The sequence below is a fragment of the Hibiscus syriacus genome, unplaced genomic scaffold (genome assembly GCF_006381635.1).
Source record: "Hibiscus syriacus cultivar Baekdansim isolate YM2019G1 unplaced genomic scaffold, ASM638163v2 tig00110788_pilon, whole genome shotgun sequence".
NCBI classification, from domain to species: Eukaryota; Viridiplantae; Streptophyta; class Magnoliopsida; order Malvales; family Malvaceae; genus Hibiscus; species Hibiscus syriacus.
The window spans coordinates 1736673-1802626 of record NW_024062863.1 but is presented as its reverse complement, the minus strand read 5'-3'; the positions used below and the strand labels follow the sequence as shown (position 1 = coordinate 1802626).

Sequence of the window (65954 nt, the reverse complement as noted above, 5' to 3'; positions counted from 1 at the left end):
AAAATTCACAATGACAAATAATAATTGAATCAAAAATAATAGAGTTCACATAAGACAAAAGATAGAGAATTCACGTGAATTCTATAATCCCATAGTCAACTAAAAAAACTAACCCCACCATTTGGGGTATGACAATTCTCCCCTCCTTAAAAGAATTTCGTCCTCGAAATTAATTCATGTCAGAGAATTGCAGAAACGAAAATTTCATCAGTTCTTTTTCATATCTTCCAGTAGCTTTTACAGAAATATGTGTCATCTACAATACTTTACCAGTTGATTTTTTACATTCTAATCAAAACTCTCTATCTCATTCCAATAAAATAATCAGAACAAATTTATCCTTGTGAAATCAATTCAGCCTTTGTTACGAGAATAGGGTCATAGAGCGGTAGCATATCCCAATTTCATTTTCGGAGTCGAGTCAGAATTCGCAGATAAATAACTCTCACATGGCTTGTGAGGTACTTTACAACGTTTAGACAGATATTAATGGTATTCCTTTTTGTACAAGTATAGCCTTAACGGATAAAAACTTCGATTTACTCGTTACAGATAGACCCTAGAGTTTCGGCTAAGAGAGGTACGATTGTAGTCTAGAGGCATGTATTGATCAGACATCTTTTGAAATTCGACTGGCCAGTCTATCTTGAATTATTTTTTGACTCAAACCAAAGCTCTGATACCACTAAATGTAACCCCCTCAGACCGATGCGGATAGCCCGATCCGATCTGGAGTGTCATATTAGGGCCACCGGAGCAACCCACCTAAAAAAACAATGAAAAATTTAAATTTTTTCTTAAAACATGTAAACTCATAAAATCATTTATGAGTACAAAATAAAATTTATCAGTATATGAAATATAACAGATTTTCATACTCATATATAAAGCAAAATACAATTACATGCCCCCTAATCACATGTACCATACTCTGTAAGCAACGCCGGAAGAACTCCCTTACTGATGTTGATAGTTGTACTGATACAATCTTTTAACCTGCAATGGTGAGTAATAGAGTGAGCTTTGAAAAGCTCGGTAATACAGAACTACCAGATGATGCTATAAGACATGTAGATAAATGAGAAACCATAATTTCCTTATTGAATCAACCATATATCAATTGCGGAATAATCTGGGTTTCCATTAGTAGTTCATCGAGTAGAAGCCATGAATCTCAGTTCATAAGAAACCTTTCATACAGTCACGTTTTCATGAGGTCGAATAGGATGTCTAGTGTGTTCCATCAGTACGATAAAATTATAATAGGTATACCAATTAAATGATAGTTCAGTAAATCCCATAGACTATACTGTAGTAGAGCTTTTTAAACTCGTATTTTTAAAACCATCGTACAAACAGTTAACCTAAGGCAACATCTTAGGGCCTGAGAGCCTACCCAAGAAAGTTCGGGGCCACGTGGCCTACCTAAGAACACATCTTAGGCCCGCAGGGCCTACCCGAGAATGATCTCAGGGCCGCAGAGCCTACCTAAGAGTCACATTAGGTCCATAAAAATTTTCCATCTTGATCAGAGTTGTACTTTACAAATATGTATCTCCAAGATACAGTTTATACAATGATACAAATCCATAAGACATCACCGTTAAGTCGGTGCATCCATAAAAAGTAACCATAGATTTCAGTGTACCACATGTTAAAACAATAAAATAATTTTTTCAAAATATAAGGAACACACTAGAGAATCCAAATATTTTTCAGATGCATTTTATAGTTATCAGTATGGATAACATGAACTTGTGCAATTTGATTGGATTCCAGGAATAAGATCTTATTGAAGAGAATCGATTTCTAACCGATCTAATCAGACACTTCAAATTGATACTATAGAATTCCACTAAGTTTCCATGTGCATCAGGAAAACGTTCAGGAACCTTTATACATAATAATTCTAAATTCATATTACTGCGAGTGATTCCATTACCCAAACAATCAGGGGTATTCAAGAATATACTTTGAATTCATAGGATTTCAGCCCAATTGAACCAAATGAGGTATTCAGAATCTTTTCCTTCTGCGTTACTTGCGTTTTCAAACATGACCAAAGTGATTTTAGATGAAAATATAGAATCGAAGATTCAAGTCATTTACAATCTATGACTATCGATCGTATTATCAAACAACTTGAGTTACACATCTCCCAAACTGATACATGTTAACAAATCAATTCATTATCCTTCCAGTGTATTCACTTTTTAATACCATAATACAGATCCATAGATCATCCCCATAATCATCGTTGAATAGATCTTCCAACGGTCTTTATTTCATTTCCACGTTTCAACGATATCAAGAAATACGGACGTACTTAATTCATGGTTCAACCTATAAGGACAATTCATCATGTAAGTCCAAAAGTGTTTCCAAACTCATCCAATCACCTATTTAATCCTCAGCCATTGAGGTTACTTAGTTCGTTTAGTAAGCAAGTCTATCACAGTTACTTTAGAGTTTTCTAGAATAATTCAGACATTTCTGAATTTCAAATACATGTTGTACTTCCTTTTAGTTCAATTTATTCATATAATAAAGTCATTCTGGTATTCGTTGTTGATTTGACTCATGAATACCCACTTATTAGTACTATATGCGCTCTAGAGTTGAGCTGAGCCAAGTACTTCCAGAATTATCATCGATCCAAATTTGAGACGATGAACAAACATTCAAGTGGTACTTATATCATTCAAGTAATGATATAGAACTAGTGTTGGTTGATCACTTAAGCTGCGTTCCATAACTTTTACTAGTAGCACAACATCCATGTTTATTTGGATTTCTTAATTAATCCAAGACATTTTCTTATTCTAGGTTATAAGGGCATTTTGGTCATTTTGGTGCTCAACGTTTTTCTATTCATTTCAAAGCTTGAGTATATACATTCATTCCTGAGCTTGGTGACATTCTTGAGTCATTTCCAATCCAGGGGTATTTTGGTCATTTTATAGATCCAATGTATTTCCATCATTTCCTTACGTCCGATCTTATTATTTAATTTAATCTTATCACTTACTTCAGTCCTTTCAAACAATTCTGACTAAAGAGCACATTCGATAACTCATTCTTCAGAATTCGGTAATTTCCAAGTTAAATGTCTTTTCAAATGTTTTTAACTAATTTTCAGAATTTTCCATACAAAGATAGGATCCCAACAATCAAATCAGTAATTTATCGATTTAAAAACAAATTCTCAGGTTACTCTCTCATTCAGAGTCAACTTGGACTATTTTAAACTCTCAAGGGCATTTTTGTAATTTTGCACCCATATACTTTTGGTATTAACTCTTAACGAAAATAAATATAGTTCAGAGATTTTATGCTTAATTTCTTACCCGAACATTCTCAGATCTTGAAATGATTGATTAATAGACTTCTAGTATCTTGCATAAACTCTATTGGGTTAAAAACCGATTATCCAAATTTTCTAAGCAAACTAGCATTTCTTATGCACATATATAGTTTTATCAGATCAATATATCCTTTCAGAGTTATTAAACAACTTCCAGGGATAATTCTTGTCATCTTACAACATAGGGGTATTTCCGTAATTTTACCCTACTAGAATATCCTCATAATTTTCCATCCAAGTACCTTTATCACTATACACAGAACTTGTAATTTTAATTCTAATAATCCATCAGTTTCTTATAAAAGTCATCTGAACCATAATCAGTTACCGAATTTTTATCGTATTCGGATCGAGTGTAGAAATTAATTAACTACACATATGAGACCAATATTATCTTATTCATACATTTACCAATATTCACATGTTCCATAAAGCATAAAGAGGTAGTAAAGTATTACCTCGATTTCTGTGTCATACTGATCGACCATTTAAATTCCATTCTAACACCCTCAATCTTTAATTCAACTACCAATAATTCCTCAAATACATAACAACATAAATTTCATTAAAACAGAGCTTAATTACGAAAAATGAATCGAATCGGGTGATAAATCAGTAAAAACAGCTTACCGAGTTCAAATTTGGCGAAATGGACTTCGGAATCGGACTCGGGACGTCAACAAAACCCAAAATATTACTCTTGAATTCCAGCTCACCAACTTGATTTCTAGCTTCCAATCTTTTTCTAACGAGCACGGATAATCTATCGTACAAATACGACTTCAAATAATTTTCCTCGCCATCAACATAACTCATTAAAATCTAATGAATAATTTGGGGATGCAATTGTTAAAACTAAAAACTTTAGGAGCCAATATAATTTTTAATTACTAAAATTAGGGACTAAATCGATCTTAATAAAACCATTATGCCATAATCATAACAATATAAAAGCTAAGAGACAAGGTTGAGCTTTTAACTACTTGGATGACTTACCTTGTAGTTACCCCTTTTTGCATGTTATCTACAATTCCCCAACAACCCACGTGATAATGTTCATGTCTTATTAAAGGGATTGTCTCAGGAAAGGCGGGTTAATATACGGCTAATATACGGCAGTACCAGATACATTAAAATGTATTTAATAAATTCGGTTTAGCGGTACCTATTATGTTGACAACTAATAATATTTTAGGTAGAAAATATGAAAAACTATTAAAAAATTTGGTAACCGGTAAACTTTGGTTATCGGTAAGTATCTATCCTTTTTATAAAAGTGTCCATACTTTTAACATATCAAGTAAATTTGACCGGTTTTGTCATAATGAATCTGGTTTTGTCATATTTTTACCTGTTATACTGTAAAGTATCTATCCTTTTTATAAAAGTGTCCATACTTATTTCACTGTGAAAATATATTTATTATTATCTTTGGTTAATATTGTTAAATTTAAATTCTAAATAATATTTTATAAAATATCAAATAATCAAATAATTTTGTGTGTAAATGAAATTATTAAATTAATATTGTAGGTGGAAAACATGAAACACTATTAAAAAAATTGAAACATAAATTACATAACTTTAAAAAAAGTATATATCATTTTTATAAAAGTGTCCATACTTATTTCAATGTGGAAAACATATTTATTATTATCTTTGGTTAATATTGTTAAATTTAAATTCTAAATAATATTTTATAAAATATCAAATAATCAAATAATTTTTTGTGTAAATGAAATTATTAAATTAATATTGTAGGTGGAAAACATGAAACACTATTAAAAAAATTGAAACATAAATTACATAACTTTAAAAAAAGTATATATCATTTTATAAAAGTGTCCATACTTATTTCACTGTGGAAAACATATTTATTATTATCTTTGGTTAATATTGTTAAATTTAAATTCTAAATAATATTTTATAAAATATCAAATAATCAAATAATTTTTTTTGTAAATGAAATTATTAAATTAATATTGTAGGTGGAAAACATGAAACACTATTAAAAAAATTGAAACATAAATTACATAACTTTAAAAAAAGTATATATCATTTTTATAAAAGTGTCCATACTTATTTCACTGTGGAAAACATATTTATTATTATCTTTGGTTAATATTGTTAAATTTAAATTTTAAATAATATTTTATAAAATATCAAATAATCAAATAATTTTTTGTGTAAATGAAATTATTAAATTAATATTGTAGGTGGAAAACATGAAACACTATTAAAAATTGAAACATAAATTACATAACTTTAAAAAAAGTATATATCATTTTTATAAAAGTGTCCATACGTATAAAAGTAGGTCTAAGTCATGAAGAAATATTAAAACGATATACCAGGTAAAAATATGATAAAACCGATAACAAAATGATAAAACCGGTAAAACGTTACCGGATATATTGAAAGTGTCGATACTTTATATAAGGATCGACACTTTGTGAATTTAAAAGAGAAGCAGTTTTAGCGCTTATAATGTGTCGATACTTTAAAAAAATATATCGATCCACAACGATATAACAGGTAAAAATATGATAAAACCGATATCAAAATGATAAAACCGGTAAAATGATACCGGATATATTGAAAGTGTCGATACTTTCGTAAGTACGTGCAATAAATTATCGACACTTTCAAAGAAATAGGTAATTATCCTTTCGAAAGTATCGACACCTGAAATAAAAGTATCGACACTTTTGTATTTGTATCGATTAAATATAAATAACATATCCGATCAAAATATAAGCTAAACTCCTCTGAAAATAGATAGAACGGACGAGTTTTTGAAAGCGAAGCGTAATTGTTGCTGCATTTCAGAAGGCGTTTCTAAAGCGAAGTTTGTTTGTTTGTTGCTGCAGTCTAATCGAAAAGTATGTTGTCGAAACCCTAATTTTTTATTATTACAGTAATCGCGATAGGGTTTTTATGTGTTGTTTGGGGTTTTGGAGTAAAGAAGCATTTGGGAACGATTGCAGGTAGAAAGTGATATTCAAGGAAAAATATAAATGTCGATACTTTTATTAAATATTATAGGTAGAAAATGATATTATAGGTTGTATAAATGTGCCGACACATTTTGGTGTGGCCATTCAAATTCTTTGAAGAAACCGTTTTACCACAAGAGTAGTTATCTATATTTGTATATTGAATAAAGTGTATGTAACAAAATAATTTGATTTGCGTAAACTGATATATGAAGGAAAAATGAAGTCAATGGGTTGGAAAATTGTTGGTGGAGCAGATGACTTTGAAATTGAGGCCGAGACTCGAAAGCAACCCAAGGGTGGATATATGTACTTCTAGTAAGTATTGATGTCTTTTTGTTATTATTGTTGAAATGGTAATTGGATTAAAGTATCGATAAACTTTAAATTGATTACAAATTTTAAATGTTGACAGTATGGCCGAATGCAAAAGGATGAAGGAAGATGGCACACAGAGCGGTTCGGTATGTAAAATGAAATTGACATTGAGTAGTATTTAGTGTTAATGTATTGATTAAGAAACGTTTATGTTTTATATTAGGTGACAAAAGATGTGAGGTCCAAATGGAATTCAATGAGTGATGCTGAAAAGGAACCTTACATCACACAGTCAAGGAATGATAGTAAAGAATACAAAGAACGGAGGAAAGCACATGAAAATAAGGTATTCATTAAACTTGTAAATACGTTGATACAAAATATATAAGAACTATAACATTATATATTGTTAAAAAATGTAGGAAGTGTCAAAAAGATGCAGCATTAAATGGGTGAATTTATTAATTAAACACCTTAAGGAGAAGGGTCAGTTGAATGTGCTGCGAGAAATAGGTTTTGGATCGTTGGTAGGAGTAAGGGATCGACCTATTCGGAGGGAATTGTGTCGATCCTTGATGGCACAATTTGATTTCAGGCAATGTGTTGCTAAATATGGTGATTTTTCATTTCCTCTCAGGATCCCATGTGCTGCAGCCGTATTGGGGGTAGAAAATGAAGGCAAAAGTGTTGTAGAAGTCTGTCAGAGTAAGGACTGGAAAGCACTTGCCTCCAAATATGGTTTGAAGCATAAGGTGACATATGCTGAAATTGAAGAGGAAATAAAAAGTGGATCTTACGTTGGGGATGAGCTGAAGGCCAGAGTTCTATTATACCTTGTCGGTATATTTCTTTGTCCAACGAGTAATACGTCAACGAACAAAGAACATATGAAGCTCATTTGTGATGAAGGCTTGAAGGGTGAATTCAACTGGGCTGAATATATCCATTCGAGATTGATTGAATCAATAATCAACTTTAAAAAGGGCAGCCAGAGATACCTCAAAGGGTGCATAGCAATCTTAGAGGTAAATGAGTTGAAGAACTTTTTTGTGTTTTATATAAATATAAATTTTATTATAAATGCAGGTTGCACTGTTCGATTTTTGGTCGGGCTGTGAGGCAGTGCCGGCTTATGAAAGAACCGGAGTGGCACGCATCCGTGCATGGGGGAAGGAAGAGGTGGTTAGAGTGATGGTGAAGTTGAAGTTGGATAGAGCGAAGAAGCAAGAAAGGGTAATAAATGTAATTAAATAATATTAAGAATATAATCAATGTCTTAATATTGTAATTTAATTTTGAAGGTTATTGGCAAGGATGTAGAGGAGGCAGTGGAGGCAGAGGAGAAGAAAGGAGGGATGGTTGTATTGGGGGATGACGGTGAGTGGGACGACGGTGAGGGAAAACGTAGTAACTTCGACATTTTGATGTCTGAATTGGCTGATATCAAAAAAATCCAATTTGAAATCATGCAAAGACAATCAAGAGTCGAAGAGAAACTTGAGAGAGTCGAAGATACACTTGAGAGGCATAAGGGGGTAGTGGAAGAAAAAATAGATGGAGTGGTGAAAGAAGTAGAGGTGTTGAGGGGTGAAGTGGTGAAAGAAGTTGGGGTGTTAAGGGGTGATATTAAGATGGCGACGGGTGAAAAATTTGAGGGAGTGGTTAAGGAGGTTGTGGAATTGAGGAGTGAACTTACGGGGGTGAAGGGGGTGGTTGATAAATACTTGGATGAAGGAGATCAATTGAAGGGTGAAATAAACGAGATGAAGAGCTATGTAGAAAAAAATACGATGAACTGAAAAAATATGAAGAAGAAAAGAGGGAGGAGGAAGAAGAAGAGATGGAAGAAGTAAGGAGGAAGGAAGTCAATGTTATTTATACACCGGAGAGTGTTATAGCAGCAGATTTGGATTCGGAATGTCCTGCACCCCAGAAGAAGAAACAGAAGGTAAGTTGAATAAAAGAAAACTTAATTTGATTTTATTATGTTGTTGTGACAAAAATTTGTATGCAAAATTGTAGGTTGAAAAAGCGGATATTCCAAGCGGAATTGATGACATCGAAGCTGCAATTTGTTATTATTTATGGAATAGCGAGTTAGAATCGGAGTAAGTGAAATATATTGTTTTGTGAGTGATATTTAAATATTTCATGACAACATATTAATCCTAATGATTCATACAGATATTCTGTAATCTCAATGGGAAATCAATTCGCTACTGTATACGACGTTGCAACGTTGAAGCCTACGTAATGGGTTGGCGGTGTGGTAAGTAGAAAGTAGAAAATGTTAAAACTTATTGAATATGTTCTGATTGTGTAATTAATTTTGTTAGGTTATCGATTTGCTCGCCTGGACCATATGCTACGATTCTCAAAAGTCACTCCGGAGGATTGGCTACCTTCCATACCTCTTAGCGGTGAGTTAAATTAATAAATATTGAAAAGTAGTGTTATAGACGGTAAATTAATAATGTTTGTTGCGTAATTACAGTAACAGGCGTTGGATGCCAACAACAAAGAAAGTGTTGAGAGTATTTCTACCTTCTGGGGTGTCATATTGGATAACTATGTGAAATTCACCGACTGTGAGATGGTAAGACACCATACCAATTGCAAATGATGTTTTCGGATATAGAATGTTGAATTTTGTCAAATTGGGTGTGAAATTTGTTGCAGATCATGATCACAATAAACTACCATAATTCACATTGGTATCTGTTGGTGTTGGATATGGTAGATCGTGTTATAACAATATATGATAGTATGTTTACAACTGAAGCAGCTAAACAGAGAGTGAAGGATGCTAAGAGATTGGTATGTATGTATGTATGAAAGGACATTATGTAAATTATAATGCATAATTTTTTTGGTGCATAACTTCTTCTATTTTAATGCAGATTAAAATATTAGATTCTTATAATAAGAAACGCATTTGGGTTGAATCCTGTGGATCTCTAGGAAAGTATCCCTTGAAAAATTTCAAATTTGTGGAGCATAAGAAGAATAAGCAATTGAATGGGTATGAGATGTTATCACAAATAGAAAGCTTAATTTATGCAGTATTCATCATAATTGACATGTGTGGTTTTCAAATTTTGTAACAGACATGATTGCGGCATGTATGTGATGATGTGGATGGAATCGATCGGTTCTACAGGGGCAACTGGTGATTTTGTAAGTGGATAGAAAAATTCGTTTGTGGTAAAATTGTTAAAAGTCGTAGATTGAATGTTGTAGTTGACAATACTTAACGTTCTGACAATTTGAATATAGGTTGTTGGAGACTGGGATCGATCGCGAATATTAAACGATCTTGTAAGCCACAATCAAAATGAACGAAGACAGGAGATAACAAAAGCTGCAATATTACATAGAATAACAAAAGGATGCAATGATGTAAATGTAGGGTTAATTTTGTATAAGATTTATAATTTTGTATACGATTTATATTTTTGTATGTGAATATAATTATGAATGAGAGAAAAGTTAGCAGTATGTGTTGTACATGTTTCTTATACACATTAAGGGTCATGTTGATACTTTGAAGTAAAAGGCAAATTTACAATATGGCCAACAGGATGCAACCATAAAGTGTCGATCCATATATAAAAAGTGTCAATCCCAAAAACATCGAAAACCAAAAGTATAATGTAATATGTAATTTTTCAATCTAACCGGTACAAGTTTACCGGTTTTATGAGAGAATATGTCAAAAAATGTGTCGACACTAATTTAGTTTGTGTCGATATTTTGTTCCAGAATGAATGGAAAACAGGGCGCAACCATAAAGTGTCGATCCATATATAAAAAGTGTCGATCCCAAAATCATCGAACCCAAAAGTATAATGTAATATGTAATTTTTCAATCTAACCGGTACAAGTTTACCGGTTTTATGAGAGAATATGTCTAAATAATGTGTCGACACTAATTTAGTTTGTGTCGATATTTTGTTCCAGAATGAATGTAAAACAGGGTGCACCCATAAAGTGTCGATCCATATATAAAAAGTGTCGATCCCAAAAACATCGAAAACCAAAAGTATAATGTAATATGTAATTTTTCAATCTAACCGGTACAAGTTTACCGGTTTTATGAGAGAATATGTCTAAATAATGTGTCGACACTAATTTAGTTTGTGTCGATATTTTTGTTCCAGAATGAATGGAAAACAGGGTGCACCCATAAAGTGTCGATCCCAAAAACATCGAAAACCAAAAGTATAATGTAATATGTAATTTTTCAATCTAACCGGTACAAGTTTACCGGTTTTATGAGAGAATATGTCTAAATAATGTGTCGACACTAATTTAGTTTGTGTCGATATTTTTGTTCCAGAATGAATGGAAAACAGGGTGCACCCATAAAGTGTCGATCCATATATAAAAAGTGTCGATCCCAAAAACATCGAAAATCAAAAGTATAATGTAATATGTAATTTTTCAATCTAACCGGTACAAGTTTACCGGTTTTATGAGAGAATATGTCTAAATAATGTGTCGACACTAATTTAGTTTGTGTAGATATTTTTGTTCCAGAATGAATGGAAAACAGGGTGCACCCATAAAGTGTCGATCCATATATAAAAAGTGTCGATCCCAAAAACATCGAAAACCAAAAGTATAATGTAATATGTAATTTTTCAATCTAACCGACAAGTTTACCGGTTTTATGAGAGAATATGTCTAAATAATGTGTCGACACTAATTTAGTTTGTGTCGATATTTTTGTTCCAGAATAAATGGAAAACAGGGTGCACCCATAAAGTGTCGATCCATATATAAAAAGTGTTGATCCCAAAAACATCGAAAACCAAAAGTATAATGTAATATGTAATTTTTCAATCTAACCGGCAAGTTTACCGGTTTTATGAGAGAATATGTCTAAATAATGTGTCGACACTAATTTAGTTTGTGTCAATATTTTTGTTCCAGAATGAATGGAAAACAGGGTGCACCCATAAAGTGTCGATTCATATAAAAAGTGTCGATCCCAAAATCATCGAACCAAAAGTATAATGTAATATGTAATTTTTCAATCTAACCGGTACAAGTTTACCGGTTTTATGAGAGAATATGTCTAAATAATGTGTCGACACTAATTTAGTTTGTGTCGATATTTTTGTTCCAGAATGAATGGAAAACAGGGTGCACCCATAAAGTGTCGATCCATATATAAAAAGTGTCGATCCCAAAACATCGAAAACCAAAAGTATAATGTAATATGTAATTTTTCAATCTAACCGGTACAAGTTTACCGGTTTTATGAGAGAATATGTCTAAATAATGTGTCGACACTAATTTAGTTTGTGTCGATATTTTTGTTCCAGAATGAATGGAAAACAGGGTGCACCCATAAAGTGTCGATCCCAAAAACATCGAAAACCAAAAGTATAATGTAATATGTAATTTTTCAATCTAACCGGTACAAGTTTACCGATTTTATGAGAGAATATGTCTAAATAATGTGTCGACACTAATTTAGTTTGTGTCGATATTTTTGTTCCAGAATGAATGGAAAACAGGGTGCACCCATAAAGTGTCGATCCATATATAAAAAGTGTTGATCCCAAAAACATCGAAAACCAAAAGTATAATGTAATATGTAATTTTTCAATCTAACCGGCAAGTTTACCGGTTTTATGAGAGAATATGTCTAAATAATGTGTCGACACTAATTTAGTTTGTGTCAATATTTTTGTTCCAGAATGAATGGAAAACAGGGTGCACCCATAAAGTGTCGATTCATATATAAAAAGTGTCGATCCCAAAATCATCGAACCCAAAAGTATAATGTAATATGTAATTTTTCAATCTAACCGGTACAAGTTTACCGGTTTTATGAGAGAATATGTCTAAATAATGTGTCGACACTAATTTAGTTTGTGTCGATATTTTTGTTCCAGAATGAATGGAAAACAGGGTGCACCCATAAAGTGTCGATCCATATATAAAAAGTGTCGATCCCAAAAACATCGAAAACCAAAAGTATAATGTAATATGTAATTTTTCAATCTAACCGGTACAAGTTTACGGTTTTATGAGAGAATATGTCTAAATAATGTGTCGACACTAATTTAGTTTGTGTCGATATTTTTGTTCCAGAATGAATGGAAAACAGGGTGCACCCATAAAGTGTCGATCCCAAAAACATCGAAAACCAAAAGTATAATGTAATATGTAATTTTTCAATCTAACCGGTACAAGTTTACCGATTTTATGAGAGAATATGTCTAAATAATGTGTCGACACTAATTTAGTTTGTGTCGATATTTTTGTTCCAGAATGAATGGAAAACAGGGTGCACCCATAAAGTGTCGATCCATATATAAAAAGTGTCGATCCCAAAAACATCGAAAACCAAAAGTATAATGTAATATGTAATTTTTCAATCTAACCGGTACAAGTTTACCGGTTTTATGAGAGAATATGTCTAAATAATGTGTCGAAACTAATTTAGTTTGTGTCGATATTTTTGTTCCAGAATGAATGGAAAACAGGGTGCACCCATAAAGTGTCGATCCATATATAAAAAGTTTCGATCCCAAAAACATCGAAAACCAAAAGTATAATGTAATATGTAATTTTTCAATCTAACCGGCAAGTTTACCGGTTTTATGAGAGAATATGTCTAAATAATGTGTCGACACTAATTTAGTTTGTGTCGATATTTTGTTCCAGAATGAATGGAAACAGGGTGCACCCATAAAGTGTCGATCCCAAAAACATCGAAAACCAAAAGTATATTGTAATATGTAATTTTTCAATCTAACCGGTACAAGTTTACTGGTTTTATGAGAGAATATGTCTAAATAATGTGTCGACACTAATTTAGTTTGTGTCGATATTTTTGTTCCAGAATGAATGGAAAACAGGGTGCAACCATAAAGTGTCGATCCATATATAAAAAGTATCGATCCCAAAATCATCGAATGTAATTTTTCAATCTAACCAGTACAAGTTTACCAGTTTTATGAGAGAATATGTCTAAATAATGTGTCGACACTAATTTAGTTTGTGTCAATATTTTTGTTCCAGAATGAATGGAAAACAGGGTGCAACCATAAAGTGTCGATCCATATATAAAAAGTGTCGATCCCAAAATCATCGAACCCAAAAGTATAATGTAATATGTAATTTTTCAATCTAACCGGTACAAGTTTACCGGTTTTATGAGAGAATATGTCTAAATAATGTGTCGACACTAATTTAGTTTGTGTCGATATTTTTGTTCCAGAATGAATGGAAAACAGGGTGCACCCATAAAGTGTCGATCCATATATAAAAAGTGTCGATCCCAAAATCATCGAACCCAAAAGTATAATGTAATATGTAATTTTTCAATCTAACCGGTACAAGTATACCGGTTTTATGAGAGAATATGTCTAAATAATGTGTCGACACGTTTTAGTTTGTGTCGATACTAATTTAAATATCAAGTGTTTTTCCACCGTTTACTATATATAGTACTCTTAATCGAGAAACCCTAAACATAAAGGCAAGCAGGCAGAAGATAACTCTTCCTCTTTCTTCTATCGTTATCATAAGTGACGATCAGATATTCAGGTAAATTTATCGATATTTTATGGGTTTGATTGATTTCTATATTGGAGTTTTTTTCCTGAATGTGTTTGTGTTCCATTGTAATAGCATCCAACCAAAATGGCTCCAAAACGTCAGCGTCAGAAGCGAGGTCTTTCTCAAAGCTCTTCTCAACCCAGTTCTTCTCAACCACCTCCTTCTGTAACAAACGATTCTTCTGAGGAAATCAGGTCCTTCGAAACTCTGAACTTTAGATCCGACATGGAGAAACAAAGATGACAGACGAGTTTTAAAGTAAGGAAGATTCGTCCCGAACGTGTCATTGACCTGGGTTTCTTGTTTGATGATAAATATGCATTTAGTTTTAAATCCACATTTACATCTTGGGGTTGACTTGAATTCCTTGGTGTAGAACCAAGATATTATCCCAACCTAGTTAGAGTCTTCTACAACAATGCTTCCTTACAGCACGAGCCCAATAAGACTAATATAATAGGAATTAATACACATGTCATGGGGAAGGATATATATATATCTCCAGAAACTATTGCGGAGGGTTTAGGTGTAGCGAATACAGGGGATTCATATGAAAATGGTGTAGATTGGTCTACAATTAAACGGGTTACTAGAAATAGCCTAATTCACCTCGATGTAGAGTCGAGAGTGTTTCACAAAATGCTCACATGGTATATCCGGCCTAGTGGGGGAAAACATTCAACGCTTCGAGACAGCGATTATTGGTGGATAGCAAAGTATAAATCCAAAACGGCTCCAAACATTGCAAAACTCATATTTAATACAATTGTATATATGGTCACAAAGGGAGCAACAATTTCAACTACACTACCATATGGATGTGTCATCACCCATCTGTTGAAGAAGAAGGAAGTTGATTTTTCGCATGACGCCCCTGTTCGATTAACCCGCAAGATTGACATGGTATTTATTAAAAAAGCGGGATATGATTTTGTTGAAAAACTCGGTTGGAAGCGTGTCAAGGAGGTCGGATTAGATCAAGAGAGGGAGGAAATGGACCCCGTTGGCCATGAAGAAGAGCAACCAAGTGGAGACGCAATGATGGAAGAAGCTCTAGTTGCAGAGGATGTCACAATTAAGACCGTGATGGAATACATGGTCAATTTTCGGGAGCATATTGATTCCCTTGTGAGTGGAATGCGATCCGTATTTCATCATTGCAACGTGAAGTCTCCATGTTGCGTAACGAATTACGTCAACGACATCAAACGAGTTAGGTAATTCATTATCTATGTTTCTTAACATTTACACGTTCTGAACTTTATTTTATTTTCTTTTAACAGATGTGGACAACCAAGCGGTCGCAGAAGATGAAGCTGACGATGAAGATGACGATGATGATGACGATGAAGCTGGCGATGAAGATGATGACGATGATGATGATGATGATGAAGATGATGATCCAAACAAGTATATCGTGTCTGCAACGCCGCCTTCAAGAAAACTTTTAATTTTTGATCTCAATGGTGTCCTTGCCTACATCCCAAGACTGCCGGCAGGTTTTAATTCTATTCTTTTGTATCCATTATTTTAACATATAAGCGTAGAACTTTAATCTCATTTTCTTCATGTTGTAGATGTTGTCCTCAGAAGAGGATTATTTGAATTTATGCAATTTTGTGTCGACAATTTTGTTGTTGCCCTTTGGTCTTCAAAGATGAGGTTAGAATATGTTTGAAGCAATTGAATTACTGTAGTCAAAATCGTTAATATACATTTGAATGTTAACATTCAAACTTGATTACAATCTCAGGCATAACGTCGACCGTGTACTTGAGAAACTACTTGTATTTTCCGAGCATTTTCTATTCGTGTGGGTAAGATGAATGTCATTACAGTTTGCTGACTTTTCGTTGTCTATGATTCCTACATATTTATGTTCGACTGTTTGTGAACAGGATCAAAAAAATGCAAAACATACGATTCTGTTACCTACTGTAAAGATCTCAATGATGTTTGGAACGCCTGTCCAGATTTTAACGAGCTAAATACACTTTTGGTCGATGATTCAGCGGAAAAAATGATTTATAATCCGGTAAGTTGCATTTATGCAATATGTTTTTCCAGTTGAACAGGTGTTCAGACATTGATTATTTTAACAACTTATGTGTTTATATAGAAATACAATTACATATGTCCACATACCTTTGACGCTGCTTCCCATTCGAACGACAAAGCTCTAGGTATGACACAAATTTATTCATGCTTATGCGAATTTAATTTATTGTTAGTAAAATTGCACCTCATTAGTTTGATAATTGAAATTATTTATGTATGTCCTCAGAAAAAGGCGGAAACATACGAGAGTATTTGGAAAATTTGTTGAAGGCCTCTAATGTTCCGGACTTCGTTAGAAACAACCCTTTTTCATCGGATTAATTTTGTTTGTCGGTACATTATTTGAACATTTTTGTGTATTTATATTTTGGTGTGATTATATTGTGTGTATATTTTCATTAATTATTCCATATTTGCTTCTATGAGTACATATACATTTGAGTGTCTATACTTTTTTAATATATTGTAAAGTATCTATCCTTTTTATAAAAGTGTCTATACTTTTTCCACTGTGGAAAACATTAATTTAAGGTTATCTTTTGAGTGAGTTTTAAGATATTAATTTAGTAATTATAGGCGTTTAATGATTTATTTTTTATGTTACGGTATATATTATTATTAAATTAAAAATTCTTAATATTATTTTATAAAATATCAAAACAATCAACTAATTTTTTGTGAAAATGAAATTATTAAATTAATATTGTAGGTGGAAAACATGAAACATACTTAAAAAAAAATTGAAACATAAATTACATATCTTTAAAAAAAGTATTGATCATTTTTATAAAAAGTATGGACACTTTCAACATATTATAATAAAATAGGTAAATTTGCAATGCTATCGGTATAAATATACCGGTTTTATGCGCGAATAGGTCTACAACCTATATCGACACTTTTTAATCTTGTGTCGGTACTTTATGTCCAGATTGGAAAAAAAATGTGTCGATACATTGTTAAAAAGTGTCGACATTTACACATCGGAACCCATAATTATAATGTAATAGATAAATTTGTAATATAACTGGTATAAATATACCGGTTTTATGCGCGAATAGGTCTACAACCTATATCGACACTTTTTAATATTGTGTCGGTACTTTATGTCCATATTGGAAGAAAAATGTGTCGATACGATTTAAAAAAGTATCGACATTTACACATCGGAACCCAGATTTATAATGTAATAGATAATTTTGTAATATAACCGGTATAAATATACCGGTTTTATGAGCGAATAGGTCTACAACCTATATCGACACTTTATAATATTGTGTCGGTACTTTATGTCCAGATTGGAAGAAAAATGTGTCGATACCATTTAAAAAGTGTCGGTAATTTTAAGTAACGCGGTTTTGTTCCTTCATTCAAAATATTATATGTACATACAATAGGAGTCATGTTGATACTTACGATATATTATATGGAGATCGTTGTCATTCCATTCCGTCTTCGAAAAAATCAGTTGATGTAGGCTGTGTGCTTGTACTCAAACTGAGCTTGACTTGAGGACATGTTAGTTTGTTATGCCCCTCACCGTTGCAGTACCCACATCGCCTAATTTTCTTCTCGACCTTGTTCTTCGGCACTTCTTTTCGCTTGCGTTGTTTTCGTTGAGGGTCATGAACATTGTTTACTACAATGCTCTGGTTGACTGAATGATTCAAACCAAACGAGTTTTCTAATTCTTCTATTAGTTTTTTCATCTCATCTCTTGCGGTTTTGAAAGACTCGTTTGTCTTTGATGCAATGTAGCATAACCTACTTGACGTTGAACGTAGAGCAGCGAACCTTGCCATTTGCATCACTTCTGGAGACACATTCAAATCAACATAGCTGGGTGCAGAAGCCTTCGCATCATTAGTCCACCTACTTTGAATCAAAGTCCCGGGCAAATATGTGTAGTCCAATTGCTTCAAAATGTGAAGTTGATGGCGACACGGAAGTCCAACGGTCTCGAATTTTTTGTAGGAGCAAATTAGAGTTTTCGTACGAGAATCAAAACTAATTTCAAATTTCCTATTTTTTTCTGCGTACTTTGACAAAATATAATGTTGACATTCATCTGATAAGGACTTAATCTCTGCCTCAATCCGGTACAATGTCTCCCGTATAAGTTCATCTTGGAACACACGAAAAGATTCGCGGGTAAAAATCGCAGCGGCATGGCTTTCAAGGTCGACCAGTTTTGTGATCTGGAAGGGCTTCGTATGGGAACTTAAGTAATCCGCTTTCAACTCGTTCATACGCATTCTACTAATTCCATCTTCAATTGCACGAACAACATCTAAATATGTCTTTTTGTGTTTCAGTGCAATAGCTAGTGAAGCATTCATAGACTCGCACCTTTGTGTTGAGCGAATATTGGCAAAGAAATGACCGGTTAGATATGCTTGTGCCCATAAGTGTCATGTATTTCCCTTCTCAATCACCCATGGATGCTTTTGGACGTTGAATTCTAAAACAATCGAACGCCATTGAATATCAAATTCCTTAGTTGTCCACCAGGAAGCCATGCATTTTGAGAATGCTGCTGTAAACTTTGGGTCACCAATGTTAGCTTGTGCATTGCGAGAAAGATGCCAAGAACATAATCTGTGCTTAGCATAAGGGATAACAGATTTGATAGCCCTCTACATTGCCCTATCCCCATCGGTTACAACGGAAATATGTGATTTATTCATCATGGCTTCTAAAAAATTCTGTAGCACCTAATCGAAAGATTAAGACGTCTCGTCAGCGATTATGGCAGTGGCAAACACAATTGTGTTATGGTGATGATTGACACCAACAATAGGCATAATTGGTCGACCATACAAATTATCTTTGTACGTTGTGTCGAACGCAATTACATCACCGAAGCATGTGTAATCCGATCTCGATGTAGAATCCGACCAAATAAGATTATACAATGCCCCCGATTCGTCTACCGAGTATGTCATAAAAAACCCGGGATCATCATGTTTCTTATAATCAAAGTAGGCAATAAGCGCATTCACATCCCCATCGACGATTTCCTTTGCTTTACCTCTTTGAAGTGCATTGTAGAGGTCTTTATGTGTAAATCCAACATTATGATAGCCCCCTGCCTGCTGCGTTAAATAGTTCATTACTTGTGACGTGCCAACACCGACCTCTTTCAATGTTGTTGCCTCATCGATATCAGCCTTACTTACAGCTCTATTAGAACGCATAAATGGTGTCATAGCAGATGTGCACAATGCATGATTATGTTTCTGATCAGACTTACTTATAACCCACTGATCGTTTGTATTTGTTGCTGTAACTACGACTCTAGCCTTACATCCTGTTCTTGTGACTGGCGTATGAGCACGTTGACGATCAACAGTATTGACTTTTGATACTCGAAACCCTTCTTTGGAACAACAAAATTCTTGTGTCTTCACATTCCCTTCCACGTCAAGCTGTGTTGTTCCCTTACGTGCACTAAACCCATGTTCCCGTGCGAATCCCTTATAAAAGTGCCAAGCTTGATCACGTGAACAGAAGAGCTGACCAACCAATCTGTCAGATTCATCAACATTATGTACTTCATGGCATTCCTCGGTTGGCTTAACATTGTCTACATCAGTATTATCCATGGCAAAAATTTTGTTGTGCAAGTTCAGTGCTCCAGGAGTTGATGGAGATGTAAGCAAAGGTTCATTTTGAACATGTTTTAGTCGTGCTGCTTTCAATAGGATGTGGCATTGGTAGTGGTAGTTAAAGGGTGGGTACAACATTAAATTCGCAGTACATATTTAGGTATGTACAATAACTACAAGTATATATTATCATTAATTTTAGGTATGTACAATAACTACATATTTAGGTATGTTTGTTAACTACATATTTAGGTATATACATCTTTTGAGTAAGTTTTAAGATATTAATTTAGTAATTATAGGCGTCTAATGATTTATTTTTTATGTTACGGTATATATTATTATTAAATTAAAAACAATAAACATATATATTACATATTTATTATTATCTTTGGTTAATGTTGTTAAATTTAAATTATAAATATTATTTTATAAAATATTAAAACAATCAAATAATTTTTTGTATAAATGAAATTATTAAATTAATATTGTAGGTGGAAAACATGAAACACTGTTAAAAAAATTGAAACATAAATTACATAACTTTAAAAAAGTATCGATCCTTTTTATAAAAAGTATGGACACTTTCAATAATAGGTAAACATATGATGTAATAGGTAGCGCTTATATAATGTAATAGGTATCGTTTATATAATGTAATAGGTAGTGGTTATATTGTAAAGTATCTATCCTTTTTATAAAAGTGTCCATACTTTTTTCACTGTGGAAAACATTAATTTAAGGTTATCTTTTGAGTGAGTTTTAAGATATTAATTTAGTAATTATAGGCGTCTAATGATTTATTTTTTACGTTATGATATATATTATTATTAAATTATAAATTCTAAATATTATTTTATAAAATATCAAAACAATCAAATAATTTTTTGTGCAAATAAAATTATTAAATCAAATTACTTTATTCCAACCATGTGACAAGTGTGACAACTCCATCAACTCACAACTTAGCTTTGAACTCAATCAATATTGTCTTTTAGCTTGATGGTTCATAAAGCATGTTACTTGAACAGTATGAATCAATTATGCAATTTTCATGTTCAATTTAACACTGCATTTCAAATTCATTTCATATGTAATTGGAGTTTGAATTTAAATTTCAATTTGAGTTTGAATTTCAATATATATTTCGGCTCCACTATAAATATTAGCCCAAGCCAATATGCATGTTATCATTGATTATTCCTAATTTTCATTGTTTTTTTTTCCAACGTTTAAACGCGAGGGAAATCCCGACCATTGTATTTTTTGGTCAACTTTAAAGCGTCAGAAACGTTTCGGGCGTATGATCTGGGTGGTAAACAAATAGCAACTAAAATCATAAGTCCGAAATGCTTCTGAGTACCACCCAAATCATAAGTCCGAAATACTTCCGATGCTCATCAAAATCCAAAGCTCATATGGTGCCAAGCAAAAGGAAATCAAAATTCAAATCTCATATGATGCCAAGCAAAAGGAAATCAAAATCTACAACTTGAGTTTGAACATTGATATGATATGTTCAGTTGTTATCATGTTGGGATTTTCTCGTTTTTGATTGCTTGGATAGTTGTTCTCTTGCTTCTTCAAGTGTCCTTAGCTTGTAATTTATAGCTTAGAATGTGTTTGATGTTGTATATATTATTATTAAATTAAAAACAATAAACATATATATTACATATTTATTATTATCTTTGGTTAATGTTGTTAAATTTAAATTATAAATATTATTTTATAAAATATCAAAACAATCAAATAAATTTTGTGTAAATGAAATTATTAAATTAATATTGTAGGTGGAAAACATGAAACACTGTTAAAAAAATTGAAACATAAATTACATAACTTTTAAAAAAAGTATCGATCCTTTTTATAAAAAGTATGGACACTTTCAATATAATAGGTAAACATATGATGTAATAGGTAGCGCTTATATAATGTAATAGGTATCGTTTATATAATGTAATAGGTAGTGGTTATATTGTAAAGTGTCTATCCTTTTTATAAAAGTGTCCATACTTTTTTCACTGTGGAAAACATTAATTTAAGGTTATCTTTTAAGTGAGTTTTAAGATATTAATTTAGTAATTATAGACGTCTAATGATTTATTTTTTACGTTACGATATATATTATTATTAAATTAAAAATTCTAAATAATATTTTATAAAATATCAAATAATCAAATAATTTTTTGTGTAAATGAAATTATTAAATTAATATTGTAGGTGGAAAACATGAAACACTATTAAAAAAAATTGAAACATAAATTACATAACTTTAAAAGAAGTATCGATCCTTTTTATAAAAAGTATGGACACTTTCAATATAATAGGTAAAAATATGATGTAATAGGTAGCGTTTATATAATGTAATAGGTATCGTTTATATAATGTAATAGGTAGTGGTTATATTGTAAAGTGTCTATCCTTTTATAAAAGTGTCCATACTTTTTCACTGTGGAAAACATTAATTTAAGGTTATCTTTTGAGTGAGTTTAAGATATTAATTTAGTAATTATAGGCGTCTAATGATTTATTTTTTATGTTACGATATATATTATTATTAAATTAAAAATTCTAAATAATATTTTATAAAATATCAATAATCAAATAATTTTTTGTGCAAATGAATTATTAAATTAATATTGTAGGTGGAAAACATGAAACACTATTAAAAAAATTGAAACATAAATTACATAACTTTAAAAGAAGTATCGATCCTTTTTATAAAAAGTATGGACACTTTCAATATAATAGGTAAAAATATGATGTAATAGGTAGCGCTTATGTAATGTAATAGGTATCGTTTATATAATGTAATAGGTAGTGGTTATATTGTAAAGTGTCTATCCTTTTTATAAAAGTGTCCATACTTTTTTCACTGTAGAAAACATTAATTTAAGGTTATCTTTTGAGTGAGTTTTAAGATATTAATTTAGTAATTATAGGCGTCTAATGATTTATTTTTTACGTTACGATATATATTATTATTAAATTAAAAATTCTAAATAATATTTTATAAAATATCAAATAATCAAATAATTTTTTGTGCAAATGAAATTATTAAATTAATATTATAGGTGAAAAACATGAAACACTATTAAAAAAAATTGAAACATAAATTACATAACTTTAAAAGAAGTATCGATCATTTTTATAAAAAGTATGGACACTTTCAATATAATATAATGTAATAGGTAAATTTGTAATACTATCGGTATAAATATACCGGTTTACTTATAAAATAGGTAAATATAAGCGCTACCTATTACATTATATAAGCACTACCTAGTATGTTATTGTACTTTATAATATTTCCAGTTAAATAATATAACATAACCGGTATAAATTTTAACCGATCAATTGTTTAACCGATCATACCGTATATTAGCCGTTTTTTAGGGGTACCCTTATTAAACTAAAGAAAGCAAATTGCAGATGCCCATACTCACCTTGAAAGATTGGAATCCCATGGTCACCTTTTGTTATTTCTTTTAAATTCTCCCCAACCGAAAGCTTTGTAGGAAGACAACGAAGCTTCATCGCCCATTACCCAAACACCGATGACCACCGTGCCGACCGTCATCGATGGTCGTCAACCAAAACCCAAGTTACACCGTTCGAAGTGCCTTGGTCTCCTTTCCATGAATCTGTCCTCTGTTCGTCGAGAAACTCCATAGATGATCGTGGATCTACCGAAAAATGTTTAGCTTTCTGGAAATAAAAGGCTTTCGCTCATCGTCGACAACCGTTCAATGAAGCCATATTTACAATATGTTGATCCTCGCTACAATACTACTCTTCCCACCGCACATATCTTCAACCAACATCGGAATCATCGGGAATCAAAAGACATACCCCATGAACTTTTGTATTTAATTTCTTGTTGATTCTTACTGTCTGGATGTTATTCTTTGGTCGTTTGGTTATAGGTTGAGCAAAAGATGAGTCTACTCACTGCCAAGAAAATGAAGGAAGCTGCAGAAAATGTGGCTTTTTGCAGAGACCAAAAACTCTTTTGTACGAGGAGAGTTCAACGACCTTCATGTGCAAAAAGGCTTCAAAGAGTAGAATTCTTGCTAGTCTCACAAAGATTCTCGTTTATGTAAATGAATTGAATCTGGTTTTGAAGCCAGTCTTATCCAAAAACTTAGCCTTAAGAATTGGAAAATTTTGAAGATAATTGATTGTGAATTGCAGGCCAAGCAACGGTGGAAATAAAATTCACAATGACAAATAATAATTGAATACAATAATAGAGTTCACATAAGACAAAAGATAGAGAATTCACGTGAATTCTATAATCCCATAGTCAACTAAAAAACTAACCCCACCAATTGGGGTGTGACACTTACATAAACCCCAATTGTTTTCTACCACAGTCGATTCCAATGGCTAGAGAAGCAAGGCTGGCAGCCATGCCAGGCTTTTTCAAGGTTCTGGTCGGCGACTTCTCTAAGCGACTGGTATATTGAATACTCCAAATATTCAACTGTATATATCTGCCAATTATGATTGCTCTTCTATATACAACCACATTGTTATGGAATCTGAAAAAAACTTTATTTTTTTGGTTTCTTTAGCCATAAGTTATCTGGAGTCAAGTTCGTACTGTCTGAAATCATATCATCATAATGATTAGTTGAAGTGAACTTGTTCGGGTTCGATTATCTATTGGGATTGATATTGAATGTTTTGTTGTAGAGAATTCCACCTGCATTTGCCAAGTTCTTTGATCGAACACCATTGCCTCATAAGATCAAGCTACAAGACTCCGAAGAAAATTGTTGGCAAGTTAATTTGGTGAGAATCAACAACAAACTGTTGTTCAAAAATGGCTGGGAAGCTTTTGTAAAAGACAATCTTTTAGAGGTTGGGGACTTTGTGTTCTTTAGTTATGTTCGGATATCATTGTTTACAATCACCGTCTTCCAGAACGATGGATGTGTAAAAGATGTCACCGGTAAAGGGAAGAAGAAACAAAGTGAAACAATGGCAAAAAATATACATGGAACCAATCAATCTGCAAGTTTGGAAAACAAGAAAAAGCCTGTGGTGATCAAGATTGAAGGTACTGATGATGGCATCTCAGTTGAAATTCTGGAAAATGTTACTAAAGTGGGAGAGAAGAGGAAAAGAACAGAATTCAAACAATCAGCTGCTTGCACTCAGCTCAAAGGTTCGAAATTTATTTTTCCTTTGGTTGTATACTTTGTATTATCACATGAAATATTTTTTCTGCAGAAGGTAATAAGAATGTCAAGAAACTGAAAGGCAAAGCAAAATCTTTAGTTCTTGAAAGAGCTAAAAGGGCATTCAAATCTAGCAACCCCTTCTTCATGGTTACAATTCAGCCATCCTACATTGGTGTTGGACACATCAAAGTGGTAAGCATCCTGTTCTTAGCCTAATTCGAATCCGATGTTGCTGAACACATTTACATCCCGGTCGTATTACGAACATTTGATTGTTTAATCTGTGCAGCATATACCTGTGGAATTTGTTCAAACATACTTAAACAAGAGGTGCAAGAATGTTATCCTTGAGATCCCACCAGGTGATAGAACATGGGAGGTCAAGTATTATGTCACGACACAAAGACATGCACAAGCAAAACTGAGTAATGGATGGGTAGATTTTGCAATTGAAAATCATTTGGCAGTGGGTGATGTTTGTGCCTTTGAACTGATTAACAGAGCTCAAAACATTCTAAGAGTCTATATATTTGGGCTTAATACATGAAGAATTCCCATCCTTGACGTGTCTAATCTGATTCAGATGAGTGTTGAATATTAGATATTCAGTATGTTATGACCGTATTTTCGTATCCACTATTCTGATATAAACTTGATACAGTCATCAAACTGATCAGGAATTGGGATATGAACAAGCAGCGTGGGTTTGTTTCTTTACTTTTATCTGTTTGTTTACCGAGAACGAGGCCCCCAGTTTTGGTAAGAAACAAGTGAAGTTGCCCGTTGTTTTTCCTATTTAGCAATTTAACATTTCTTGTCGTCTACTGCAACATCTTCAAATAATGGTTTTAGATTTTCTCATTTATGTTGTCCAAAGGTAATCCTCTCCAGGTGGCACCCAATCAGCTTTGCCCCGTCTTTCAGCAGCACGTACCGATAGTTTTGCTGATTCAGTTTTATTATTTTTAAATTTAATAAAGATTTATGTTGGGTTTGTTGGACTATACGAGATAAAACTCGTTCCTTTAATAAAAATTAAACTGAGTTTTTCTATTTATCTTCAAAACTAATTATTTATATTATAATTTGAGTTGTAAGTAAGATAATTTTTCTAATATTAACTAAGCATAAAAAAGAATAGGATCCCATGGCTCGTGCCGCATGGTTGCTTTGAGTCGGCTGATAAATTTACATCCTCTTTCGGTCAGTGTGCAGCTGCGACATTGGCTCTTAGCCTCTTCCGCTGCTGCTATTCATTACAAAAAACCACACTAATTTCTACGTGGTAAATTAAATTTTAGATAATGTATAACTTATATAATTTTTAATTATTATAGTCAATTTTAACTTTAACTCCAATTATACTATTGAATTATGGAATTTTATTTATTAAATAAATTATAAAAATTTAATGATTTAATTATATGAATCAATTTTTTGATTATTATGATGAAATGAATATAACGATGTCATTTTGGTTCAATTAGTAATATTTAAACTGACGTCACTTTTAGATAAAATATTATTTTTAGATAATTACCTTTAAAAGTGTATTATTTTTTAAAAAAAATTAAGCATTAACCTTTTTTTCAATGTTGTTGGCAATCAATATGATTCGAAGTGTTAATATTTTAATCTCTTTGATTACCGTCTGATAAGGTTAGTTTTGAAATATATTGTTTGTCTTATTGAAATAATACTTTTCAATGTTTAAAATTTCGAACAAACTCTTCAAATCTGGAAAAAAAATCCTCCAAAAACTTAAAGATGATATTATTATTTTTGTTTAATTTCATTAATTTTGAGTAAGTTTGATAAAAAAAAAGCAATCATGAAAAAAGAAAAAGAAGTGAATGACGATTGATGATGGGTAACAACTCACAGTTAAAGATATGACCGTAAAAGTATAATGTCTAGAAGTGAAACGTTTATAATGAGAAATTGATACACTCTTAAAGTTCAGTGTTCAAAATGACATTATTTTAAATATTAACAACTATATCAAAATATTATCATTTTATTTATAATATCATATCGTTTAGATTTTAATGATATAATTGTATAATTAAAATTAAAATTAAAATTAAAGTTAAATATCATAATTGAAATAATTAAAAATTTGATAGAATAAATAATGTATTATCTAAAATTTAATGGCATATGATGTAGTAGTTCATTTTTTTTATTTTCTTTTTATGTATATAAAGTTAGGCTGCTCGTTGCCCGTGGTTTGGACTGAATCAGTGGAACATTGAAACAATATCCATTGAACAAAACCGGAAAACGTCAAAACTTCCCACTGAATCTCAATTTAATTATGTCTATAAATGGCAGACATCTGTTTCCATGAACTCTCCTCCATATTTGATATCTCACTAAATCTCCATTCATCGTTACTTTGTTTCTCAGTTCTTCACCTTAAAAAAATGGATTCCTTGGTACCCAAAGCTCAGCCATATTTGGAGAAGATGAATAATAATCCAGAAGAAGCAGCAGCGAAGAAAATGAATAACAACACAGAAGAAGAACATGGTCAAACGAACAAAGTTGTCACAAGCCAACTTCAGATAAGATCCTCAGCTCGGTCGTCCCGTGCAGCACTTGAGAAAGAGGTTGTTATTCGGCGGATCCGCAATCACAAGTGCAAAAACAGGGTCAGGAGTGCTTTTCAGGCTTTGGTTGGCGGCGATGGCCAAGCTCAAGACAAGTGGATGGAACTGGGCGATGCTTTCACTTGCCCTTGAAGAAAAAGAAAAAAAAAGACCCAGAAATTCATGGGATTTGTAAATGGCTTCAATGATGATCGGTTAATGTATTTTGATGACGATGATGAAAGATTCTTAAGGTGATACTCTCTTGTGTTGTTGCGAATGTTTTAGACAAATATGATAAATGACAAAAATAATATGATAAAATCCAGCGTATGAAAAGCAAAGGCACTTTCAAAACTGGAGATTCCTTTTAAAAGCTAATTAACAAACAAACACAAGGGGTAGTAATTAAACATCATATCTCCCATTCTTGTCTGTCCCTTAATCATCACAACATCTTGAAAGATCTCAACTTTCTTTTCATCTTTCCTCGTTTTCTTTTTTGATGAATTCATCTGTCCCTTAATGTATTCTGGTCGCTTGTTCTTCACTTTGTCTAGCCGGCAGGCTGAAATATTACTGGCTCTGCAAGAACTTGAATAAGAACTTCTGCTGTTTCTAATATATTTTTATATGTAAGAACGAACCAAATCATACTCTCATAATATAGTTCATTGAATCGGATTAGATCATGACTATACTTAATCATCATGCTTGTAATTTAAGATACAGATGATGTCTCTAAAGCAGTAAATGTTCATAATGAACGACAATTTCAGTCGCCAGCAATGCATTTTTTGCTACTACGTGCCATCCTGGTTTGGATTATTGCATTAAACTAATCTGATGCTAATCAAAATATTCCTAATAGAAATTGATGTATAATCCAGAAAATATGGTGAGATTAATAAAGTTTTGTCATCTTTTGAATTATTTTCTCTGATCAAGAGCTTACATATTCACTAATAACAACAATTTTTACGTTTTCCATCGACTTTAAGCGACATTCGAGTTTAATACACTAATAAATAAGCTTGGCTTATAGCTAGCTAGTTATCTATGGCTATTTCTTTCTTTTCTCATCAATGGCAATCCTTGCAAGCTCTGTTTTTCATACTCGACTACGTCTTAGCTTCCTATATCAGAGCTCGGCCCTCATACGGAGATGGTGCCGACTTTTGGTGCTTGGAATCATCAGCCCCGTGCTCGACATATGCCGCTTATTTTGCTCAAGAACTGGACTTTCTGGACCTTCGAAACATTGCTAATCTGTTCAGAACCAGCCTGCAAGAGATTGCAAGAGCTAGCAACTTAGTTTCTGAAGATACTCGGTTGTTCCCAGGCCAACTCTTGCCGGTCCCTATAACCTGTGGTTGCACCATGAACCACTATTTTGCTAACATCACATATGATATCAAGCTCGGTGACACATATTACACAATTTCGACCACTGTTTTCGAGTCTCTCACCAATTTCACTGCAGTGGAGCAAATGAATCCTTTTCTGGAGCCGAAGAATTTGCACACCGGGGAAGAAGTCGTGTTTCCTTTGTTCTGCAAGTGCCCTTCGAAAGCTGAATCAGAGAACGGAACCGAGTATTTTATTAGCTATGTCTGGCAACCGAAAGACAGTATTTGGAGTGTAAGTGCCATGTTCAATGTATCAGCACCAGCTATCATTGATGAAAATAAGTTAAATGGCTACACGGATATTAGCTCGGCAGTGATTCCTCCGCTGATGATCCCCGTGTCTGACTGGTCGGTTCTTTCCCCGTGTCTGACTGGCTGGTTCTTTCGCAAACTTACCGAGGAAGCAAATCTAAACATCAGGGGATTCTCATAGTTGTTTTAAGCATAGTAGTCTGTTTGCTTATTTTAGCATGTGTGGTAATACATGAGAGAAATAAGATTTTTAAGAGCAACTGTTAGTCTCTGGAGACGGCCGGTTTGATTCCGATGAAGGATGTTACTAGAAGTGAGGGTTTCCGGCCAAAGATAATGCAAGATAAGCTGCTTCCAGGAGTTTCAGGTTACCTAGGGAAACCAATCATGTATGACGCTGATGTGATTATGAGGGCAACTATGAACCTTAATGAACATAGAAGAGTCGTAGGATCTGTGTATAGGGCCACCATTGATGGGAAACTGTTAGCCATAAAGAAAACAAAGGAGGATATTGCAAAGGAACTGAAGATTTCCGGTCGTAGCTCGTTAAGTGTCGCAGAAAATCCATAGCTTCGGTTTATATGGTAACCAATGTATAATCCTATTTTGTAATATAAAGTTTCAGCTCGGTTTTCAGTTTTGATGATGTATTGGACTATGTCTTGTTCATGTGAATATAGATCACCAAGACTTGACTATAAGCGTACTTGCTTGTGTTTATGTTATTTTTCGTGACATGTCGTGTTCATGTTATCCATGGTTCATATTATTATCCAATCAAATTGGATGGCAATGGAGCCATTGAAGATTTGAATTAACAACACATACTCTTTTATCTTACAGATAGAAAGAACGAGGAAGCAAGGGATCGGGGAAAGAAGCCTATGAAACAAGCAAACACTGAATAAATAAAAGTTAATCAATAGCTCACAGTATATGTTTGAGACCACGACATGTTGGATGACGAATCCCGTGCCGATGAAGTAGTCAGAATTCTCGATAATGACTGCACGATTTCATTCATAATCTAAACCCTGAAATCACCATAGAGAAGAACGTTACTGATTTTTAAGTCCTTGTGGACATGAGGAGGATTGGTGAAGCTATGGTGGTACTTAAGCCCCGTTGCTACATCTAATGCAATCTGAATTTGATGCTTTAAGCATATGAATTTCCCTCTATCATCTTGGTTGAAGATCCAGTCACTCAATGCACCATTGGCGGCATACTCGTAAACCAGATGCCAGTTCTCATTGTTGATACAAACTCCGAAAAGGCGAATAAGATTTGAATGGTTGACCTTGTTTAACAGTTGTATCTTCTTCGAGACATTTCCATCAACCTTCTTGATGGCTGCAAAATCACTGTCGTTGGTCACACCACGGTAAACCAATCCTTTAATATGATTGCTGGGGCTGAAGTTATCTGCTGCAATTCTCCAAAACTGTAAATTTTGAGATTGATCTATGAAGCTATAGTTGACATAGTATCCAAGAAGTACTGAGTTCCATCCTCCAAGCTTTTCTCCAATGGTTTTTCAAGAGCCTCAAAGCTTTCCGAGCTAAAGATCGGATCAGATTTCTTCTTTGTCTTGCAGAACATACAGAAAATCCCTATACAAACAACTATGACGAAGCCAACTCCCACAAGAACACCAACAAGTATATAAATCCATGATCTGTTTTAGGTTCCACTTGGAGGAGAAGGCGATGACGGAGTTGGTGGAGGTACTGTGATTCTAGATGGTAGAACATGAACAGTTGACCGGAACTATAGCCAACTCGTTCAGTCCAAACGTCGCTGTCTTGGAAACCTAGTTTGTGTTGACGATTTGAGATGGATCGGAAGACAACTCGCCCATAAATATATGTAATGAAGAAAAAGTCATTATCATTGAGCTATAAGAGAAAGTAAAAACAGAAAGCAATCTTCTCCCTGTTACGCTTTTCAATTCCTTTTAAGCGGCAAGATACAATACTGTAAAGAAGAACAAGCAAGCTATACTAAACCAATAACTAAGACAATAACAACTACATTGACAATTCTCTAATCCTCCAGCTCTACAGATTTCTGTTAGGATAATTAAAATCGCAATTACAAGACACAGGATGCCAGGTACATTGTCATCTCGTAACCTATCGGCCAGCCAATTGGGTAAAATGACGAACAGGATGAAATGCGGAACTGTTACATACAACAAACAGAAAATAATTATCAGAAACGAGAAGTAACACATTCGTATTCACAGTCAGTTGGTTTGTCTGAAATCTTGTTTCAAACCTGGAAAGGTTTCAGGAAAAAACAGATTCGAAGCAACAGCAAGAAATGCAATCCAGAAACCAAATTGCCCTCTGCATCATTATGTGAGAAATTTTAGTGAAATATAAACACTAAGAAACATTAAAACCGATACTAATCAACCAAGATGAGATCAATATTGAATACTGCCGAGTAACTTACGAGTTTGAAGAGTATGGCTGGGAAACTAGCAAAGAGATATAATACTAGGAGGTTAATCAGCATGTGTAATCTCCTTCGTGTTTGGTTCATGTGTAATAAAAATCTGTGGAGAAAGTAAATAATATAAAAAAATGCTTGAATAAGGAAACAGATTAAACACAAGACTGAGTTTTTTGTTCATACACAATCCTGGAAATGGCTCATTGATGGAACTAAAAGCCTTCTTATGGAAAACAGAAATCACAGACAGAATATTTTCATTGAAGATGCCATTCAAATATGTTCTCTGTATATTGCACTCACGATTTTCAGCCCCTAAGGCCATCTCCAGCGCATCACTGGAATGGCGAAGATCTCCACTTTGAAGATGATCCTATGCTCCAGCCCATCGCCACTTTGTAGCTGCATGGTGGTGACGGCTACAGTGCACGCTACATTTGGCGTTGTACTGTAGCTGCACTACATTTTTTTTTGAAATTTTTCTGATTTTTGGTTTTTGTTATTATATGCTAGAGATAGTGCTGGAGATGAATTACTGTTTCATCTTTAGAGTAGAGATAGAGAAACTGTATAGTAGAGATGAGGGCTGGAGATGGCCTAATCAAGTCCTTTTCCTAAGAGAGAATAATACAGATTTTATCACATACTACTTTATTATCTAAGCATGTTCGAGGCATGCGTGACAATAATTAAATGATGAAGGCAAGAGATTTAACAACTATTTTCTGGTAGTATTTAGAAGTTTCCAGCTATGGTTCATTTAAGCATTTCTCGAGTTCTATCTATCAAGACGGACTTAATGAGCACCCTATCTATTGGATTTTGGCCAATCTCATTTTGGAGATTTATGATTTGTCTTTCAACTAAACAATTTCCCTCTGTTGTTACCAGAGACATATTCGGACATGCGTATAGAAATACCCATTCGGAACATATATCCGAATTCAACACTCGAATTCAGGCAAAATAGACATTTCCTATCCTACCATTTCAGCATTCCAAAAGCCTTCAAAACTCAACCTTTTATCCTATCCTTGTTAGAATTTTAAACCTTAAACACATGAAAAGGCAGCTGATTTACAGAAATCCTATGCAAGAAGAGCAACCCAGTAGGCATCAACAGATTGCCAATATCACTAAAATTTACATTACTTTTGATCCTTTATGTTATCCAGACTCAAAGATGAGTGTCGAATATAAATATGATAATGTATAATTGAAACTTTCTATTAAAAAATCCAGCAAACAGCAGCAGTTACACCGATAAACCTACATAAATATTCATCTCTGACATCACAAAGCAACCCCAAATGCGTTATCATCTATGACTGAAGAAAACCAACTCATTTATATCAATCATAAAACCAAATTCAACATCTTTGAACCATTCAAGGAGGAGAGAAACCATAAAAAGAAGAAGAAGCAAGAACTGGGTTAACTTACAAAGCAAAAACGGTGCCACCCCAATGAAAAGCGGCTCGAGCCTGTTTAGATCCTAAATCTGAATTTGCAAAACTGGAGTTCAATTTCATCTCCGTATCTGCCAGTCCAAAAGTAACCATTTTCCTTCTTTTTTTCTGCCCAAATAATTTATAAAAAATTTCAAAAGAATCTTTGGATTAAAGCTTTGGAAATACATTGTTGGATTTTGTCGCCTGGTTGGTTTGGGTTGATGGGTCGGGATATCCAGAATCCAAAGCGTTTTTGTTTACACGCAGGAGTTCGTACAACATGTTTCACGTGGCAGATAACAAACCCTTGGATCTGGTTCTTGTTCCTGGTGCAGTGGAATCAAACTAATTGGGTATAATCATTCAATTCCGTATCTTTGTAGCAAAAACCCAAAAGGAAATTGAAAATTCAGTTTAAAGCTTTGTAGGAGAACAAGCTGAAGCTCCAACTGATAAATAACAAAGAGGAAGCTACAAACTCTAAAACACAGGGAAATGGTCAAATCTTATAGAAGCTTACTTTTTACTGATTTAGTTACGATCGTTTATAATTTTTTAAGTTTTTCTTCGTTAATTCCGTTAATATAATGACATGACATATTCAATGAAAGGTTATAGTTAGAATGATAAAAGATTTGTATATAAATTCATCAATCTTATGTTTGATTTATGTTCGAATCTTAGGTATACATTATTCATCCAAAATGTAATACTTGAAGCCATTCTTTGCCATGTAGGTTGTTGATAATCCTCCATTGGAAACACTTCCCAGATATCATTGATCCAAAGCCTTCACCAATCAAATAATCAATATACCATAACTGGCAACTTTCCTTCAAAATGACCCAGCAAATAAAATACGGTTTCGAATAATGGATGCATTTCCGGGTTTCAATTGCGATAAATATTGGTGGCAAAAGGGCTGTACCGTCAAACCATAGCTCTAAATTTGTGTTACGAGGCTGAAATCTGGAAAGTTTGTCAAGACACTACATCCTTAGCAAATAGGAGGTCACATATCTTTTCCTCAATAGGAATGGATTCACGGAAATAAACATCTTTCTGCATGATTTTCTTCTCCTTCCTAAAGGTTTCTGCATTTGAGACCCTACCAAGTTTCTCGAGACCGGCTACTAGAACACAGTATGTGCCTAGAGAAGGATGAATCCCTTTCTTTCGCATTGTTTTGTATATTTTAAGCCCTTTATCTGCAGTTCCGGCAGCAAAGTAGATGCCAACCAAAGCAGTATAGGTAGCAACACATTTCTGATCATCAGGCAGTGAATTGAAGATCTTTGCAGCACAAGATGGCCTTCTAGCACATCCAAGCCGATAGATTAAGAGTGAAGCTAGATAAACTCCAAGAGAATGTCCGGCGTTAGTCATTTCCTTGATAATGTCCGCTATATCAGTAAACATGTTTGATCTTATTAAACAGCCTATCAAAGCAAGATAGGCTGTTCTCTCGAGTTCTATGCCTGTTTTCACACTATATTTGAAGGCGAATAAAGCCCCATCCGGTCTATAACGATTACAATTTACATGTATGACAGCAGACATCATTTCTGAGTCCAACTGAATATTCTTATCCAACAACTCAGTCAGTAAACCATCAATGGCAAGAAGATTTTGCTTTTCCAAAAGAACCGAAACTAGTTCTCTGTCTAAGCTTAAAGGGGCTTTGAAATCATTTCCTTTATACTCAACATCTCTTTTATTGCAAATACTTTCAACAGAGATATGAGGATGAACTTGCCTGAGTAGGGCATCACTCTCACCAGCAGCTCTGAGCGTTTCAAGGGCTAATAGAAATATGGGGTACCGGAGGACAATATAACTTTCTTTCATGAACCAAAGGATTTTGATTATTGGCCACGTCTCCCCTGTTTTGCAACACTTCTCAACCAAAATATTGCATGCAGCTTTGTCGGGCTTAACTCCGGCTTCTTGCATTTTGTTAAAAATTTCGAGGGCTTCTTCATACTTGCCTGATACACCGCAAAAGAATAAAAAACTTCCTTATAAGCATTACACTCGAGAAAAGACACTAGATGCAACCAATGTAACCAAATTATACATTAGCATTCATCGGTCTTACAATGCCATGAAAGTGGTATAACTATTTATATGAACATCTTTGAACAAAAAAAATGCATACGAACATCATGAGTTTATATTTCATTAGCCTAAAAATAATGTTGATGAAGTGACATCAAATTATACACTCTAACACTGTAAATCCAAAACCAATGCGGGTTTGTGTATCCCATTTAGACATTTCAACAAACAGAAAAACAGCAATACTCAAACGAGTCATTTGTCAACTTACCAGCCCCAAAAAGATACTCCATCAACACTGTATAAGTATGACAATTAGGACAAATCCCAGACTGAAGCATCTCCTTATAAACATCAGTACCTTCCTTGATTCTCTTATTATCAAACAAAACTTTCATATAAGCTGTATATGAAACAACAGTAGGAAAACATCTTTTTCCTCTCATTTCCTCCCATGTTTCCATTGCCCCATCAACATCTCCACTCTTTGAAAGCCAATACAAGCACGAAGTATAAGTAACAACATCAATTTTCAAGCCCTTTTCTTGCATTTGGTGAAACAAATACTTCATTGACGAAACCCTCCCAGCTTCTCCAAAAATGTCGAGCATTGTCGTGTAAGTGAACTGGTCGTGCTTAAAGCCTCTAACTTTATCGACCCAGTTGAAAAAAAGCCAAGCTTTTTCCATTGGTGGGTGGGTTTTGAGGACTTGGTTGACTGTAAAAGAGTCCCATTTGACGGGTAATTGTTTCAGTTGGGTTTCAGCCGAGTCCCAAGTTGAGTACTTGAGGATTTTGTAAATGCTTGAGATTGTGTCTCTCATGTAAACTTTTGGCTCAGCATCAACTGATTCTACTGGATTTATTGAGGTTTCGGTAAATTTATGCCTGGTGGGTGTTCTGTGTTTGTTTCGATTAAGGGAATGGAAATATCTGATGGGACGATTCCAAATTCTGAAACTTGCAGCAAGTCCATGGAGATAATTTATTCTCAACATGTATTGAGATCACAGATGAGAGCTTTTTCATGGAAAAGCTTCTGCTTTTTAATTCCACGGGCTGAGGAGGAGTTGACGAGCGGTTAGGGGCTTCACTTAAATTTGGAAAGCGTCGAGGCCATCATAAATTTTTTTTTATAATCTACCTATTTAGTCACCCATTTATTCTCATATTTTTATTTTGAACATCTAATCATTTTTATAAAATTATAATGAATGTTAAATTTTATTTCTGTTGTAGTCACTCATAGTTAGATTTGACTGCTCATTTAACAGAAATAATATTTTAAAATAATAGAAAATAATAAATCTTCAAATAATAAGAAAAGACAAACAAATAGATTTTAAGTGAGAAATTCGTCGAGAAGTACAGACATGAGAGGAAAAAATTATTACGTTGACGGTAAAATACATCGGAGATTATAAGAAGCGTACAACAAACTTTATATTACTAACTTTTTTAATTAGATCAAATGAAATTCGAATCTCTATCATCGCTTTCAGTTGAGTTCTCCACTTTTCAAAGACTAACTGCACAAAAATAATGAACAATCAAGATTGGAACACTTCTTATTGTTTTCCATTGCTTACCTTGACATTCCACTTTAAACTGATGGATCATGTTCTTGCTTCTATTTCTCCCTGTGGTGATCTTTTATCATCATATGCATACAAGCCAGAAAATACCAGTTCGAGGTAATATACACTTCAAAATCTCTTCAACAAAGTAATATGAATTCTGAATATAAACATTGGAGCATTACAAGCTTTGTCATGAAAAATTTTCATCGACGAGCATTGATCAAGATGCATTTGTTAACCAGATAGGTTCATACAAATAAATGGGAAAGGATCTGCACAGGCAGTGTTACAACAGGCAAATATTTTTCACAAAATACACAATCTGCCCGTTGATAAACTAAAAGCTGCAGTTTCATGCATCATCTGTGGGCAGTAAACGAAAAATTCGCAGCCAAGCAATGCAGAGCAACAATTAGATTCTCTAAAATCACCAACATTGCTGAAGCATCCAGTCCCTTATAACCTAATATTTATAGAGATCATCACCCAATGTATAAGAACTAATAAGATCAACAAATGAGGAAGAACTAACAATCAAATCCCAATTTAAGGGGAATTTCATATGATATAACAGCACAGAGAAACAAATTTCTATAATTATCATCCTTGTAAAAGTATATTTCCAACATTGAAACTGTTCACCTGGTTCTTTCTCTAAGCCTATAGGATCAAGCATAACAAGAAGCATCAAATCAAGGCATTTCTTGTCTAGAGAAATGTTCTAGACAATTCAACCTCATATAAACCAACAAGAATAAGAATTATACAACAACAAAAAGCAAAAAAGTTAGTTTTTCCTGTAAGCTATGTAGTTAGCCAAAGCAACCAAAGGAGCAGCTTTCTCAGGATCAAATCCTTGAAGCAACTCCAATGAATCACTCCTCAACTTCTCTGCAAACTCCCTTGACTTGTCTATTCCAATCAACTTGGGATAAGTCACTTTATCAGCCAACAAATCTTTGCCTGCAGTTTTGCCTAATTCCTTAGATGACTTTGTCACATCAAGAATATCATCCACAACCTGAAACAAAAGCCCAATATACCTTGCGAATTTCCTCAACCTCTCCACATCTTCATCACATCCACCTCCAAGAATAGCCCCCAAAACCACAGAAGCTTCAAGCAAAGCAGCAGTCTTGTGAACATGAATGAATTCTAAATGATCCAACCCCACATCTGTTAGTCCCTCACTGCTTATATCCACAACTTGCCCAGCCACTAACCCTTCAGCCCCAATGGATTTAGCTAATTCTCCAATTGCCCTCACAATCCTACCATGCGAAACACCAACTGTAGAAACGGCTACATGTTCAAAAGCAAAAGCCAGAAGAGCATCCCCGGCTAAGACAGCGATATCCTCACCGAAAACCTTGTGATTAGTTGGTTTTCCTCTACGAAGATCATCGTTGTCCATGCAAGGAAGATCATCGTGGATTAGAGACATGGTGTGAATCATTTCAACTGCACAAGCTGCTGGCAAAGCCTTAGATTCCTGGCTGCCAACAAGCTCACAAGCAGCTAAACAAAGCACCGGACGGACCCTTTTCCCGCCTGCTAATAGTGAGTACCGCATTGCTTCATGGATTTTAATAGGGTCACGGAGTGGAACAGCCGAGTCCAGAGCCTGGTTTATCGTAGTGGCCTTTTGAATCATGTAAGATTTGAAATCAAAGCTTGGGTTTTGAGGGTGCTGCTCTTCTTCCTTGACAGTGTCTCCTTCGGTAAAGACCGCTGAAATTGAAGGAAGAGATGTAAAGCCGTGAGCTTTTGGGATTGAAGATGACAGAATCACAAGGGAATTGAACGGAAGGGATCTGGGTAAAAGAAAAGATTTGGATCTAGAAGCTTGTTTGAAAATGGAGTATGATTGAACCCAAGAACCCAGATTCACCGAAGCCATTTTTTTTCCACTTTGGGTGTTTGAAAGATTGTATATTTCTAGTAATTCCCACTTTCAAAACACAAAAGGCTGGTTATGAAATCAAGCAATGGGGTGTTGGGTAATTGGAAAATAGTATAAAAAATATAAAAAGGTGAGAGAGAACTGGGAAATGGAGGATATGGGGGAAACGGCATGTGAGTGAACATTACATGTGAGGGGAAATGGATGAGCATCGAGCATTATGTGGAAATAGAAATCGAAATGGAAAGAGAACCCGACAAAGATGGGAACTTTTTAGATTAGGTTTCTAAGCTTTGTGTAACATTGGAATCCTCTGCAAATCCCAGCCTTATCTTGCAAGCCAGAGGTGTCCGAGAATTCTTCTATATTTCTTTCTTAATATTTGGATTGAACACTTTCCCTTAAACAATGCGTAGATATACCATTTTGGTACCTAAAATTTCTCTTAATATAACTCTTTTATAATTTAATTAAGGGTAAAATAAACAATTGATCACTTTCATTTAAATTTTATAATTTTTTCATTAAATTTAAAAAAATTATAATATTTGATCACTGAGAATTAGTTATTCTTAGACTTTTAACAAAAGGTTGATGTGATATAATGAATATAAAAATTTTAAAAAAAATAAAATACACAAATGATCACTAATTTTAGTAAATTTTCGTTTTTTTTCATTGAAATTTCAAAATAACAAATTAATTGAGACTTTTTTGTAGTACTGTCTTAGAATGACCTAAACCGATACGAATTCCCACCGGCACAAAAGGAAGCAGACGAAGATGAAGAAAAGTAAAATCTCTTCTCCAAAAACCTTGAGATTCAATGATACCGAGCTGCAGAGGAAGAAGAGGGTTGCTGCCTACAAGGCTTTTGCGGATGAAGGCAAGAAAAAAGGGTCTCCAAGAAAGAGTTAAGTGCATCAAAAACACTTTTGTCTATGGCTGGAGGTGATCGATCCCCTGTTGCTGTTCCATCTCTCTCTCTCTTTTCTGAAATTTTCATAAGCTTTTACAAAATAGAATACAATTAGTTCAATTATGGATGATGCAAGTACACCATTGAAGTGATGATCGAGATTTGAATCATGTATTACTCATTTCCTCTTCAAATATATATTCATTTAGCATTAAGGTCTGGAAATTGTTAATCAAACTGAAAACCTGAATTAAGAAGAAAAGTTAACAACTCGATGAGAAGTAATCTCTCCATGAAATATTTAACAATTACTTTCCACGTTATCGGACAAAGTTTAATAAAAGAAAAAGTTGAAAAGAATGTTGTACCAATTCCGAGGTGAGTATGGTTATGTATCTCAGTTCCTGTAAGATTTTTATTTTCTCTGCAATAAATACAAACACATCACAAAACTTTTCATCTCAACAGGTATTTCATGGATTTTATTTTATACAGTAAATCAGTATAGCACAAAAAGGTTCTACCTGCAGAACTGTTAAGATATTTCAACATTCACTGTCAAACATTAAAGGTTTCGCCAGAGGAATTTTGAACTTTTAACATTCAATATTAATCCTTAAACAAACAAAAAGTAACTGCATGAAATATTATCAATAAAAGTCGCATGATATTAGCACAAAAAGATCTTCTTCCTCTGCAGCTCGGGATCTTTGAATCTCCAGATTTTTGAAGAAGAGCTTTTACTTTTCTTCATCTTCGACTGCTTCCGTTTGTGTCGGTGGGAATCCGTATCGGTTTGGGTCATTTTCGGGCATATACTGCAAAATGGTCTCGATTAATTTGTTATTTTTAAACTCTCAGTGAGAAAAACGAAAAATTATTCAAATATATTTATGTAGTAGGTAATTAACAGTCGTCGTTGTTAGAGTACGCTCCACATGTCTAAGAGTTCACACGGATCTTTCATTTGAGTCTCTAGAGGTTCTTACGAATCATATGTTCGCGTACATGGAGATTCGCAGAGCTGGATATTCGCAAGTAGTAACAATGTGTATTTACCGGCTTAACCGAAACTAATGCCGACAATGACGAATGTCTTTCTTCTTCCATTCCAGATCATATGGTCGACGATCCTCCATTTTCACCAGCTTAAACTTGTAAACATGTTTACCGGAACCGGAGTCCCTTCTAATTTATTTCCAGTATTTAGTCACCAAGTACAATCCTCCACCGCAATACGTAAACTCATCGGAAGAAATTCTCTTAGCGCTCTCGTATTGACCCGAATTGACAATGCTTGTAGCTTAGGTTCTGCCATTGAGCAATGAAATACAATCTATTCCTCTTTGAAGCTCGTTGTGAAGCCCAGCAATACATAACTTGCCTCTCCAATGGAATTAATCCCTGCAATAAATCATATTTGCTTCATCGATCCCTACGAATGTCATACCATTCTTGGGTAAAAATACTCCCTTCTTTAAAACAAATTCATTGGATTTGGACTAGGAAAAAGATCCCTCTTTTCCAGGGTTTGGACGTGATGCCACCATGTTAGTTCTTGAAATGGCAAAGATTTCAACTTTAATACGCAACAAGGGTGAGAAGAAACAAAAATGGGCTAATACCATCAAACAAATAGGATGTGTTGCAGAGATTAAAATCGGCGATGAATTCAATGGAGAGACAATTTATGTATTCTTAGTCTTCAAAACAAGATTCAAAGAAGAAAAGATTGTTTTTAGTCGCTCAATGGTAGAACCTGGGTTACATGATTTAGGTTGGGGCATGCCTCAATGAACTCTGAGGACGACGACAACTTAATTGTAGGATCTAGGAAGGAAGGAAGCACCTACAGCAAGTGAAGGCTACAAAAAAAAGTTAAAGGTAAATAAATGTAAGGTATAAAGGATGGGCTAGAATGATATAGAGTAAGTGGAAGTATGGTTAGGTGTTTAGGGATGGTGATGGCTATAGAAAAAAAGATGGTGATGGTGTTTGATAGTATCTTAAATAGATCAAGGAAGAACCAATGCTATAGAGAGCAAAGACCCAACCTTATAAATCTATTTAAGTGGCGGTAGAACCGGACTTGGACCCACTATCTATAATAGTGATAGGTATCACAAGTATCAATGAAAAATAGAAGGGTTTGACGCCACAAGTGTTGCTACTTGATAAGTCGATAAAGTCTTTTAAAGACTAAGGAAAAGAGAATAAACTCTCACTTAGATAAAATTGATGAGCAAGTGTTGTTTACAAATGAAATAGGCAAGCCTTTTATAATGGATGAAAGGAAACTAGGCCAATAGATGCAAATGTATTCGGCCATTTCTAGTTCCTTTCCATATAAAGTCATAATTAATTAAAATATATTAAGGTGGCGTTTGGTTGGATGGAATCCCTTGGAATTGGGGAATTGGAATCCAATTCCACTACTTTCTCATATTTGGTTCAAGTTTTCCAAGGGAATTAGAATCTCTTATGGCTTCAACTTTCCATCAAATGAGGGAAAGTGAATTCCATCAAAAAATGGATGGAATTCAATTCCCTTGTTGGAGGGAATTGAAATTTGACCATACTACCCTCATCAATCTTTTGGTAACTTATTCATATATTGAATAAAAATATTTTTTTATTGTTTCGGGTCTGGTGAAACTTTATTTTGGTCGGGTCGGTCGGTTTTTTAAGTGTGATATTCGGGTCGGGTCGAGTTCAAGTTTAGGGTGAAAAATACCCGACCCGAAAATATATATAATTTTACCTTATATATTTAGGAATAATTACAATAATACCCCTCTATATATTTTTTTCAATTAAGTCACTGTTTTTATTGAATAAAAATATTTTTTTATTATTTCGGGTCGGGTCGGGTCGGATTTCTAATTCATATATTCGGGTTGGGTCGGGTGAAACTTTATTTTGTTCGGGTCGGGTCGGGTTTTTTTAAGTGTGATATTCGAGTCGGGTTTGGGTTTAGGGTGAAAAAAACTGGACCGACCCGAAAAAATATATAATTTTACCTTATATATTTAGAAATAATTATAATAATACCCCTCTATATATAATTTTTTTCAATTAAGTCAATGTTTTTATTGAATAAAAATAATTTTTTATTATTTGTGTTATGTCGGGTCGGGTTTCTAATTCATATATTAAATAAAAATAGTTTTTGGTATATTTTTTGTAACTAATTAACATACTCCTATTGGAATGTATCGAAATATTGTTCTATCTTTTGGTAACTTATTAACATATTTTGATTGTAATGATTTTAACTTATGATGTTTATTAGCATGATTTTTATAATTTATTGAAATGAATAATCAATCAATAAAATGAAAATTTAACATTTTTAAATTTTTTATAATATATTACTACATGTAAGTTGTAAAACAAACTAAAATAAAGCAAAAAAACAAGAAGGGCAATTCTGTCATTTTACATTACTGAAATCAAATTCATCTGACATGTCTGCAAACCAAACATAATATGGAATTGGATTCCAACTCCTGATAGATTCCAATTCCTTCACATATTCTAATTCTCTCATAAACATTCCAGCGAACTAAACGCCACCTAAGGATAAAGAGAGGTGATGGTTTGACCATTGGTGAAGAGAGATGTCTTTGGCCGAATAGTCTTCATGTCCATTCATCTTGGCGCCATTCTTAGTGGTTGTGAAGGCTTGGCCGAATAGATAGACAATTTTTCACTTTAGCGCCTAAAGGAAGGCATATAGCTGGTTTTGCATATGGAGTCTCCATGGAGCATAAGATGTAGCCTCGGCCATGTGATGATGCTTGAAGGTCCTTGGGTAGCCTATAGGTGAGCCAGCTTCAAGGCAAGCTAGGTGAGTTATAACTTGATGAACTCAAGTTAGCTAGTCATGGTCTTCTAAACTCCTCAGCTACCCTCCAGTTACATCCAACTACCCTCCCAGTTACATCCAGCTACCGTTAGTCTACTTTTGACAACTTTAGTTCATACGACTCCATCAGCTAAGTTTAGCTCCATGATAGCTCCTCCAACTAAAGAGAGCTTCCATTTGATCTCCACGAGTTGTCATAGACATTATGAGCTTGTTGTGAGCTGCTTACTTTTCCAAATACTCCCCAAAGCTACCATAAGATGTGTCCTCCTTTGATGTACCTATGTAAATCAAGAAATCAAATCAATATAAGTCAAATGAGCTCGTAGAAAGTTAAATGCTTGATGTTGCCAATGTATATTCAATTATAAGCTAATTGTCATGAGCTAAGGAAATAATAATGCAAAGTTAATGAGCTAAGTTAAATGCATTGTGAGCTAAAATAGCATGCCATGAGCTAAAGATTCAATGTAAACATGTTGTCATGATATGTAATTGATATGCAAACATGATGAATGAATATAAAACATATGCAAATCATATTATAACGCTAAGTAAAGATGTGTGAAGTTAATATTCAACAACATAATGACTAAATTATATATATTTCATATGAAATGATATGAATAATCAATGGATAACTATAATCGAACATAAAATTAATATATATGATATATATAACAAAGTAAATATGTGAATGCATAATATCATTGAAATAAAAGAATGATAAAGTAAGAAAACTCCCTGTGCTTCCATCTTTGAAGTGTATGGACGTTTGAAGAAGATGAATTGGGGCTTAATCATGCGTGTATCAACAAGCATTATCGATTCGGGTCGATACGAAAGTGCTATGAGTAGAGTTTCTTCCAATGAGTTTACATACTGCGATGAAGGCGAAAACCCCATATTTGGTGGTAAGAAGAAGATTAAAGATCAAAAACTTGTAGGTGGGAATCTTGCATTGGGGAATAGTATGATTGACTTAAAGCCTACGAGGGTTATAAGTAAGTATAATTCATCATACCTGCACTACCAAAAAAACCTTTCGGCCACCATCTACTATTATTGTCTAATTCACCGGTGAACACAATTATAACATAAATGAGTCATTTTAACCCTAGCAAAATCAGATGAGACATTAAAAAGTAGGATCCTTTCACGTGGAAGACATGGGAGTTGTTTGTGCACTATAATAACTATACAGCAAAATGGTTCCCCACCCCCAAAGATTTGTCCTTCAAGGTGACTGTTTAGGACATGGAGTTATCAAGTGGCTCAAGGCTTGAAGCCCAGATCTTGTTTTGTTCAATTCATCCCCCTTGATAGATGAGACTACCCATAAGGCTTTTGCAAAGCTGCTGCACACAGTTTAGCTAAACTTGAGCTACACCTTTCTCTTGATCATTATTATTTAAAAAAAATTCTTAGGAAGTACAAAATAATAAAGATAATTTCTTGGTTAAGAAAATTGATTTGGAATTTTCCATTAGATTCATCCTTTTCCCCCCTTAAAATAATAAGAATAAAAAGGGATCATTCATTCCAAAACTGCGTTGAAAAAAAGCAACTTTTTCATCTACTTCCCTTGCCACATCCGTATACCCAAAGCAACCCCTCTCTCTTATTCCATCATTTCTTTTTCTTTTTGTTTCTTCAATCATCAAATTTCTCTGACGCTTTTCATCGAGCAGGTTCGTCACAATCTGATAAAAACCAAAACCTTTATTTTTACTTTTTCTATTATACGATTTTGATTACTGAAATTTGCGTTTGTTAAGTATATTTGCTTAAAATCAGATTAAGTTTCTCTAATCTTTGACGGTGTTTTGTTATCTTGAGATATGATCTGTTACGAATTAATTCAATTCTGATTTCTTTTAATATTGTTAATCATAAAGGGGAAAAACACTTTTCTTTTAGATTGTAATTAGTTTACTCAATTTCTATTGGGTAACACCGATTCCATTTTTGAAATCGGTTCTTTAAAGTGAATTAGTAGCAAAGATAGGGTTTGTTACAAGTGATTTGTTTTGATTGTTTATTTTAGATTTTGGCTGTTATTAATGAAATTTTCAGTTAGGGTTTATGAACAATTATTTTGTTTTTGATGGTTTCTTTTAGATTTTGAATTGGTATTACTTTGGTTATGTAAATAATGGATTTGTAGTAAATTCTGCTATCCTTCTTTGAAATTTTCAAATGCTTGTGCAGGATCTATGATTCGGCTGTTTAAAGTAAAGGAAAAGCAAAAAGAGCTTGCAGAAAATGCAAATGGTGGATCACCTATCAAAAAGCAAACTGCAGGGGAGTTGCGTTTACACAAAGGTTTGAATATCCTGTTTAATGAATTTGATCAAGTTTATATGAATACATAGGCCTATATGTATGCATGTATCGCAAGTTGAATTTACCTTTATGAAGGATAGAGATTTATCTGATTGTAGTTTGCTCAAGCACTGAATTTTTACCAGGTTTAAGAAGATCCATATTTGATCTAGGATTGAATTAGCACTTAATAAACGTGAGCATCATGTTATATTTGGCCTTTTACTTGCAGACATTTCCGAGTTGAACCTGCCGAAATCTTGTTCCATATCATTTCCTAATGGAAAGGATGACCTGATGAACTTCGAGGTTTTTATTCGACCTGATGAAGGATATTATCGGTAAGGAACTTCTTTCATGCATCTTATCTTAAAACAAGCAATCTTTTGCTCTCTAGCTTTACAGGGGGAAAGAGGTTCTGTTCTATGTAATTGTTTTATGGTTGTTTCTCTTGCTAATAACACAAAACAAGTGTTCAACTGACTTGGTGCTTTGCTTTTTTAGTGGTGGCACATTTTTGTTCTCCTTCCAAATTTCTCCCTCCTATCCGCACGAGGCACCGAAAGTTAAATGCAAGACCAAGGTAAACCGGCTCATCTTATTTAGTCACAGCTTCCTTCCCCATATCCATGTTGTCTGATTTGCTTTTGGTTAGAACTCAATTTATTTCATGTTGTTCACCGAACCTCAGGTCTACCATCCTAATATTGACTTGGAAGGAAATGTTTGCCTCAACATCTTGCGTGAAGACTGGAAACCTGTGCTCAATATAAACACCGTAATTTATGGATTATATCATCTTTTCACGGTACTTGCCTAGTGAATTCATGACAATAATCCTATGAATTGGCAGCTATCTGGTACTCAAATCTTTCGATTTTGTGTGCAGGAACCAAATTACGAGGATCCCCTCAACCACGACGCTGCTGCAGTGTTGAGGGACAATCCAAAGATGTTTGAATCTAATGTGAGAAGAGCTATGTATGGTGGGTATGTGGGGCAAACCTATTTCCAACGGTGCATATAAAATGCAAACGCACGATGTTATCGACGATTGAGTTTCTGTGGGTTGTATAGTCTGTCTGGAAATGACCTTTGTCATCCCCTTTGAATTTCTCTGTGTGAATCTCAGGGAATTATTTTCTTTTAAGACCAACCAGCTAAAATTCTAGTTATGTTTTGCTCTAGCTTTCCTAATGTTATATGTTGGTGTGGCATATATCGTCTTACATTGTAGAACTAGCATAGACTGAATCTTATGCATTAGCTTAAAATATGACATTCTTAGTGTTTCTATGTCCGAAGATGAAGATGATGTCTCTTTGTCTTGCACCCACTGTTGATATATGATGGGATTATTTGATGTGCTTGTTAAACGACAGGTTCGAGTTGTTTTAAGTTTACTTTTTTCTAAATTCATTTAAGATCACTTAAGAAACAATGAGATTATTCTTGCATCTGTAAATAGTAAACTCTTATTAAATAGTGTTAACTGTCGAATTTTTTTTAATTTTATTGTCACGACGGAGTTAAAAATCAAACTTAATAAAATATAAATGATCATAAAAGATAGTATTATTTTTTCTAAATATTTTGAATAATAACTGTGTATGTGAGATGTGTGCGTTCTAATAATTACGATTGTAAAATATGTTGTAAATTAAAAAAATTTAAATAAGATATTATTTGGTAATTTTATTACATTATTTTGTTTATAAAAAATAATCGTCTGAAAATATAGCATAATTCTGTTGGGAAAATTGTTGGACAATATTATTAAGAGTAAAGTATAGTAATGGTCACTAAATTTTTTAAAGCTTTCATTTAGGTCCTCCAACTTTTAAAATTTGTAATACAACCCCCAACATTTAGTCTGTTTGCAATATGGTCCCTAACGCAACCGGCCGTTTGACGCCGTTACACTGCCGTTAGTACGTTTGCAATATGGTCACTGAACTTTTCAGGCGCTTGCATTTAGGTCCCCCAACTTTTAAAACTTGCAACACAGTCTTTAATTTTATTCTAAACCCCAAAATCCTTTTTCGCTTTTCTCCTCTCATTTCCAGCGTAACTTTTCAGTCGGTGATGCATGAGAAATTCCAATCTAGCTTTGAATTATGTGGAGGTGTTGACTTGAATAAGGGTCCATTGAGAGAAGACCCGACCAAGGGACTATCGGGACCATCAACGATTCAAGATGTAATGTTAGATACATGTCATCTCAGGTGAAGCATAGATGTTTGATGAAATGCTTGTGAGAAAAAAATGGGGTTAGAAATGCAGAGTTGTCAAATACTACTAAGATGAACTAAGTATCATTGCTGAAAATCACAAACAAAGCTGGAATTATTTTGTATAAATGACATATAATAATTTCTTCGTTTAATCATTGTGGTTAAAGATTTTCCAACAAATGAGCAAATATAATGAAATCTCAAACAGCGCATTCACCTCTATGTCTCTTTCGCAACTCGAATGGCATCATGAAAGGGTCAAGTAGCTGCTCCAATTATACTATCCTGTCATGATGCCTTTCGAGTTGCGTGCATGCAAAATTGTCTTCTAAATCTATAATTCAATACAATTCAACTGTAAAATTTTCAAAACATGTAAAAAAATCCAATTCGTTCACGATATATTAGTCCCATAATCAACATGAACTTATTAAAAAAAATACAAGCTCATAGGACACCGAAAACCACAGGTCATATCAATACAATTTCCAGTAAACTAGTACCAGCAGTCTCTCGAATTGAGTCTGCCGATTTCACTATGTCGATGCTCGTAACCAATTCCCTGATTTAAAGAAAAACCAAACAAGAAGATAAAAAAAAATTAGCCTAGGACCCTATTTCACTTCTATTCTGATGGACTGAATATCTTTCATAAAGAGTACTAACACTGAATATCCAGACCATTGACATGCAGTTTCAGAAATATAAAAATTTCAACAAAAAACACACAAGGCGAGCTGAAAATAGGAAAGTGCGAAAGACGAAAAGCTTACTTCCGGATAGCCAAAAAAGAAAATAAATACCTTCTTGCAAGTGAGCGGAGAGGCTAAGAAATAAACGCAATCGGTGTTGCATTCCAACAATTCTTCCTCCATTTTTTCTTTGTAAATAAAAAGCTAAAAGACAAAACACTGATTGGGTTTATAATTTTACATGGCAGAAAATTGAAGAACAAAAACCGAACGAGAGTGCATGTGAGCGAAAGAGACTGAGAGGTGAATGTGTTATTTGAGATTTCATTATATTTGATCATCTGTTGGAAAATCTTTAACCACAAGGATTAAATGAAGAAATTATTATATGCCATTTATACAAAATAATTTCAGCGTTGTTGGTGACTTTCAACAATGATACTTAGTTTATCTTAGTAGTATTTGTCAACTCTGCATTTCTAACCCCATTTTTTTCTCACAAGCATTTCATCGAACATCTATGCTTCACCTGAGATGACATGTATCATCTTGAATCGTTGATGGTTCCGATAGTCCCTTGATCGAGTCTTCTCTCAATGGACCCTTATTCAAGTCAACACCTCCACATAATTCAAAGCTATATTGGAATTTCTCATGCATCACCGACTGAAAAGTTACGCTAAAAATGAGAAGAGAGAAGAGATAAGAGAGAAGTGAAAAAGGAATTTCGGGTTTAGAATGAAATTGAAGTCCGTGTTGCAAGTTTTAAAAGTTGGGGGACCTAAATGCAAGCGCCTAAAAAGTTCAATGACCATATTGCAAACGTACTAACGGCAGTGTAACGGCGTCAAACGGCCGGTTACGTTGGGGACCATATTGCAAACGGACTAAATATTGGGGGACTGTATTGCAAGTTTTAAAAGTTGAGAGACCTAAATGAAAGCTTTCGAAAAGTTCAGTGACCATTACTATACTTTACCCTATTATTAAATCAAAACAGATGAGATATTCTGCTATTAAAATTTTAGACTAGTTGAACAAAACATATTCTTAATCATAAAAAAGAAGCATATATATTTCTTTTCAGGATGACAACCGAAGAGATGTAGTGACTGTAATTAAACAAGGGGGCATTGCCCTGGTGAAGGGACAACCAAATTCTGAAACACACAGAGACTCCATTTACCATTGTCCTGGGGTGTAGGACAGTCCAGATGAGAGAGCAATCTGGGCAGCCTTTTAGCTTCAACTACATAGACAGAATTCCACCCCTTGTAGGGCACGTACTAACCAACCCAAAAAACTAAAGATGATGCACATTTTTATTTGAAATATGAGTAATGTAAATGGCTACCATGTGGTCAAGGGGAGGAGGGGGGGGGGGGCATTCATGTTGCAGCTGGATCAAAGCAAAGAAAGAAAGCTTGGGATTCGTAAAAGTTTGGGTAAAATATAATAATATATGCACAAACTACATGGACCAAACTTGGCCACAAAACCACTTGTTCTCCATACACGTCTCTCTCTGTACGATTTCTTTTATTAAAATGTTTAATAATGAATTATGGGGTTTAATTAAGGACTTAATCCAGTATTGCAGAATCTTTTTATCATTATTTTAATACTTAATAGTTTAATATCATCCCAAACATACAAACTTAGCTGTTTTTAAAGATTTATTGCTTTTAAATATGGGGACTGTAAGCTTACTTTATTTTCTTTATTAAAAATTATAAGTATAAGCTTACTTTATTTTCTTTATTAAAAATTATAAGTATAAGCTTACTTTATCAATTTGTTTTATACATTTGTGTGGACTTTTAAAGAAAGTGAAAATGACATGCAAGTTTTGGCCTTCCAATGAAAAAAAAGTTTAAACCCTAATTGTTCTTCTCTTCATGGATTTCATTCCTAGGATTTGACTCTGCATGGGTTACGTTTCATTTCTTCATTGGTTAATATTTAGGTAAAGTATATCATAAGTGCATGGGTGTTTCGGATATTTTTGATACTCTGAACGAAATTTAAAAGTACGTCCTTATATAACGAAAATATATTTTATTACTTTGGATAATTAATTTAATATTATATTAATAATTTTTATAAAAATAATTAAATTTTGTCAAACATTATTTTTTATTATTTTGTTAAGAAAAAACTTAAATACAACTAAGAGAATAAATAAAAAAATGAATTTGAGTATGACACGGACCTCGATTTTGAAAAATAAATGAAAAAAATAGTGTATTATTTTATCATTAGATTGAGATTGGAGAAGAGTAAGAGTTACAGAATATTGATAAATTGAAGAATGCAATTTGAAAAAGAGAAAAGGAAAATATAATTAGATTTAATTCAAAATTAAATGAATTAAAGAGAGGGATTAGTAATTGAAAAAAATAAAGGGCTCAATTATAAAGGTAAAAAGTGAGATCGAAAAAATTAGAGGACTTAATTATAAATATAAAAAGTGAGATTAAAAAACTAGGGGCATCAACTATAAAGATATAAAGTGATATTGTCAATTATAAAGGTAGAAAGTGATATTGTCAATTATAAATATAAAAAGTGAGACTGGAAAAATTAGAGACATCAATTATAAAGATAAAAAATAAAATTAAAAAAATTAGAGACTTCAATCATAAAGATAAAAAATAAGATTGAAAAAATTAGGGGTCCTATAAAAATGGGAGCTCTGAGCGATTGCTAAGGGTGCTCCCCTATTATTCGGCTCTGCATAAGTGGTTCAACTATACTAAAAACGATAAAAAAATGTTTAAAAATTATAAAATGATCAATAAATTTATCGAATAATTATAAAATAATTATTATGACGTTATAATAATAATAATAATAATTTGATAAATATAATCATCATTTTATAATTATTTTGTAACCGTTTGATAAATTTAATAATAATTTTATATTATAAAATATTCAGATTTAAAAAAAAATGAATCCATAAAATCCAAACCCTACACATGAGACAGACACATTGTACGATGTTCTAGAATAATATTACTGCATTGTAAGAGTTAAAAAAATCATAGCCCACTAAGAAAATGGCTGAAATTAAGGCAGAATGAAGGGTTTTTTTTTGAAAAATGTTTTATAGGATGGCAAGAGGGAAACATGGACGTATACTGTTTGTGGCATATACAAACAAATTTGACTCTGGATAAGCGCTCAACACTAATCCTCAGACGCACTCTCTCTCAATGTTTTTGAGTCCAAATCTACTCTTATAGGGTAAAAATAAATATTTTTTTTTAAAAAATTGAATTCGAATAACTATATAGGTAAAATATATATACATTGTTAATAAGTTCTGAACATATATTATATTATAATTATCTCGAATTATTAAAAAAATGGTATAATTCTTTATATTATTTCAATCCGGATGTCATACCAGATTTGATGGAAAAACAACAAGTGTAGTGGTTTGTGTCTTTTTCAGGATTAAATGTATTGATAGATGAGAGAAAACGTCAAGGGGGAGTGGACCACTCACTGTATATTCCTTTCAAGTGTATGAATCATAGATGTTTAGGGATTTTATTACAAAGTCTAATTCAAAGTTGGAAGATGAGGAAACAAGAGCTGGAAATGTCGGGAGAAACATAGCAGCCATTAGTGTAAACACTTCCACTTCATTATTTACATTTTAATTATTCATTTATTAACTCTAAACCATACAAAGGAATGTTCCCCTCGCATGCGCCAAAACAATAGCAAAAAGCTACTGCATTTCATTAATTTATTCCTATTTTTATTATAACCACTCTTTCATATTTAAATAAAACCTGTTTGATTAGGAATGATTAAATTATTTACATTTATCGGGTTTTGATATTATAAACTCAAATTTTCTTTGGAAATTTGAGTTTGAGGCGGTTTTTATGAAAGAAAAAGTCTAGATTAAATCAGAAATTAGAATTATGTTTAAGATAACAAAATTATATACTCAACCTGATCTAAAATTATTATTATTATCTTTTTATATATTTAAATGTAATTATTACATTATCTCTCTCTATTTATTTTTTAATCGTTTCTTTATTTTGTCGAACAAGAAAATTGTTACGTTGGATCAAATCAAGATGAAACAAATTCTTACCTTATGATTCAAGACAAGTTTAAACCAATAAAACATCGGAATAAACAGAGAATAAAAGAAGCATGTTGTCACTTATTCTAATCATTTTTATCATTATTAATTTATTTATTTTACTGTATATGAAAATAAATATTAGTAAAACTTACATCATTTCACATATAATTTATATAATTTAAATTTTGAATATCTATAATTTATATAATTTATGATCTAAAAATTTAATCTTTGTTATTAATATTATTAAAGGTAAAGTACACAAATGGTCCCCTGATTATAGAACGCTACTTTGTTGAGTCCTCTAACTATTAAAAGTTACAAAATGATTTTCCGATTATAGGACATTATTTTGTTGAGTCTCTCGACTATCAAAAGTTATAAAATGATCACTTGACTATTCATTTGTTCAAAACTTGTCGTTTTCCATTAAAAAATGGTTATTGTCTGAGATGGACATTAACCTATTAACTATGATGATAAAATATGATCTCATAACTGTTTGAGATGTATTTTGTGGATCACTCTCTGTTTACATTATCCCGTTGAGTCAATGCTTAAAAACAACGGCGATGCCAATAGACTTTATTAAAATGTGGTTTTATCGTATCTTAGTCAGCAAGTTAACGTCCAGTTCAGGCAACTGTCAATTTTGAATAAAAATGACGAGTTTGAAACATATGAATAATAAAGTGGCCATTTTATAATTTGTAATCATTAGGGGACTCAGTAAAACAATATCTTACAATCGGGGGATCATTTGTATATTTTACCCTATTATTAAATATCAGTCTAATATAATTTCATCCTTATCTTATCTTGGCCACCATGGCTTAATCCAGGTTTAACCTTGGTTAACAAATGATAATATTAAAACAAAGACCAAGTTCATTTAAGATGTAGAAACCTTTTTTTTTTCACTTAGCAGACAAGAAAGCAACGTATATAGTAAGAAAGCTTTATGGGATGATCGGTGAGTTGAGCAGTGGTGGAAATGAAGTCCCCGAAATCAATGCTTTCTCGACACAACCTTATCATTCACCGATATATACCCTTTCCAGCATCGACAAATCTAATCCCTAACTTTGTTCCAAAAAGGACCCACTTCTCAAATTCGTTACATTTACTTTATTTCGACAAACATCGGTTGCAGTTTTGCATCAATGGTGGCACCTTTGACACCTGCATTTTCTCTTTCTTTCTGAACTTGCTTTAATGAATAAAGCGGGAGCATTTTTTACTTGGGATTCTTTTAGATAAGGTGTAACTAAAAGATAAAGAGCAATACACTTATAAAAGTTATCACCCTTCCTCAAAATTCCATTTGTCGTTATGATGTTTGGTGTTAGTTACCATCAATGGCAGAATCAGAATGTCGGGTTCAAATGAGGATGAGATTAAAATTTGTACTATTAATTTTATTAAGTAGTTAAAGATAAAATTTATACACATATTATCATTTGTGTTTTCGACATATAATATTCATGTGTTTTATTAATATTATGTGATCCAGATAAGAGAGATACTTTAGTTGGGGTGGTGACACGAGTTAATGTGTTAAGTTGCACCCCATGTGCGTTCCTATAGCTACGTAAAGCAGTCATTGTCAACCTCTGCTTCTCCCTCAAAAATCCCTCTTCTCTTTGTCTCTTAATGGCCAGTGAGCCAGATTAGATTTCCACTCATCAACTGTCAAATTCAGTACTCACTCAGGTACAATCCGTATGCAAATACTTTACGTCGTATATAATTATGTACGTACACAAGATTTTTTATTAGGTGAAGTGAGCTTATAGAATTCTAGAGGGAAGTCGATTTATAAAATTTTAAAAGATACATTATCAATAGAAATATATTAAAAAAATATCTAAATTATAAGAAAATTTAAAATTTTCAGGCACAATTACTTCCACTTATCCTCCTTTGATCCATCCTTGGATATAACCCATATTCCACGTTCACGTGGAGTATCTATTATAAGATAGACTACATATTTAATCATTTTTTTTTGTAATTTTGTTTTGATTAATTAATATTTTTTTTTAAATTGTACTAACATTACATTTGATTATGTTTTGGTCAATCAGTATGAAAAATTAACAATGATGTTGATGTGTCACAATAAAATAATAACACATCATCATTGAAAAAAGTTATCACATCAATAAATTTCTTTTAACGATGGGTAATATATATGATTTTAAAAAATAATTAAATGATTAAAATATAACTGCAAAAATAAATAGATGACTAAATATGTAATTTACCCTTATAGTTATTCTATAAACACAACTTTTTATTTTGGTTTTCCCTGAAGTTTTCTAAATACTCCATACATGTAATGGCAACCTTAAAAAAATTATTGTACAAATTATTATTAATATATTAAAATGTATGTAAAATTAATAAAAATCACGTGGAAATGTATATATAATAGTGATAAGTTGGAAAGCAAGGCGTCATCAATGACGACATACGGAAACCTTAAACAAAACTCCCCCCCCCCCAATAATAGATTAATAAAATAGTGAGAGTATTCACAAACTAATTCAAAATCTCAAATATTTTATTTGTAATGTGCAAAAGCCAACAATTATGAGACGATTTATAAAATTGGGATGGAGTAATTCTTATTCCTTTAGTTTGATTTCTTTTTCAATTTCATCTCGGAATATAATATTAATCTATATTGATTTTTATCTTGAATTTGTTTTATTATTATTATGACATGACATTATAAGATTGTATCACGTGGCACGCTATAAGAATGTTATATCATTAAAAGGATTAAAAATGAGAAAATTAAGTTCAAAGATTAATGTGGACCAGAAAAACTCATGGGTTAGCTTGAATGAAGTCATCAAGTTTAAGGACTAAATGTGACTTTAATCCTATTGAATTCAAATTTTGGACAGAGCAGTTAATAACTATGGTTAGTGGTTAAGGTTAAGGAGTGAAAGGCTTGGCCGAAACAAGAGAAATGGGAACAGGTGAAATGACCCAATCTAATTAAATTATGTTTAAATGGTTATTTTTATAATTAAAATTTTAAAAGTTATAAAATAGTTATTAAATTTGTCAAATTGTTACGAGATGGATACTATGATATTATAATAATTCGATACATTTAATGAACATTTTATAACAAATTCCATAAAGTTGATGATCATTTTATAACTTTTAAAAGTTCAATGACGAAAATGATCACATGTACTTAGTTTGGTGATCTTTGTGTACTTTACCCTATAAAAATCCAGAGGCCATTAGTACTCTATTGTTTATTGACTTCGATGTGGGTCAGGTTTTGGATCCCAAAACACATCAACAATTTAAAATCATTATTATTAATTCACCGCAAATCTACAATTAGTCTACTGGTAGTTATAGGGTAATCTAATATAAGATTAAGGAAAGATGTTATAAAAAATATTAATATTTTTTAATATTTTTGGTAGAACGTTACTTAAAATATAATTTTTTACAGAAAATGTTAATTTGACAACCTAAAATAAATATTTTCAATATTTTTTTTGGATAAATCAGAATTTTATATCCAAAAGAGCAGGAAACTGCTTCAAAAATACAACATGTTCTTACAAGAAACCACTACTTACAAGCAAAACAACAAAAACAAAACATCATTAATTAATACTCATTGCATACAAAGAGTGCTATTGACATAGTCATTCCTGTTAGTTTCCCTACCCCTAAGCTGGATAGCAACAGAATCTTTAATAGCAAGGAGTAAGTCTGCAAAACTTCTTGAGCATCTTTGGTAAATTCTTTTGTTCCTCTCCTCCCAAATAATATAAGTAAAGGTGGTCCAAGCTAACTTCATGATAGTGGTTAGTAAATATTTACCTTTCCAGGAAGCTGTAGCCCACGAAATGTGAGTACCCCATGAGCAGTATCCTCTGCAAATGCCATTGAAACTCAAAACAGCGTTCCATAACGAACTGGCTATAGTACAGTGTAGAAACAAGTGATCTCTAGTTTCCATCAAGTCATGACAAAACACACAAATACCATCAATTAATATTGAAACCCATTCAAATCAACCTGTCTTTAGTTGGTAGTCTATCGAGGAATGCCAATATTTTCAATATTCATTTTAACTAGGAATCCCTAATCCAATACCTAGTTTCATATGGGGGATCATAGTCACTTACTCATTATATAACACTATCATAAATTTAGGGTGAAATGAATTTATAAATTATATATTTATAAATTCTAAAATTATTAAAATAAAATTATTGGTAGAATGAAATAATTTTTTTAGCGATACTTTAAAAGAAATATAGGTAAATTGAGTCCAGTTCGATTGATATTGTTATTATTAAAACATTAAAGAGGACGTTGATTCAAGCGTGCTATGAATAGTTTATGTATTGTATTAAAAAAATCTAATTGATTCGAACTAAATAAACTTTTTTTAGCATGATATTTTTTATATACTACCTAAATTAGGTATCCAGACTTTCAGAATCCCTAAATCAAAAGATAATATATATTTTAACGTACTTGAATCTCTATCCTTGTAACAATACTTGTATCAGTCGAGTTAAGATTCAATAGATAAAATGATATACTTCATAGACTACTTTTTAAAGTCCGATCGCAACAATAATTTTAAATCAAACCTAATTTGAATAATTGAAAAATATTTTAAAAGGTAAAAAAAATATCTTAAAGTCCTACTCAACTCTATAATTAAACCATTTTGCTTCCAATCACATGGAGAGAAAGGAGGAAGAAGATCAAATGAACAAGGTGGAAGATGAAATGGCTCTTATCTCCCCATTTAACTCTGGTGCATTCTCCCAAATTGCACCTCAACAAGGTAATTTGAATTATTCATATTTATTTTTGTGTTACCATTTCTTTAAATATGAAGGTAAATATATGATATTTCAATATATATAAAACAACTTGAAATCATTTATATCGAATATATACTCGAATCAAATTCTGAAATCATTTTTTGTTATTGTTAATGACGAACAGCGGAAGCAAAGCCTCGACGGCGGCGGAAGAGGAACAAAGGAGGGGAAAACAGCCTTTTAGGGGCTAAAAAGAGGAAGCTTACCCAGGAACAAGTTGATGTCCTTGAACTTAATTTTGGTAATGAACATAAACTTGAGTCTGAAAAGAAAGACAGACTCGCTTGCGAACTCGGACTCGATCCTCGTCAAATCGCCGTTTGGTTCCAGAACCGAAGAGCTCGCTGGAAGAACAAGAAGCTCGAGGAAGAGTTTAGCAAGCTGAATTCGGTCCACGACGGCGTCGTTCTCGAGAAATGTCGTCTTGAATCAGAGGTATAAATATCTTTTACTTCCAGAAAGGAAAATAATTGATTAAAGTTTACTTTAGTTAGATGGATAAATGCAAATTAACCCAATTTTTTTTGGGTATTTTCTTTGCTGGTTTCTCGGGAACCAAGCAGGAACTAACGAGATTATCCGGCTCTTCTCTTCTGCACAATTATTTTTGCCAGCGACAGTTAAAATTCATTAATAAATTGCAGGTTATAAAGCTTAAAGAGAAGCTGTGTGAAGCACAGAAGGAAATCCAACAGCTGGGGGAGCGAGTAGATGGGTTATCGAGTAACGGTCCAAGCTTATCTATGACCATGGATGCGGCATTCCTAGGTGAATTTGGAGATGTTTTCTGCATAGCAGAGAACAGTTACATGGAGTGGATGAATCTGTTCATGTAGTTACAGTAGGAGGTTGATTTATAACCTTTGTAGATACTTATGAAGTCTGATGCTAATTAATCCTTAATATTCATGCTTTAATGTTGACCCGAATTAGAAAATATTTTAAATGTGTTACTTGACCTGAAATTAAAACAAATTTATTCGATTCAACATGACTCAAAATTTATAAACCCGCATCAACTACAAAAGTTCAAATAAGTTTTGAATAATGAAATGATACTCTTAAACTCGTCTTATTTGATATTTTCCCCACTTAATTCGGTTAAATACTCCCCCTAATATACATGGTAAAATAATTTTTGGGTAATTCTAAAACGCCTAAGAGAATAAGTAAACCCATAAAAATTGGAACATTAATTATCCTTCCCCAAATTCCCAAGCCAATCAAAACTTTCGTAACACCAGGAGGAAAATCATGCGGATAAAATGGAACATTTTTAGCAAGATTTTGACGATGACAAAGGTTATGATCATGGTTCTGTTTGCTGATAACAGGAAAGAAAAGACAGACACTACAATGAACGCATAAAGAACAGTTGATAAAAGGCGGATGAATGATCCACCTTTGTCCATGTAACAACGAGAGTGACAACCAAAATTCTAGTCGTAAAAGAATATATGAGACATAACTAGTTTATGTTGGCCATAAAGTTGCGTGATGCACCAGGAACTGCACTTAAGGTTGCTGGTCAACCGCCGATGGATATGACCTCCATAAGCACCTGCACTAAATAAGACGGGATATAAAGCCATGAGTGCACAACCAAGAGCTAGTTGAAGCTAGGGCTGGGTTCAACTCATCATTGGGCTGATATTGCTGATGGTTCCGTGGTTGACTTGAGCTATGGTTTCTGCCAATGCTACCGTTGAAGAATGGACCGATTTGTTGGGCCATCGTTTTCTTAAAAATTTAAATTTTTATATGATTTAAATATATATTTTATTAATAATTTATTATTTTAAATTTATCTTACTAACATAAAATTTCATATCTGTCTCTACTATTATCTTCTCTTTATAAGAAAACTAACGATTCATGTCTGATCCATGGGCTCAATAAATGAAAATGGAGGCAAATATTAAATGAAACAGAATTGATAGATATTTCCTTCATTTTGTGATTGATTTTTCCATATCAGCTTCATGTAAGTTTGTGTTATTTGCGAGATGAGGCACCATAGTCTAACAATAAGTACAATATAGGAGCGAAGTTAAGAATAAAATTTCGTGGTTGGATAAATTTATTAACAATAAGTACATTATATTTATAACATAGTAAACATATTAAGATAATCATCAAAATCTTAAATATATGCTACCTTCCATAAAAGTTGTGAATATGACAGATTTTGCTCGGACCGTAGAGGCTGGTATTTGGTATTTTTCATCCTGTTTTAATCTCAATATCTTCATACAGGCTAAGTATCTTTATTCCTTTTTACAATTACAATAAAATATCTTATATTATCTTACAGGTTTTCCTGAAAAAAACGTTACGGTCTTAATGAACATTAACAACGTCCATATTAATAATAAGTAAAAATAGCAGAACTCATCAGACGATTTTAGTGTCTAAAAGTAATATTATTTTTTTAAAGTTTTAAGTTTGAGTAGCTGAGTCTGCAAGATAGAAGAGATTCTGAAATTTTGACAAAATACTAGTAGATGTCTTGTCGTTAATTATATGATGTAAAGTTGTAACATTTAACTTTTTCGTCTTTTGCAATGGAACCAAGCAGGAAAATCAAGTTGGCTGTTTTAAGAAAATAAAGACCAACATTGGTGTGGCCGTGAATAGGCTCATGAATGCTATAGTGTCGATGAGCTTTATCTCAGTATTTAAGGCCATTGGAAGAGAGATATCTGTAGTGGCATGGTGGTTTTTCTTCTTTCTTTTGCCTGGAACCAAGGGGAAGACCTTGGAAGAGATTGAGACGCTCTTCAGCAACAGCACCACAAGGCATGAAAATCAAGGGTTAGAAATTCAGCCAACTACCAATAATAGTGTTCAGTAGGAGTTTTAATTAGCGTTTTGAGAGTGACATTTTAAGCAAAAACTGGCATCTTTTAGTGTTGTATTCAATGTAAAAAGGATCTTAATTTATATCCACAATCAGGATATGCCAATGCTGTATTACAGAGTTTCGGTTGAACGAGCATTATGTTCAACACATACTAATATGGATATGACACTATAACTATTGTTAGATATAATTGTACTAAAAAACAAAACAAATAAATAGAAAGACTATGATAAAGTTCATTCTTTTAAAAGTAATTTTATTTTGATTAAAATAAATTAACATAACATTTACACACTTGAATGATATTACTTTTGTAATTGGAAAAATACTTATATGAGAATCACAATATATGCATGATTTTTAGTCATATAAATCTTTACTTACGAGCCACATAATAAAACACAAAAACTATAGATTTTCCTCATAAAAGATCATAACAAATAGATTTATAAATCACTTTATCTTTTATTTGAATAAGTTAAGAATTATAAGTTCGAACTCTATAATAAAATTAATAATACATGTCATCTACACTTTTATAAATTTTTATAAAATAATTATTCTGCTGATGTGAGTTTAATTTCATTATCGATAATCCAATTTAAAACCATAATATCATAAATTATACTTTCAGAAAATTATTTTTTTAAATTTATTCAACTTTCTTTGGGATATATTGAAAATGGGTTTTATTGGCAAAACTACCGAGATAATGATTTGGAAAAACTTTAATTCCCAAAATAATGTACTCAGACTATTATTTCCTCAATGAGGTGTTTGCTACAGATAACATGCAAGGTTGGGATCTCTCGACGTTATTAGGGAAAGGGTTTAGGGTATCTCGGCGTCTTCAGCTTACATTGGTTCAAAGGATCTCTTGGCGTCTTCAACATAAGCATTTCCATGCATAAAATGGATTGTTCGGCGTCTTATATGTAAATTATATGTTGTTTGGCAGCCATGTATGTTTCAGCTTGCATTCATTCAAAGGATTTGTTGACGTCTTCAACACAGAATGTCCATGCATGAAATTGATTGCTCGACGTCTTCTATGTTCGTTTAAAGGATGTCTCGGCATCCTTGTTGAAAAAATTTCCAATTAAACTTGGATTACTCGGCGTCCTCGACGTAAGAGCAGAGAAGCTGCTGTTGAAGCTGGTGCATGTGGACGTGAGCAGAGAAGGCGCAGGAATCTTACATGCATTGGGATCTCTCGACGTCTTGTGCATGTTGTGGCAGGATCTCTCGGCGTCTTCTTCAGCCCTGGGAGTGGAGTTCTCGGCGTCTTCTTCATCAACATCATGCAAGTCCACCATGAGTTGAGTTTGGATGCCAATAATTCAATGCCAGTAATCGACTTCAATCATTCGGCTGTTGGAATGGATTTTTCATTCTCATTAATTAAGTTTGACAGCTAGGAAACCGACTCAGCATAAGGCCAAAGAAAATTGTATATAAAAGCGTACATTTTATAAATTTTTGCAAAAGCATTGGTCCCGGGATAGCATTAAACAAAACCATTAAACAGAGCATACATTTAACTTTAATGATTTAAATTTAATGATTTAATAATAATTATTTAACTTTAATAATTTAAATTTAATGATTTAATAATAATTATTTAACTTTAATGATTTAAATTTAATGATTTAATAATAATTACTTAATTTTAATTATTTAATGATTTAAATTTAATAATTTAACAATAATGATTAACTTTAATAATTTAAATTTAATAATTTAATAATAATTATTTAACTTTAATGATTTAATAATAATTATTTAACTTTAATGATTTAACTTTAATAATTTAATAATAATTACTTAACTTTAATGATTTAAATTTAATGATTTAATAATAATTACTTAATTTTAATAATTTAAATTTAATAATAATTACTTAATTTTAATGATTTAACTTTAATGATTTAATAATAATTATTTATTTAAATTTAATGATTTAATAATAATTACTTAACTTTAATAATTTAATTTTAATAATTTAATAGTAATTAGTTAACTTTAATGATTTAAATTTAATGATTTAATAATAGTAAAGATATTCGATTCAATTACTTCAATTTGATACAAATAATTCAAATAAGGATTACAACTCTTGACGGTGTCGGGGTGTTATTGAGTAATAATGTCGAGGCGCACGTCGGTTTCGTTGTGGTCGTTGCACTTGTTCAGGAGTTTGTTCATCATAACCAACCTGCTTATTCATCGAGGGCACAGGTTCCGGTGTTGTAAATATATGCCCACCACCACTATGCTCTCCCATCTGAGGAGTGTAGGGCTAAACACCAGGATCACCAACCACTTGAGTAAATAATCTTGTGTGATCAAAAGATTCTGGTGTGATATTATCCATTGCCTCTTGTTCTGCTCCACGGTGAGAAGAACTCCCACTACCACTCCCATTCCTCCTTGGTTTCACGGGTTTACCAAATTTTTTCGTATACTCTATAAATTGTCGTCTTTCTCTGTTCGTTGTCAAGAACGGCTTTCCATGTTCCCAAAAATAATTCAGGAAATTAGAACTTTGGAAGTCAAAGTCATCCGCTTCTATGGGAGTGAGCGTTGGCAAGTATGAACCCCTATTGTTCCAATGATTGATATGGTTGGCATGCCTCACTGACCAATCCTCATCGACCCTACCCTGCACTTCTAATTTGTGGAGAGCGTCATGATTATATGGAATGACTGGAATAGGTTGGTGGAAGTCGAACTGTCTCAACACTCTATCGGCAAATTGAAACTCCACAAATGCTATATGGATCAATGGTGTAACAACACACCAATATTGACAACCCTCCCAGACATGTTGCGGTACGCACGACATAATTTCTTCATCATCGTACGGCCTCCAAATAAACTATAAAATAAAATTATATAGTTATTATTTAATTAAATAATTATTAAAATCAACAATATAAATAAAGAACAATATTATAATATAAGCATAAAAAAATAAATTCTCTATTTAATTTTATATATACCTCAACTTTGCATTTGATGTCAATCTTAAACCTAAACTCTTTCACGTTATTGTGCTCCAACCACATTATTTCTATTTTATGCCTCCATCTGTATACCAATCAAAATAAAATTTTGTACTTATTTTCCTTAAAAAAATATTCTTTATTTAATTTAAGATCAAATATTTTAAATCAAAAAAATTACCTTCCGGCAAGAGGAAAGTCAACTGCAGTTCGACTAATCGGTGTTAACCATGAAATTCTGTACCACACCCACGATTGTAATAACATCGTGCATCCAACGATTTCAGTCGTATACACACCATTTACAAGTAATGACGCCTTACACATCTTGCGATACAAGAACACCAATATTGCCAATCCCCAACTATATTGACGAGTCATAAAGAAGTTATCCAAAAATGAAAGATATTGTATATGGACAAGATTACTGGATTTATCCGGCATCAAGATTCCACCGATCAACCGTAATATATATGTTCGAGTTGCATATATAATGTCTTGCTCACTACAATGAGGATTGAGCTTAAACTCATTTGCCAACTAGGATAATCTCAGTCGTGACCCTTTTGTTAAATCTTTGTGTGGTACCTTCTCAAGGTAACGCTCACATATTGCAAACACGTTAAGATCGGTATTTCCCACCACTGCCATTCCATTTGTAGGAACACCGAGTTGTAAAGCCACATCCTCCAAAGTGATCGTACATTCACCACAAGGAAAATGAAAAGTATGAGTTTCTGGTCTCCACCATTCAATTAATGCACATATTAAACCGGAGACCAACCAAAATTCTCTTACAAAAGCAACATCATAAAAATCAACTATTTTCAAATTATCAACAATACGTTGATCTGGCATCTCACAATTGATAAGTCGAGGACAAAGGACTCGTTGTTCGATATCCTGCAATTTGTTAATCCATGTAATTAGAATTAATTCACCGTTCTTAAATAAAAAAAATAAGTCGATCATATTACCAGTTCTCCCAAATGACTCGAAATGTGTCGACCATCTAGCCTCAAAAGAACATTTTCTTCTGCCATGTTTCAACAAATCTAGACAAAAAAATTAAATATTACACTCAAATATTAATTTTTATTAAAAAATCAATTGCATGTTATCTACTTTAATAAAAAAAATTAAAATAAACATCAAAGATAAAAACGATTTCTAATTACATGTTCATTCATAGTCGTAACTTCCTCCTCATTATTATCAACAACATCTTCCTTGACAGCGGCTGTTTCATCATCAAAATTCGGGTATTGACCAATATCAAAATCATTACACGCAAGGTCTGTTTTTTCTTCTGAAACATCATCAAAATTCGAGTATTGACCAAGATCAAATTTTGAATACTGACTAGTACTCACAATTTTTTCTGTTGGCTCATAATCGTCTAACTGGTCAATACGAAAACCGAAATTTGGTGCTGAAAAGTTGATTGAGATTTGGATTAGGAAAAGGTTGTGGGTTTTGAGATTGTGTTTGGTATTGGAAATGTGGTGAAACAAAATTTTCTTGGTGATGAAATTGTGGTGGAACCATTAAATTTTGAGGTTGATAACAACGTTGTACATTGTGAGCACCATAAACTGGGGTTGAAGAACTTAGTTGATTACTACCCGCTACTGACTCAACTTCACTACTTCTAGGTTCAATAACATACAATATAACATCATCTTCTTGCGAAACACTAATGTAAGCAATGAATCGTTCAACATCTTCATTGTCAGTTAACAAATAAACTTTACATTTTCTCTGATAAGATAGCCTAAATCCACTTAGAGGCTCTAAATTCAATTTCTTTACAACACGTAACATTAGAGTTTCATAAGTTAACTTTTTTAATGACAATTTTAGTTGAAGATTCATAGGTAAATGCATATATTGTAAAACACCATGAACATTCTTCCATGACCCTCTAAAACACAAATCTATCCAAACATGATCAATATTAGATGATTTCATTCTACAAATTGTAAATTAATTTACTAAACAAACGAGCTATAAACTACATATCATCACTAACTTAGAGAATAACATACCTTTATTAAGATGATAGTTGATAATTTGAGAGATAAATCATTGAAAAATTATAAAAAAATAAAATTATGTAAAAAAATAGAGATGGAGAAGGATGTCGTTGGATATAGGAATGGATGTCGCCGGAGAGAGTGATAGATGGAGATGGAATGAGTTGCGATTTAGTGATTTAGGTTATGATTTG

At 33.0% G+C, this 65954-nt stretch overlaps 6 protein-coding genes and 1 pseudogene across 9 annotated transcripts; 4 read left to right on the top strand and 3 right to left on the bottom strand.

The window, feature by feature from the left end:
* The first annotated feature begins 24312 nt into the window (after nucleotides 1-24312).
* On the top strand, nucleotides 24313-25807 carry LOC120140694 (putative B3 domain-containing protein Os03g0621600). The gene is made up of 4 exons (XM_039155670.1): nucleotides 24313-24385; nucleotides 24624-25098; nucleotides 25164-25306; nucleotides 25404-25807. The coding sequence occupies exons 1-4, from the start codon at nucleotides 24338-24340 to the stop codon at nucleotides 25659-25661; spliced, it is 924 nt and encodes a 307-aa protein (XP_039011601.1). The 5' UTR covers nucleotides 24313-24337; the 3' UTR covers nucleotides 25662-25807.
* A 2081-nt stretch (nucleotides 25808-27888) lies between these two features.
* LOC120140943 lies at nucleotides 27889-29939 on the top strand (annotated as a pseudogene).
* Nucleotides 29940-31283: 1344 nt separating this feature from the next.
* On the bottom strand, nucleotides 31284-33834 carry LOC120140773 (cold-regulated 413 plasma membrane protein 4-like). 3 transcript variants are annotated; one of them, XM_039155753.1, is made up of 5 exons: nucleotides 33273-33829; nucleotides 31830-31932; nucleotides 31777-31781; nucleotides 31650-31720; nucleotides 31284-31553 (listed from the first exon to the last, which is right to left on the bottom strand). In XM_039155753.1, the coding sequence occupies exons 1-5, from the start codon at nucleotides 33389-33391 to the stop codon at nucleotides 31327-31329; spliced, it is 525 nt and encodes a 174-aa protein (XP_039011684.1). In that variant the 5' UTR covers nucleotides 33392-33829; the 3' UTR covers nucleotides 31284-31326. The 3 variants fall into 3 exon arrangements, 1 of the variants encoding a protein (XP_039011684.1); XR_005517737.1 differs by having other exon boundaries at nucleotides 31412-31553; nucleotides 31650-31932; nucleotides 33273-33606; nucleotides 33760-33834; XR_005517738.1 differs by lacking the exon at nucleotides 33273-33829 and adding an exon at nucleotides 32816-33080 and having other exon boundaries at nucleotides 31412-31553; nucleotides 31650-31932.
* A 127-nt stretch (nucleotides 33835-33961) lies between these two features.
* LOC120140770 (pentatricopeptide repeat-containing protein At2g01390-like) lies at nucleotides 33962-36454 on the bottom strand. Of its 2 annotated transcripts, XM_039155751.1 has the most exons (3): nucleotides 36230-36444; nucleotides 35610-36029; nucleotides 33962-35268 (listed from the first exon to the last, which is right to left on the bottom strand). In XM_039155751.1, the coding sequence occupies exons 1-3, from the start codon at nucleotides 36312-36314 to the stop codon at nucleotides 34262-34264; spliced, it is 1512 nt and encodes a 503-aa protein (XP_039011682.1). In that variant the 5' UTR covers nucleotides 36315-36444; the 3' UTR covers nucleotides 33962-34261. The 2 variants fall into 2 exon arrangements, with proteins under 2 accessions (XP_039011682.1, XP_039011681.1); XM_039155750.1 differs by having other exon boundaries at nucleotides 35610-36454.
* A 985-nt stretch (nucleotides 36455-37439) lies between these two features.
* On the bottom strand, nucleotides 37440-39132 carry LOC120140772 (geranylgeranyl pyrophosphate synthase, chloroplastic-like). The gene has a single exon (XM_039155752.1). The coding sequence runs from the start codon at nucleotides 38816-38818 to the stop codon at nucleotides 37706-37708; it is 1113 nt and encodes a 370-aa protein (XP_039011683.1). The 5' UTR covers nucleotides 38819-39132; the 3' UTR covers nucleotides 37440-37705.
* Nucleotides 39133-45122: 5990 nt separating this feature from the next.
* On the top strand, nucleotides 45123-47150 carry LOC120140571 (NEDD8-conjugating enzyme Ubc12-like). Its single transcript, XM_039155539.1, has 6 exons — nucleotides 45123-45299; nucleotides 45820-45933; nucleotides 46166-46274; nucleotides 46438-46516; nucleotides 46625-46741; nucleotides 46823-47150. The coding sequence occupies exons 2-6, from the start codon at nucleotides 45825-45827 to the stop codon at nucleotides 46958-46960; spliced, it is 552 nt and encodes a 183-aa protein (XP_039011470.1). The 5' UTR covers nucleotides 45123-45299; nucleotides 45820-45824; the 3' UTR covers nucleotides 46961-47150.
* Nucleotides 47151-57730: 10580 nt separating this feature from the next.
* Nucleotides 57731-58692, top strand: LOC120140728 (homeobox-leucine zipper protein ATHB-40-like). Its single transcript, XM_039155712.1, has 3 exons — nucleotides 57731-57816; nucleotides 57981-58291; nucleotides 58501-58692. Exons 1-3 carry the CDS (start codon nucleotides 57738-57740, stop codon nucleotides 58690-58692), a joined length of 582 nt encoding a protein of 193 aa, XP_039011643.1. The 5' UTR covers nucleotides 57731-57737.
* The last annotated feature ends 7262 nt before the right edge of the window (nucleotides 58693-65954 follow it).

Excerpts from the sequence above, each read along its gene's own strand:
- LOC120140694 (XM_039155670.1), top strand. The coding sequence starts at position 24,338 with ATGCCAGGCTTTTTCAAGGTTCTGGTCGGCGACTTCTCTAAGCGACTG. Across the intron at positions 24,386-24,623 it reads GCGACTTCTCTAAGCGACTG|AGAATTCCACCTGCATTTGC; the intron begins GTATATTGAATA and ends GTTTTGTTGTAG. Across the intron at positions 25,099-25,163 it reads TGCTTGCACTCAGCTCAAAG|AAGGTAATAAGAATGTCAAG; the intron begins GTTCGAAATTTA and ends TTTTTTCTGCAG.
- LOC120140773 (XM_039155753.1), bottom strand. The coding sequence starts at position 33,391 with ATGGTTACTTTTGGACTGGCAGATACGGAGATGAAATTGAACTCCAGT. Across the intron at positions 31,933-33,272 it reads GGTGGCACCGTTTTTGCTTT|ATTTTTATTACACATGAACC; the intron begins GTAAGTTAACCC and ends CTTTCTCCACAG. Across the intron at positions 31,554-31,649 it reads TTTTCCTGAAACCTTTCCAG|TTCCGCATTTCATCCTGTTC; the intron begins GTTTGAAACAAG and ends TGTATGTAACAG.
- LOC120140770 (XM_039155750.1), bottom strand. The coding sequence starts at position 36,336 with ATGTTGAGAATAAATTATCTCCATGGACTTGCTGCAAGTTTCAGAATT. Across the intron at positions 35,269-35,609 it reads GGAGTATCTTTTTGGGGCTG|GCAAGTATGAAGAAGCCCTC; the intron begins GTAAGTTGACAA and ends GCGGTGTATCAG.
- LOC120140772 (XM_039155752.1), bottom strand. The coding sequence starts at position 38,818 with ATGGCTTCGGTGAATCTGGGTTCTTGGGTTCAATCATACTCCATTTTC.
- LOC120140571 (XM_039155539.1), top strand. The coding sequence starts at position 45,825 with ATGATTCGGCTGTTTAAAGTAAAGGAAAAGCAAAAAGAGCTTGCAGAA. Across the intron at positions 45,934-46,165 it reads GGAGTTGCGTTTACACAAAG|ACATTTCCGAGTTGAACCTG; the intron begins GTTTGAATATCC and ends TTTTACTTGCAG. Across the intron at positions 46,275-46,437 it reads CCTGATGAAGGATATTATCG|TGGTGGCACATTTTTGTTCT; the intron begins GTAAGGAACTTC and ends TTGCTTTTTTAG.
- LOC120140728 (XM_039155712.1), top strand. The coding sequence starts at position 57,738 with ATGAACAAGGTGGAAGATGAAATGGCTCTTATCTCCCCATTTAACTCT. Across the intron at positions 57,817-57,980 it reads CCAAATTGCACCTCAACAAG|CGGAAGCAAAGCCTCGACGG; the intron begins GTAATTTGAATT and ends AATGACGAACAG. Across the intron at positions 58,292-58,500 it reads AATGTCGTCTTGAATCAGAG|GTTATAAAGCTTAAAGAGAA; the intron begins GTATAAATATCT and ends AATAAATTGCAG.